This window comes from Hevea brasiliensis, chromosome 10 (genome assembly GCF_030052815.1).
Source record: "Hevea brasiliensis isolate MT/VB/25A 57/8 chromosome 10, ASM3005281v1, whole genome shotgun sequence".
In the NCBI taxonomy this organism is placed as follows: domain Eukaryota; kingdom Viridiplantae; phylum Streptophyta; class Magnoliopsida; order Malpighiales; family Euphorbiaceae; genus Hevea; species Hevea brasiliensis.
In genome coordinates, this window is record NC_079502.1 from 6,675,225 (window position 1) to 6,738,507 (window position 63,283).

The window sequence follows — 63,283 nt, forward strand, 5'->3', positions numbered from 1 at the left end:
ACAGTTATCAGAGGTTTGTGCACAGTTAATTTTTAACTGATTTTGTTTTGAATATTTCATATGATTAAATGTAATATTTTCTTATGTATTATGTTTAACAAGCATTGGATTTAATTCAATGATTATTGAAATTGTTATAGTATGTATGAATTTAGCTTTGTGAAATAGTATTTCCACAAGTATTAAGCATTGTTATGGATTGAATAAATTATATTTTGAAAAATTGTGATAGAACATGTTTTGAATTATGATGGTAATTTTCATGGAAAAATTTAAATTTATGATTTGAATTGTGATGAGCATAAAAATTATTGGATATTGGAATTGACTTTGAATCGAATTATATTGTGATTTATGCTCACTAAAAGGATTGTGATATTGTTTTATATCTCACTATAGATGCTTGACTAGGTTATTACCCGTCTCTCTTATTTGTTGAGAAAACAATGGAGTTAGTTGTGTTTTGATTACCATGGTACGTGCACAGGCTTAGATTTTCCTCTGATTTGAGGTTAGATCTAAGTTTATTTTATTATTATGGCCCTTGCGGAAGATTCATTATTCTGATGGTACTGTGCACGATGATTCGACCTCCCCGACCATAGGGAGTTAGAATCTGATTCGACCTCCGCGACCATAGGGAGTTAGAATCACATCGAATATGGCCCTTTCGGATTAGTCTTGCATAGTTAGTGAGATAAAGATTGATTTTTGAGATACATAATGATTTTTGAGATACAGAATGGCTTTTGAATGGTAAAGAATTGTGATTTCAATTATGGTTTATGTATAATTGATTTTGTTGGAATTACTTAAATGGTTAGTCATGATTTGATAAATTAAATTTTGTGATCAAAGTCATTTATACAAATGATTTACATTATTGGCAATGAATATTTTGAGTTTTGGAATTTGATGAGTTTTCAGATTTCCAAATTATTTACTGTAGATTTTGTCAATGTATATTGTACTATGTTTTAAATTATAGTTGTGCACCACTGAGTTCACCACTCAGCGATAGCTTTGTATCTTGTCATGAGTAAAAGAGCATAGAGCAGTGAATAAGTTTCTTTGAAGACATATTCAGATCAGCTCCAGGTATATAATAGGTATACCCATGTACATAAGTTTTGATGTATGCATGTAATAATATGTATGTAAATTATTTGAGCAGTTGTATAAAAACTTTTGTAAAATATTTTGGTATGTAATTATTGTAAATATAAAGTTGAGATTTCATTTACTTGAATAGTTTTGTATTATAAATTTTGAGTTTTGTAATCAATGAAATGTTTCTTTATGATGAAAGTAGTTTGAAAATGAATTGATTGTTTATTGAGAATTGAATTGTGAATTGAAATGAAGCTATTGAAATTGTATTTGAGAAAACATATTGGGAGCATTTTCTTTTGCAGGATTGAAGAACTGTTTTCTCAAAATACAGCCGGCACTTTACCGAAATTTTAAAAAAAAAAAAATTTATATAACACCAGATTTTAACCGATGATTTAAATTTCATGAAAATTATTTTAAAATCCCTTGTTGTATATCTAATGGGTTATCGGTAGGCGAAGTATGATAATTCATTAGATGTACTACGGGATCATGTTGCATCTTACAGGGGAGTAGGGTGTGACATGTTTTGTGGTATTAGAGCAATGGTTTTAAAGTAAATTTTGAACTGTGAATTTGAAATCTTTTTGTGGGTAACTACAACTGCTCAAATGTTTGATACATATAGTACATTTACATCATAAATATGAACTAATGGAGAGGAATCTCCTTGTGTTGATTGTACAGGAATAGAAAATCCTATGAAAAAATATGGAAGAGAAGAATGAGACAATAGAACAGTCCGTGATGGCAGAAGTACAAGTTGAGGCCCCAGCTCCACAAAGTGTCGAAGGCCCGACTGTACCAGTTTTATCAGTACAAATTACTGCACAAATGGCCCAGCAAATGGCCACTTTCTTTCAACAAATGGCTGATAATCTTTCAGCCCAAGCCCAAGTACAGACCCAACCCCCACAAGGGCAACATGAAATAGAGAAGAGGGAGAAACCTATGGGTTAGAGCTCAAGCAGTAATTTGAGAAAGAGAAAAGAAATTGAGGAGCCCCGAGCTCAGGGATATAACAGAGGTGGATCATCAAGGCAGAGACCACCAAGGTCCAGTCGTCGAACAACTAGAAGTTCCTACCCTTCTCATCAATGTGAAGCTTGTGGAAGATATCATGGTGGGATATGCTATAAGGCTATTGGAGCCTGTTATAACTGTGGAGGCACAGGACACTTTGCCAAGGACTGCACCAGTAGTCGCAGAGTTGGACCACCTCCTACTACTGCAGAAGGGTCAGTTCAGAGCCCTGTCACTAGAAGTTCACAACCACCTAGCAGAGGTAGAGGCAGGGGTAGAGGTAGCCCAGCAGGCAGCTAAGGCACAGTGAAACAATCAGAGCAAGACAATGCTCCGGTTAGAGTCTACGCAACGAGATAGAGGGAAGAAGTCGAGACATCTGATGTTGTGGCTGGTACCTTCTCAACTTTTAACTAAGATGTGTTTGTGTTATTTGATCTAGGTTCTACCCATTCTTATGTGAGTGCTAGCATCATTGTTTGCATTGCTGTTCCATGTACAAAAATGGACTTTGAGGTGCTAGTAACAAGTCCGCTAGGATGGGAGGTCAGGGTTAATAGAATGTATAGAGATTGTCCTTTGGTGATCCAAGGACACACTTTTCTATCTGATTTCATTGAAATGCCCTTTAGAGATTATGATATCATCTTGGGCATGGATTGGTTAGCTAGGCATCATGCCATGATTGACTATAGGCTGAAGACAGTCACTTTCGGTCTCCCTCAGTATAGTGATGTGGTAATACATGGGAAGAGGCAGCTATTGTCATCAAACATTATTTCGGCTGCACTAGCCAAAAAATGATCAGCAAGGGGTGTGAAGCATACTTGGCACATGTGGTAGACACCCAAGTGGGGAGTCCAGCATTGAGGGACATCCCTACAGTATATGACTTTCCAGACGTGTTTCCTGATGAATTGCCAAGATTATCTCCGAAAAGAGAGGTGTAGTTTGAAATTAATGTTATGCCTGGTATGGATCCAATCTCTATAAAACCATACAGAATGGCACCAGCAGAGTTGAAGGTACAATTGCAAGAACTACTTGAAAAGGGCTTCATCCGCCCTAGTGTGTCACCATGGGGAGCGCCAGTATTGTTTGTTAAGAAGAAGGACGGCACTCTTCGTTTATGTATTGTTTGACCTAGGGTCTGCATACTTTTATGTTAGAGTTAGAACTATATGTTCTGTTGTTATTCCTTTATAGGGGAATGAATTTTGATGCATTAGTGATTAGTCCTTAAGATAAGGATTGTGATAATAAGTGAAATTAGTTTTGGAAGAGTTTATCGGCGAAAAGTATTTTCTAACACACCATAAATTATAAAGCTAAATGGCAAGCCTACTTAATGTAAGGCAAGAGGACGTAAAAGTAAGATGCGGTAATAGAATTGTTCTAGATGAAGGCAGAGATGTTCCAGTTGTTAATTGTTAATGGATATTGTAATCAGAATAAGTTTCAGGTATTGGTGAATTCGAAAAGGATAAAAGATAGGAAAGTTTGATCTATTGGGATGTATTGTAGTAACTATGCAATGTTCTTGATGTTTATAATCGTAGCTGCAGACACTGATCGACTTGAGATTATTGTGTAGAGCTACGATCGCCCGATAGTATACCTAGATAAGAATAGTTACCAACGGCATCTGTTTTGGTATAGTTATGCCAGGACAGAATTTAATTGTTAGAAATAAGTTTGAAAATCCTACTTAGGGATCTAAAACTCAAAGGTTAGAATATCGAAAGGTTATAGTTTAGTACAAAAGGAAGTAAGTTATAGAATATTGACAGATAAACAGAGTTATAAAAGTAAAAAAAATTCGAACAATTGGTTCAAATATAACAAAGAAATGTTACGAATGTGAGGAAGACTATGGACTAGAATGGTCAGAGGACCAATGACTAGATAAATGATTCTAACATGACCTCAAGGGTCATTCAAGAAGGAACATGAATTGAAATATTAGACAGGACAATAGTAAGAGAAGATTGGTGATATACAAACAAATTAAACGTTGTATTAGATTGTTAAAAGTCTTATACAAATTTGAGGAAAAGAAGATTATACGATCGTATAAAAAGGAAAAAAATAAACTTATGACTATTGTAAGATGACTATTGGGTAAAATTTCGTGGACGAAATTTATTTTAAGGAGGGGAGAATTGTAACACCCTTATATTAGGTAATGCGTTCTACTGTTCCGGTGACCAGTGTTGTCCGGACAGCTAGGATGCCTAGAACTACACTTCGATATGAGTGAGGAGACATTAAATAATAAAATAAAAGAAAAGAAAATACAAGAAAAATAAAGGAAAAATAATAGCAAAGAAATATAATCAAGTTAAGCGAGCCGAGAACCCTAGCGATGGGTGACCGCACCGGGAAGTCACGGCGTGGACCGTTGACTAATACTGGACATGGGGAACCCTGAAAAATATTTTTAGGACTCAAATAAATATTTATTGAAGTATAAATATTATTAGAAATATCAAAGAAAAATTAATTAATTAGTATAAAGAAAAGTGAGAAATCGGAAAACGGACAAAACCCAGTGCTACCGAAAAAATCGGGAATGCAACTCGAACAAGGGCATTGTGGTCATTTGACACCCCGAGTTGTCTTTTGACCTAAATGTCCATAAAAAATAAATAATATTACACTTGAAAAATATAATGAAAAATTAATTTAGGGGTACCTAATGTAAATAGCAAACATGGGGAGTTAAATGTGGGAAATTAAAACTTTTGAATAAATTAACATTAAACTTGCAATAGTGCTCCACTAACTCATTAAAGTGGACCATTCAATCTTCATCATGGACCAGCAGATTGTCATCTTCCTCATTTCTTAAAATTCAGCCAAAAATAGAGAAGGGAAGAACTCCATTGCCGCATGGTTTTGGAGCTCCATGCAAGGGTGATCCAAGCTTCTTTCTCTCCACTTCCCTTCATTAAAGTTAATCCTCACACCATGGGCAGTAGATAGGCAGCAAGAAGATCAAGTTTTGGTGAAGTTTTGAAGAGTTTCCAAAGTGGTAAGTACGTATTTTTGATTAGTGCTTCATTAAAGTTTGTGAGGAGGTTATGGGTACTTGAATTATGGAGAGATTTTTAAGGTTTGATGTTTAAATGGGGATGTGTCCTTTTGGCAGCCATGGAAACACCTTGAAGGCAGTTTACTCTTGCTTGTAAATGGTGGATTAGAAGGTTGATTAATTATTTATGTGTATGAATAATCATTTGGGTGATGTATATTTAGAATATGTAAATGTGAAATGAAATTTAAAGCTTGGAAATTAATGAAATGTAAATGTACCATTGTGGCAGTTTGTTAGCTCTTGAAGAATGCTGGAATTCATGCTTGGTTTATAGAATAATGATGTTAAAATGTGTTGGATGTTAGGGCAGTTTGAGTGTGTATATGATGGTGTGAAGTTGGACATGAAAAAAGTGTTATGGTTAGGTGATTAAATTATTGTAAATTTGGTTTGAAAATTCTGTACAAAATGGTGTATGTTGAATGTAATTGTAAGCTGCCAAAATGACCTATAATGTGTTGTGAATTATGTTTAGGTTGTGGTACAACCAGAATTGGTTTGAATGTTAAGTTTGGTGAGTGTTAAAAGTAATGCTTGATGTGTATGCAAAAAATGCAATAAGGCAGTTTGAGTTTTAGGCCTTTAACTTTAAGTGTATGGCTCCAATTGGTATGGGACCAATTGGAGGTGAAACTAGGCACAAAATGTGCCAACTTTCATGAAGGAAGCTTGCCAAAATTCTGCTTGCAAGGTAGCTTGAAAAATGACCAAATCCGGATTAAGTGCAATTGAGACCTGAAAACTGACCATTTGGGCAGCAGTTAATGTTTAGGCCATAACTCACTCAAAACAGGTCCAATTGACCTGATATTTTAACCATGAATAGTTAAGACCCATATCTACAAGTCTTATGAAGACACCAAAGCCCAGAAATGACCATAACAAAGTCAAACATCTTGCACAATTTCGGGTCCAAAAACTAGCCGAACCTAAAATGACCCAAAATGACCTAAAGTGATCAATTTTGGTGCAATTTGACCAGCAATAGTAAAATGACCATAACTTGGTCTACATAACTCAGAATGACCTGAAATTTTGCCCCGCGTTCCATAAGACATAGATCTACGAGTTTGTAGTTTAGACCGAAACCCGAAAACTAAGGGAACTAGGTCGTCCGGCTAAATCAAACTAGTATCCCCGAATCTAGCAAATTGCAAGAAAATGCAGTATACACGGAAATGAACTTGGTAACATGTACTAACCCTAAAAGACTATCGAATGTGACATATTAGTAACGTTAAAACCTAAATTACCTAAAACGCATCGAGGGTCGATATATTAAGTTGATTAAGCAAATAATAGCATTCAGTGAATTATTTATCAAACATTATCGTTAGAGACAATTTAATTATGTACTGAAACACTTCAAATTGTGTTTCTCAGTTAGCAAAGACTCAGGGAGAGGGAAGGAAACACTGAGTCAAGACCAAGAGACAGTTATCAGAGGTTTGTGCACAGCTAGTTTTTAACTGATTTTGTTTTGAATATTTCATATGATTAAATGTAATATTTTCTTATGTATTATGTTTAACAAGCATTGGATTTAATTCAATGATTATTGAAATTGTTATAGTATGTATGAATTTAGCTTTGTGAAATGGTATTTCCACAAGTATTAAGCATTGTTATGGATTGAATAAATAATGTTTTGAAAAATTGTGATAGAACATGTTTTGAATTATGATGGTAATTTTCATGGAAAAATTCAAATTTATGATTTGAATTGTGATGAGCATAAACATTATTGGATATTGGAATTGACTTTGAATCGAATTATATTGTGATTTATGCTCACTAAAAGGATTGTGATATTGTTTTATATCTCACTATAGATGCTTGACTAGGTTATTACCCGTCTCTCTTATTTGTTGAGAAGACAATGGAGTTAGTTGTGTTTTGATTACCATGGTACGTGCACATGTTTAGATTTTCCTCTGATTTGAGGTTAGATCTAAGTTTATTTTATTATTATGGCCCTTGCGGAAGATTCATTATTCTGATGGTACTGTGCACGATGATTCGACCTCCCCGACCATAGGGAGTTAGAATCTGATTCGACCTCCCCGACCATAGGGAGTTAGAATCACATCGAATATGGCTCTTTCGGATTAGTCTTGCATAGTTAGTGAGATAAAGATTGATTTTTGAGATACATAATGATTTTTGAGATACAGAATGGCTTTTGAATGGTAAAGAATTGTGATTTCAATTATGGTTTATGTATAATTGATTTTGTTGGAATTACTTAAATGGTTAGTCATGATTTGATAAATTGAATTTTGTGATCAAAGTCATTTATACAAATGATTTACATTATTGGCAATTGAATATTTTGAGTTTTGGAATTTAATGCGTATTCAGATTTCCAAATTATTTACTGTAAATTTTGTCAATGTATTTTGTACTATGTTTTAAATTATAGTTGTGCACCACTGAGTTCACCACTCAGCGATAGCTTTGTATGCTGTCGCAGGTAAAAAGAGCATAGAGCAGTGAATAAGTTTCTTTGAAGACATATTCAGATCAGCTCCAGGTATATCATAGGTATACCCATATACATAGGTTTTGATGTATGCATGTAATAATATGTATGTAAATTATTTGAGCAGTTGTATAAAAACTCTTGTAAAATATTTTGGTATGTAATTAAATGTAAATTATTGTAAATATAAAGTTGAGATTTCATTTACTTGAATAGTTTTGTATTATAAATTTTGAGTCTTGTAATCAATGAAATGTTTCTTTATGATAAAAGTAGTTTGAAAATGAATTGATTGTTTATTGAGAATTGAATTGTGAATTGAAATGAAGCTATTGAAGTTGTATTTGAGAAAATATATTGGGAGCATTTTCTTTTGCAAGATTGAAGAACTGTTTTCTCAAAATACAGCCGACACTTTGCCGAAATTTAAAAATATATATATATATATATATATATATATATATATATATATATATATATATTTATATAACACTAGATTTTAACCGATGATTTAAATTTCATGAAAATTGTTTTAAAATCCCTTGTAGTATATCTAATGGGTTATCGGTAGACGAAGTACGGTAATTCATTAGGTGTACTACGGGATCATGTTGCATCTTACAGGGGAGTAGGGTGTGACATTAAGCCTTAGAAAGTCAACTATTTGACTTGAATAGTGTAGTGAATAGTAACCCGAAACATAAAAATTTCGAGAACGTCGAATTTAACACGTTAGAACCAGGTAAATGTGAAGCTAAATTTATTTTGGGATTTATGTTAAGTTCTAGTACTGAAACATTATAAAATTGTGTGTTTCAGTTGAAAAGAATGCCGGGAAAAAACCCGAGGAACCGAGTCAAGGTCAAGAGGCGACTCGCTTGAGGTTTGTGCACAACGTATATTTTTTATAATTATCTTCTGCATATTGTTTTGAATAATGTGAAATATTGAATTATGATATTCTTATGATGTTTGATTTAAATTGTGAAAGTTATTGTGTATATTTGAAATGAAAATGTTTAGCAAATTGTTAAGATAAGTTTTGAAACCACAGTGTCATGACCATATATTTGGACACCTCACTAGCACGACTAGTGGGGGTAATTAGTTTCGAATTTTGATTCTTTCTCTGGAGAAGTGTTGAGGTGTGCCAGTAGAAGAGGATGTGAATGGATATCCATATATTTGAGCTAGCTAGCCTTGTGATGTGATTTCTCTTTAGCCTCTTGCTATTGAGATTCTATTTGTTTCGAATGGCATGATCTAACTGTGGATTTTATGAAATGTGTTTTGATTCTTCGAAATGAACTTGGTTTGCATTAAAATTTCATAATTCATGTTTTGTGTTTAATGCTCATGTTTAGTCAAATTTTTGAATAAATGTGATTTATATTTTGCATAAAGATTATTTTAGTATGTTGTGCACCACTGAGTCCTAGTATTCAGCGATAGCTTTATTCTTTGTCATGAGAGACTAGAAGAGCAGCAGACTGAGCTGCTAAGGATTAAAGATCATTCTGCTTGAAGGTATCGGGTATAATTTATACCCTAATTGTAAATATTTCTTTTGATGTATATATTGCACATAAATGTATAGACATGTAAAAATGGGTCTTGAGCAGTTTGTATAAAATTTGTATAAAGTTGTAATATATATTGTAGTTTGAAATTCTCTTAATGTAAATTTTGTAAGGATGTATATAAATTATTTTGTCTCTAATGAAATATGAGTACAACTATTTTATTTAATTTAAATGAAATGTGTTGCTAGTATGCTGAGGATTATTGAATTTTGAACTTGAGAAATTTATTGAAATGATTGTGAAATTGATTGAGTTTGATTGTGAAATTGAAGTAGTAGTTGAGAAATTTTTTTTTGAAGTGCTTTTTACAGGTATTTGAAGAACTGGTTTCTCAAAATACAGACAGAACTCTGTTAAAATTTTTATAAAATTTGCGAAAAAATAAAATGGGCCAAAATTTCCAACTAGCCTTCCACTTAAATACATGTTTTAAATACTTATTAGAAATGCTCACCACTTATCAAAAATAAGAAAATTGTTTTAAAATCCCTTGTAGGGTACTTAATGAGTTATCAATAGGTGAAGTTCGGTAGTTCATTAGGTATTCTACGGGATCATGTTATGCCTTACAGAGGGGTAAGGTGTGACACCGACTACACTAAAAAAACCAAGAAAGGAAAGGTAAGCAGAAGGATCTTGCCAATAAAAAAAAAAAGAGAATATATGGTGGGTGACGAATCTACCAGAAATTAAATTAACTGAAATTACCAATTATAAAATATTTTCTGTAGTAAGTGGTAAATCCAGGTTGAACCCTAAAGACTGAATTATTAAATCTAGTGCACTTGTGTAATGGAAAACGAAAGAAACAAAGATTTGGAGGGAGGGGGGGGGGGGGGACGGGGGGGTTTGTAACACAAAATCAGAAGAAATCAGAAATTCAAGAACTAAATATGAAAATCTCAATTTAAACAAACTTCTTTCCAAGGTAATTCTCATTCCAATGCATTGATTCGATCATAGACAAAAGAAATACAATTATCTCTTATTGAATACTTAACGTGGATTTACCAAACAGCGAGGTAAACCCCTGACTTTTCTATACTCATCAATTCGAGCCCAGTACTCTTGTTAACTCTAATTATTAACTGAATTAGTATTAAGCAATCTTCATCAAATTAATAAGCTGAACAACAATTTATGAAGTATAAATTATTTAATTCACCCTATTGTTTCCTTAGGTTATTATCGAAAACTGATATTATAATCAATAAAACCTAATTGCTACTCATGTTCAATCTTATACAACAATTACGGATTATGAATATGAACTAGCAATTGATCACATCAAACAATTAACTAACAGGCATTTTTAGCAAATCATTCAATAGATCAAAGACAATGAAATCAGAAAATAATAGATATTCAAACAGATATAAATTAAATTAAGAACTTGGTCTCACAAATCAAGCAAAAGAACTTGAATCCCTTGAACTGAATTAAAAACTTAGCCACTTGAGTTCATGGCTTACAGAAAACTAAAATAAAGAAATCTAAAAGAAAGAGAATGGAGAGGTTGCTGAATTGACTTGGAGGCGTCTCAATTGTATGTTTGTGTCAACTACTGCCTATTCTATTTATAATAAATGGACTAGGGTTAAGTTTTTAGAGTCTCTATCAAAAAATACAACTGGAGCAAAATTAGGAAACTGATTGTCGATGGATACACGACCCATGTATCACTACACGGCCCAGGGCCGTGTAACTTACTGGAGCTGAATGGGGATGTCTTGCATTGGCACAGCAAGTTACACGGGTCTCTAGGATTTACACGGGTCAAGTTACACGGCCCGTGTACTTTGTTTCTTCCTCAGTTCTCTGGATTTCTTCTGGCAGAATGTTACACGGGTCTGTGGTTGTGCTTACACGACCCATGCACTTTGTATCAATAATGCTTCTCAATTCTTCGACCTTTCTAAGTTTCCTTCCACACTTCTACATTCTGGGACTTCACCAAAATCCTAAAAAATACAGGAAGAGTCAAATTAATGCAAATGCTGAAAATTTCTCTATTTAACACAATTATTTCAACAACTCTCTAAACATATGCCTAATAGATAATTATATTTTAATCAACTGAATTAGGCATAAAGATACACTAAAAACACTAAATGTGATGGGAGTAAAATTAATAAATTATACACTTATCAATATATAAATTAAAAAAAAAAAGCAATAGAATCCTTTAAAAGTAGAAAATTAAAATCTCCCTAAAGAAGTCTATTTTTTATTTTGATGTATTTATTAAAAAGTCACATGATATTTGTTATCATATATTAATAATTGTCACAACCCAATCCCACCAACCGGACCGACACTAGGACTTTTGTCAATATAAAGCTCTCGAAACCCCGTAGTAAGCCCAACTAATTTCTAACCCATCCATGAAGCCCATATTTAAGCCCAATTTTAAGAAATCAACTGAACAGAGTCGGACCATAATATGGACCATTCAACAAGGAGTTTTCAACTTATCCAACCTGTAATCTCAAAATAAAACCATTTAGGGAGCTTAACTCACGCTTACAATCATTCACAAATCAATATAAAATCAAATGGGAGTCCAACTCCCTCATCTAACAAGCCATCCATTCACACCTTTACACATACATAGATTAATAAGTTACAACCCAAATTAATTAATCTTACAGTCTCAAGCTAAATAAAATGGTTCTACGTTAATGGACCTGCAAGAAAGAAAGCAGGTTAAACACGAGAATAAGCACTTCTGTAATCTAGAAAAATAGGGTGAACATGAGTGAGCATTTGACTCATAGAGTAAGATATTAATTTTAAAAATAATTTATATAACTATCTAGTTTTTAATGCATCCCTAAGGATGAAATGCAACACTAATAAGCAATTTCAAGCAATATCTGCACAAAAAATAATTTGGAGCATTCACACACACCAATACATGACAACAGACATAAAAATATAGAAGTTGATCTCTTATGCAGCTCTCTCAATTCAAGGCCTGCCAGTGAGATCAATTCAAGTCAGACTTTCGCCTAATAATCCAAATGTGGGGGTCAACGAGATCAACTCAAAGCCGTATTCACCCTGACTTTCTCAAAAAAGAATGGGTGACTAGCTCAAGCCGATTTGCCCATCCTACTTATATCCATCACACCACACGCACACCAACACATACACAGCTCCAAATTACCATAACGCAACATCCATATCCATTTTTCAAATAACAAGATACAACATAGAGCGTGCCTAGCATTTAACAACATACATATATTTATGTGTGATGCACAAGCGTGCCTTAAAAATATAATAATGTTGAAATTGTAAATAAAATCAATATATACTCACAGATTAACCGGAGATCATTAATGCGGCAAGGCGGAGGATAAAAGTTAACACGGATTATCTAAACAATTACATTACAAATTGATCAATATTTATTTAAAATAAAAATTTGAAAAAGTCAAAGATAGCATAGATTTTGCTGAAAATTCGATAAAATTTTCCTTATACCTAGGACCTACCCTACCTATAAAGTAACTCAAATCACACTTCTAAAATTATAAGTTTCAAATTCACATATCAACAACATCATCTCGCTCCTCTTGGGCCCTCTAACTAGTTAAAACTCACATACTACACATAAAATAATTATTTAAAAATTTAGAGTGTTACAATAATTTTCTGTTTTAAATAAGTCAAGCCATAATTCTTTTAGAAAATCACTTCTATTTAATTTGTTTTTTTATTATTTTTTTAACTTTTTTTTATTTTATCTGTGTTTTTATAATATTGTAATATATATATATATATATATATATATATATATATATATATATATATATATATATATATATAATTCTTTTAAAATATATTTACAAAGTATGAAAAATCACAAGAAAAAATTATCTCTAATTTTTTTTAATTTAATGTATTTATTAAAAAGTTATGTAATTTTTTTTCTTTTATAGAAAATATTAATATTTTTTTATTGAGTTAAGGTAGAATTCTATTAAAAAAGGAGTTCTTATTTCTTTTTTTTTAATAACGTTTTTTCTTGAATTTTGTAGTTGATTTGTATTTTACAATATGGTAAATGATTTAATTTTTTACAACATTTTTAATATATAATATTAAAAAAAAAAAGAATTTAATATCCACTTCAAAAAAAGTATAAATTTATTATTCAATAATCTTTTAATATCTATTAATCAAATTTGAACTTATTATTTTAATATCCACTTTAAAAATGCGAATTTGTTATTTTAATTATCTGTTTCCATAAATCTAAAATTTCTTCTTTTTTAATCTTATATATATATATATATATATATATATATATATATATATATATATATATATATATGAGAAGAAGGGGAATATTAATTTTGTTAAAAATATCATTTTTTTAAATTAATTGTAATTATATTTTTATTATTTAAATTAATTTTAATGTTTGTATAAATTTAAAATTCATAAGAATTATAAATTTAATATATATATATATATATATATATATATATATATATATATATATATATATATATATATATATATATATATAGTATAGAAAAATGTAAAACATAAAAAAGTCCTTTATAGTTTTTTAAATATAGGAAATTTAATTTTTATAATATTAAAAAATAAATATAAGTATCTTCAACCTTTATCAAATAATAGACAATATTCATAAACCCCTATTTCCCTTTATTTTTCTCATCTTTTTTCTTTTCTTTTCTCTTTTTCTTTTTTTATTATTTTTTTAGATAATCAGTGAGTGTTTTTACCGATAGCAACTCTTCCTATTTTTTTTCCACTGGTTTTTTAATTTCTTTTTATCTAATAACTCCTATACATTTAGAATACATTTTGAACATAATTTATCATTGTAGATAGATTTTGAGTAAATAAATTTTTAAATTTATCTTTGTCAATAAATTTTAAATTTATTTTTTTTTATTATATATATATATTTAAAGAAAAGTACTCTAGGATTTGTACATCTTTTTGGAAGTTATATAATGAGGTTTAAAAGTTAAGCGTCCAGTTTGCCTGTCAGCTAATCTATATACTCTGACAATATTATGAAATTTTTTGAGTTTTATATATATATATATATATATATATATATATTTTTTTTACATGAGTGATAAATTTCATAAATGCAAAAACATAATTGTTAATTTATACTTTCATTTTGAACTCTATTTTTAATTAATAATGTTTTTTTTATATATTTTTATGCAAAAATTGATAAATAAATATTTTGAAAATTTTCATTTTAAGAATAAAATCTTATTATTTTAAAAGTTGATGACATGCAATGATTTTTCTTAATTAAAATTTTTTTCAACTTGTCATGTCTCTTAATTACTTTTTTCGTTTATAAATAATAGTCATAGTTAACTTTTTATTTTGTTTAAAATTATTTAGCACATTTAAAAAATCAATGAGAATTAACTTTTTTTTTTCAATTTTGCCCTTTATCTCTATAAAATATAATAAATATTTATATAATTTTCTAGAACTAATATTGTCACCCCTTTTTAATTAAACTAGCTGCTTGTCATGTTGATATTCGTTTCTTTAGATTTTCAAGAAAAGAATAATTAAATAAATTGCTAGTATTATTTTTTATGAAAATAAGATTATCCAACCATTTTTTCAATCAACGCGATAACTTTACATTTTACCTAAATTCTCTTGAGAATTTTTGAGTGGGATTTTCTTTGAGACATATTTTGAATTCTAATAGGTTGTAAATGCCTTATGAAAGTAAAATTATTTATTAGACTATATAAGTTAATATTGTAATATTATATGAATAACTCCTTGTGATTCAGATTGAATACAATGGGACAGATTCAATTTGTCCTTGGGAAAGAGTTATTGATAGTGTGGATTGGGGTAAAATCTCTCTTGATTATAGGTGTTGCTTCATTTTAATCACTCAATTTTAATTTATTTACATACTCAACTCAACTCAACTAAGTCTTTATCCAAAAAATTTAGGATCGGCTATATGGATTCGCTTTCTCCACTCTAAACGATTTTCGGTTAAATCCTCAGAAATGTGTAATGCTTATAGGTCATGTTGTACTATTCTTCTCCAAGTCAATTTAGGTCTACTCCTTTTTTTTCTTTCTATCCTCTAACCTAATGTGCTCTACTTGTCTAAAATGCATGTTTTTTAGAGTAGCATAAACATAAAAATAGATGAGATGTATGACTAATAGGGATATAAAACTATCATAGGAGTTTTCACTCACAAATTTAAATTTTTAGAGTGAGTGGTTCTTTGACATGGTTTAGAATTCAAATCCTAATCACCTAATTTCTTAGTTGAATATTTCAATATAAGATAAAGTTGACTTATACTCGGTTTAAGTCTTTAATTTTTTTGGGACTCACTCTGTATAATATTTATTTATCATTTTATATAAGCTATTTTATATGAAATAATTAATGTATGATATAATTTATCGTGTGGAAGTATAATAGAAATATAAAACTATTATTAGATAAAAACTTTTGCATATAATTAATATTTATTTATTACTAACACCAGTAAATAATATTTTAAATTAATTAATTAATTACATGTTTTTTTTTTCTTCTCTCCTTCGTAGCGCCGACTACACTAAAATAGCCAAGAAAGGAAAGGGAAAGGAAAGGAAAGCAGAAGGATCTTGCCAATAAAAGAAGAGAGAATATATAAATTTTAAAAAAAAAAAAAGCAATAGAATCCTCTAAAAGTAGAAAATTAATAACTTATTTGATCATTCCTCATCAATTGCTACCAGGCTGGCTGTGGAGCAATGCAAGGCTGATGGTGATGGAGGAGGACGAGGCTGCATGCTACAAAATTACACAAATCATGCATGGGATCATATGACTAACTCCACAGATATTTCTTTGTTTCAACATATCTTTTTGTTATTTTTCATTTGGTGCCTTTCTCTTTTTACATTTTTTTAAGGTGAAATGAAACAATTTCTTGAGCAAAAGGGGAAGAATATGATATTTAGTGCTATTCATTCCAAAGAAAAAAAAAAAATATATATATTAAGCAAAATAGAGAGAAAAGCCAAACTCACGGCTCTATATCTTTTCATTGAAAAGGAGAGATTCTTATGGGATTCAAGGTTTATGCACTAAGAAATTATTTAAATTATTGAGTGCATTCAGTTTATATGTATATTTTATAATTAGATGTAGGCACTATTCAGTTTGAATTGAATAAATCAAATTAAATTATCTTAATTCAATAATTTAATTCGATTTTTAAGATAATTCAGTTTGATTCAATTTTACATTTTAAGAATTTTATTTATTTCGTTTCGATTCGATTTTAAAGAAAAAAATTAGTTAAACCAAACCAAATCGAATTACTTTATTGATTTTTAAATTGATTTATTTTTATAGAGAATTTATAAATTATATTTAATTATACATATATAAATTATTTAATTTCATTGATTAATGGCTATTAAATTCAAATTAAGATTAAAATTAGATTAAATAATTTAAAAATTAAATTTAAATTAAAAAATTTATTCAAACTCAAAAACTAATCGATTTAAACAAAACTAAATCAAAATAAAACGATTCAATTTTTTATTTATTTCAATTCAATTTAGTTTTTAAAATATAATAATTTAATTTTAATAATTCAATTCAATTCGAATCAATTTAAACTAAATATTCAGTCCTATTTACAATACAAGAGTTTCACCTTCATTAAAAAAAAAAAAAACTTTTTATTTGTAAGATACTATTTTTTATTGCACCCATTACAACAATTCTCCCTCATGCACATGCTTCCCTCCAAATTGCCCCTAGCCAGTCACAAAGCGTGCAGCAAGTGGGGTTGGTGCTTGGCGGAGCGCTCATCCTCATATCCCTCCCTCTCATTTTTCCGACTCAAAACTATATAGTATATCAATGCACTATCACAATAAAGTTTTCTAATTATACGTCCTAAAAGTACAATTATAATATTATATATATTAGTTAATCAATTTAATTATTAGTAATAATAAACCCACTTTACATGTTAATCATCAGGACGCGTGTCGCAAATAGGTAAAACTTCTCGTGTGGAATACCGAAAATAAATCCTTCATTAGCGAGCAGGAATTTAATTTTGCTAATTACTTTATTTTAATTATTATATTTTAATTTATTTAATGCAATCATTTTTTATATATTTTTTCATTGACAATAATTCATATTAAAATTTAATAAAATTTCTGATAAAATTCTTATAAAACATGTTTTTATGTAATTTTAAATTATAAAAAAAATTATATTTTTGTCAATCAAACTAAAATTTATTTCTTTCTTTTATTTTTTTAAGTTTGTTTTTTCCTCAATATTTTAATTTTTGATATTTTAATTTAATCTAATAAAGATATAAATATTTTATTATTTAAAATTATGTAAAACATATCATATAAGAATTTGAATTATGATTTTCAATTATGATTTGAGTAATAATTAATAAAAAAAATAAAAATTATAATTTTATTAAAATATATTAAAAAATAATAAAATAATTAATAAAATTGAGTGATTAGCGACTATAATACCAAATAAATTTATTAGGTGCATACGAACCCATGTGTCGCATTTGTACCTGACCTAGCATGCCGGTTCATCTAATAATTTCCCATAATAAAATAATAAAAAACAACTATAGGGCTTATGATGTCAGAGGGTCATCACAAGACCACTCTCCAGCGTATCTCCCCTTTTTAAGGACGCCCCACCACCCGCCTGTCCCTCCATACCAAAGCTCAATTCACTTTCAAACCAACAATCATTTCTATCTGCAACTTTCCTTTGATCTTTGAAACCTACTCGTAGAAACTATACTGTTTTCTCTACCAAATTAACCCTTGTGCCAGCTAATCGTCAACACTAGTCTTGAATCATGGAGAACTAGTTTCGCGTAGCTGATCATGAAGATTTCTTCTCCCGTCGATGCATTTGGGTTAATGGTCCGGTGATAGTAGGTGCCGGACCATCAGGGCTCGCAACGGCGGCTTGCCTTAGAGAGCAGGGTGTACCCTTCGCTGTCCTCGACAGAGAAGAATGTATAGCCTCTCTCTGGAAAAAACGCACATACGACAGGCTTAAACTTAACTTACCTAAACAATTCTGCCAGCTCCCTAAACTCCCATTCCCTGATGACTTCCCTGAGTACCCTACCAAGAAACAGTTTATTGAGTACCTCGAGTCATATGCCAAGCACTTCGAGATCAACCCAAGATTCAATGAGTGTGTACAATCAGCTAGGTACGATGAGACCAGTTGCTTGTGGAGGGTCAAGACCGTTTCCACAAGTGGTTCCACTCGTTCTGAGGTTGAGTACCTTTGCCGGTGGCTAGTGGTGGCTACCGGCGAGAATGCAGAGTGCGTAATGCCTGATATTGAAGGACTGAACGAGTTCGGAGGTGATGTTATTCATGCTTGTTCTTATAAATCCGGTGAGAAATTTCGCGGCAAGAAAGTGTTAGTTGTGGGATATGGATATTCCGGCATGGAAATTTCTCTTGATCTTTGCAACCACAATGCCTCTCCATCAATGGTGGTTCGAAGCACGGTAAGTTATCAAATTAGTACTTTTTGTCAATAATTAAAATAAATGTTAAGGGGGAAAAATACGGCTTCGAGTGAAGGGTTCTAACATTATTTCTAAAAATGTTTTTCGTTTCCAGGTACATTTTTTGCCTAGAGAAATTTTTGGCAAATCAACCTTTGAATTGGCTGTTATGTTAATGAGATGGCTACCAATTTGGCTGGTTGATAAGCTTTTGTTGCTTTTGGCATGGATATTACTTGGAAACATTCAGAAATATGGACTGAAGAGGCCATCCATGGGTCCATTGCAGATTAAGAACACCGTGGAAAAGACCCGTGTATTGGACATTGGTACATTGAAGAAAATCAGATCTGGAGATATTAAGGTGGTTCCAGGAATCAAGAGGTTTTCACGTGGACAAGTTGAACTTGTTAATGGTGAAACCCTTGATATTGATGCAGTTGTTTTGGCGACCGGATACCGCAGCAATGTCCGTTCTTGGCTTCAGGTGAGAAAACGTTCTAATTCTTTTGTACATTGTTTATTTTCAGAAGGCCTTTATTTTAGAAAAAAAAAAAAAAGAGAAAACATATTTCCCTTTCTTTGAAAATGTTGCATGCCCATGATCAGAAAAATGTCAAGACTCTTGTCCTATTTCCTTGACATTTTTTAAGAAGAAAAACTGTTTTAGAAACCTCTTCTCCATGATTGTGATTTTTCTATTATATTGTTTGAATAAATGGATTAATCTTGCTTTGGTTCTATGACGTACAGGAAGGTGAATTCTTCTCCAAGAATGGGTTCCCAAAGGCACCATTCCCTAATGGATGGAAAGGAAATGCTGGGCTTTATGCAGTTGGGTTCTCAAGGAGAGGACTCTTTGGTGCATCCTGTGATGCCATGAGAATAGCACAGGACATTGGCAAGGTCTGGAAGGATGAAACTAAGGAGCAAAAGAAGAGAACAACAGCTTGCCATAGACGTTGCATTTCACAGTTCTAAAGCATCTACCCAAGGAAAAAGAAAAATAAGGTTTCTAACCAGACAGGAGTTCACTTAGCTGCAGTACATAAGACGACACAGAGACAGAGTCCTCCCCGAAGGCCCAGAGTTTTGATATTTTTGGCATTTTGAAAACCGAGGATCAAGAGGCTTCGTCATTTTTTTTCCAGTTCCATTCAGTTAGTGTATTATAGTTTAGTTAGCAAATTAATTGACAGTTTTTTGTTTTCTTTTAAATCATTTGCTCTCATCTTTTCCCTGAAGTACTAATTAAATAAGATGAACTTTTAGGTTGCCCTAGCAACTTCTGCTCCGAAACGCAAGGCATTACTGAGCCAATTCCATAAATATGTTATATGGGTGATGACTCTTTCCATACTCGAATAGCTACCAGGTCATCTACCTTTAAAAAAAAATGAAAGAAAGAAGAAGCTAGTAGGTTCAGCCATTCGAGTCCCACATACACATGGCCCCAATTCCAAAACCCTATATAGCGGGACAAGGAAAGCGACAAAAGACACAGATCAACATCAAGAGGAGTAAGATGGGGGTGAATTATTGGTTTTTCTAAACTGAAACTCAAGAACTAAGCATATGAGACTAGGTACTCATTTAGTGACCTACCAGTTTTCTATCTTACCAGTGAACAAAGTAGCTAGTTTCCAGTTTTCAGTCACATTTTGAACATTATATATTATTTAACACAGATATGATCAAGAATGTGATACACAAACAGAGCCTCCAAGAAGTTTTGACTAGCACCTACCAAGACGAAACCATAATTTCAAGGGAAGTTCACCAGAAACCAATCATTATCATTGTGGTCATAATAGAAAAACAGGAATGCAAAAGAAAAAGCCCAGACAACCCACTGAGTTCAAGCTGTCAGAGCCAATAAAAACAGCACACATGAGCCCCATGCCAATGATTCGGAAATTACAAAAAGGTTTTTCCACTCAATGGCCCATTCATTCTTTCCACTACCGCCTCAAATCACGAACTCAGTTTTTTCCCAAAACCTGGCTAATTTGTGTCCATTTCCCCTTGGGATCATGTGCACAATTTCAACTGCTACTTATTTGGGCATTACTGCTAATAAGGGTAAATGAAACACATGGGATGGTCACCATTCTCCCTTACCACAATATCTTCACATGGGCCCATCTCCTTCAGCTTGTATAATAATCGAATGTCTGATTTTACTTAACCTAGGGATAGTTCCTCCAGGCTCCAGGCACACTCGCCGGAGTCCCTACTAGGCACAAACATGTGATCCAACAATCACATTTGCAGACCTTCATGGGTTGATCCGATTCTTAATAATATGAAAGTTTTAAAGGTGGAGACTAACACAAACGGGAATTACATCGACTCAGAAAAACCCTAACCTCCAGTAATGCACCCACTTATCCCCATCTAGCTAACAACCAAGAGATCTACAATATCTTTTGTTAAATACGTATCATGTTTGTAACAACCCGAAATTTTTAAAATTATAAATAAAATAAAAAAAGGAAATATTATGTTATTAATATTATAATATTTATTTGAATTGATTTTAAAAATAAAGGAAGATAATAATAATAATAAATTGATAATAAATTAATTAATTAAATTTAATTTATTAAATGAGAATAAAATAATTAAATTTTCCTAGATTATATTTATTTTTATCATTACTAAAATTTTATTAAACTTTAACATAATAAAATAATTTTGGACCTGATTGTAAACCTCTAAGAAGTTGAGAGACTAATAGTGTAATTAGAAGTTAAAAAAAAAAAAAAACCCAAAAACGCTGCGCAGGACCCCCCTAGCTCTCCTTCTCTCTCCCCGACTCCCTCTTTCTCCCTCCCTTTTTCCTTCATTTCCGGCCACCACTCACGTCAACCATCACCGACCAAGGTTCCAACTGCCTCCCTCAGCCGCTCCAGCATCAACTGACCCTTCCCCATCTGTTATGAAAGCCGGCATAGCCTTCCATCGCCGCGAGAAAGGAGGAAGAGAGAGGTGGGCGCTTGTGCGAGGTCGCGACTTCCAAGCTTCGCCTAGATGTCGTCCGGTGGTTGTTTCCGACAAGGCAGGGCCCATTCAACTCCTGGCACAGCAAGCTTCAAAACCCGACCAGCCTTACCTCCAATGGTGGCCGGAGAGAGGAGATCCGGTGAGGAAAAGTTGAGAGAAAATGAAATGGGTTTCACCGGTTTTCGGCCACTTTTCCAGCGATCCGACCATTGGATCAGAAATCCGAGACCACCGATGGATTCAGAGCGATGAAATTTTCTAGATAGGACTGGTCTCGCTCCGATCGGACACCGTTTGAAAAAGGCGATAATCGGACGGTCCATATCGCTTGGTGAGATTTTTGAACTTTTTTGATTTCCAAAATTTAAAAATAATTTTATGATAATTATTAACAAAATTTAGACTTAATTTAGGTACAATCGGATCGAGGATAGCTCACCAGCGCCGGGACCGCATTTTCAGCCAGATCTGCTTAACTAACGGCCTGTCTCAAAACGTGATTGATATTATAGTCAATCCTAGCATTTTCAGATGTTCTGGACATGTTCCAGGTGTCAGAATTATCATAGGTAAACCCGAACTCTAAGTTGCTCATTTCCGGCTAATACCGATTTAGAATAAAAAAATACATAAAATATTCATGGGTGATTAGAAAATTACAATTCCTTTTGCGATAGCTTTATAACTTTATTAAGGACCGCAGGACAAAATTTTAGAATTTATAAAGCTTGTTTGAATGGATTTTTACAAAATGTCAATCATAGGGACTAAAACGTAATTTTTTAAATTTATGACTATTGTCTGATTGGAGAGCCCAGGAGGGGCCATATGATGTTGATGAGATGTGATTGTGGAAATTGAGAATTTAGAAGTGTTATTTGAGCCTTTTTGCAGGTTGGGTAGGTCCTAGGTATAGGGGGAACTCTGTCAGATTTTCGGCACGACTTAGGGCATCTTTGGTCTTTTCTAAACTTGTATTGAGTCAAAAATATTAAACAATTGTAATGGAATTGTCAGGTGAGCCGGGACAGCCTTCCTCCTCCGCCCAGCCACCGTAGTGACCTCGGTTAAAGTCTGTGAGTAAAATATTAATTTTAATTATAATTTCGATATTATCATATGTTCAAGCATGTCCATGCATCACTTATAAATATGTATTTATGTAGTTAAACACTAGGAACTTTTTATATTACATTCATAATTGATGAAGTGCCATGAATATTATTTATGGTAATTTGGAGCAATGTACGTGCGTTGGCGTGCGTGTGATATGGTATTGGATATGGACAGGACGGGTAGACACGGCTTGAGAGACACTCGCTAGGACCCCGCATTTGGTTTATTAAGTGAAAGTTCGACTTGAGAGACACTCGCTGGCAGAGGTTGGATTAAGAGAGCTGTATAGGGGATCAACTCCCATATATGTACTGTTTGAACAGTGTTAGGTGGGTGAGTGCTCCAAATTACCTTTTTGCTGTTATGATGTGATTCGTATGAAAACTATGAAGGTGCTGCATTCCACTCTTTGGGATGCATTAGTTTTTTATAGCTATAGAAATTGCGGTTAAAATTGATATTTTACTCTCTGAGTCGAACGCTCACTCTGTTCACCTATTTTTTCCAGACCAGAGCAACCTGCTTTCTTCCTTACAGGTTTAACGTCGGTTATTTAATTGTTTTATTATTTTTTTCTAAATTTGAAATCTAGAACTCCGCATGTTTTAGTAGTAGTATGGACCTTGTTAGAAATCGTGTTAATTTAAATTATTGAGATTAATAAATGAAAATTTGTATGGTATTTAAACAATTTGTAAGTGATGGTATTAGAGTTGAGCGGGGCTCCCCTGACTTCAATTTTTTATGGTTATCGAATTGAATTGACCCAAATAAAAAATATATTTTATTTTATTTAATTTTATTTACATGTTGGGCCTAAGTTTTTGGGCCTTGACTATGGATTAAGAACAATAAGGCTTATTACAGATTTTGAGAGCTTTATAGCAGTTCAAATTCTAATGTCAATCTGATCCATAGGTTAGATCGTGAGAATGTTTCCTGAAGCGCCATTATACTTCGTAAATATTCTTATAGTACTTTTAAGCGTTATTGGATTATCTATTTTAATGGTTATGACATTTGGACCAATCAATTCTGTATGGACAACAATAACCCATCTTCATTCTTAAATTCTAGATATTTTTACGCATTTCTGCCTCAAGAAAAAGGACAGAAAAAGTCCTCTTATCCTTATATATTGCATGATCTTTCGATTTTCAAGAATTTGGCTACTAACTCTAAACTAATTGTGGTCAGCAACAGATATCAACTATCAACTAACTATAAACTCTAAGCTAATTTCCTAAAATTAGTCTCATTAGCTGGATGCCTACTCAAAAGTGCACTTTTTAGGTGTTCTTTGAGGTTAGGTACAGCTCCCCAGAGCAAGAGTTCACTTGATGATATGATTGCATGAAATATATATATATATATATATATTCTTGACAAAGTGTTCTCATTTTAAGATTTTTTTTAGACTGATTTGATTTTGATTTGTAACAACACTTATGCCCACACCAAAAAAAAAATGAAAATCTCATTTTAAAAAAAAAATAAAATTGTGGCATCACGCCCTATGGTTCTAGTATTTGTGCAATCTACTTTGTTTCTTCATGCACATTATTTTTCACCCCTAAACGCCATTTTTTTAGCTATCGTGAACAACTTCAGAAGATATTCTAGGTGACTGAAGTGACTCCCACTCCTAGCATTAAAAAATTATTGAGGAACAAAATATTGATAGAGGGATTTAATAAATTAAAAGTAGAAAAATTAAATAATATATTTTTAAAAATAAAAAGGCTAGGTAATTGATTTTATTAAATCAATAATTAAATATTAATTTCTTTTTAAAAATAAAAAATTTAATTTTATAATAGTAATAAATAAATATTTTCAAAATTTTTATTTAAGCATAAAGTCTTATTATTTTAAAAGTTGATAACGTGCAACGATTTTTTTTTTTTTAAATTAAGAACTTTTTTATTTCTATAGATGAATAAATAAATGTGTATCTCCTCATGTTTCTCAATTAATTATTTTTTACATTAGATATTTTTTATATTAAAAAAATATTTAAAAAGAGTGATTGTTAGAATTTGACTTAAGACAAATATTTAATCATTGAATTAATAATTTAATGATGGGATATTATCTTTTATTATTTATTTTTTATATAATCCATTTTTTTTTCCTTTATATAATCCATTCACCTATTCATAAATTGATAAAATATATGATATAACTCAATAAGTCTCGTTGACCCCATGATGCTAAATTTACAAATGTATAACTTTACATTTTAGCTAAATTTTCTTGAGAAAAAATGAGTGGGATTTTCTATGAATCATATTTTTAATTCTAAGGAGTTGCCTGTGTCTTATAAAATTGATATTTTTTTATTAGACCATATAAATTAATGTTGTAATATCATATGAATAAGTTTTTTGTTATCGTTAGAGAGGGAGGCGGATAAATCTCATAGTTTCTCATTCTCTTATAGCTTTGGAGGAGGCAGGGTGAGAGCAGAAACAACAACCATTTGTCCTTAGGAAAGAGTTATTGATAGTGTGAATTGGGATAAAATCTCTCTCAATTATGGGTGTTGCTTTACTTCAGCTACTTAATTTTAATTTATTTTTATTAAAAAAAAAAATTAGGTGTAAGAAGACCTCTTTTAAAATTAAGGTATATTATCAATTTTTTTATAATAAAATTTACATATCACTCATTAAAAGAGTAATTAATAAGATTCGAACTATCAACTTAAACTATCAATTTAAAGAAAATATTAAATGAGTTGTCAATTTTAATTTATTAAAATAATGTCATTCAATTTCGTTTAAATGATATATAAAAAAATTCACTTATTTTTTATAACAGATTTTTCCATTACATTTCTATATTCTATCTCTTTTATGTTTCTTTCTCCATCCCTAATTGTTAGGGATAACAACGGGTAGGATTTTTGCGGGTACTCGATTTGACTGAACCCTAATAGGAGAGGTTTGAATATTATATAATTTGGTTCGGGACAAGTTCAAATTTGAAAAAAAATACCCCTGACGGGTTCTGGTCGAGTTCAGGTTCAGGTTTTATATATTGGGTATCGTTATTCGAACCCTTTTACATAAATACTTAATTAAATATAAAATATATATTTTGATAATAATATTTATAAATTTTTATATATATTTATTTTATATAAAATAGAATTTAAATATTTTATGAAATTATTAAATTTTTAAAATATAAATTATTAATTAAAATAATTTTTATATAAAATATTAATTAAAATATATAAAATCAAACGGTTTCGGATTTTTTTCGGATAATAATAATCGGGTTTATGATGGGTTCGGATAATTGAAAATAAATTTTAATCAGATTTGAGACAAGTTTGAGTTTTAATAATACTAATCAGGTTTGAATTCGGATAGGGTGATTTTCGTGGGTAGCCTACCCGTTACTATCTTTACTAATTACTTTTTATAAAAAAATAATTAATGTCAATTTCCAATCAAGTTTACTTTTGAAGTCAAATTTGTCATCAAATTGATCATTCTTTCTCAAAATTAAGACTTCCCATTCAATTACTAAAAACTAAATGCTAGTCCACGAGGCTATTCCAAGTGTTTTTTTTTTTTTTTAATAATAAACTAGAAAATTGAAAAGAAATATTATAGATTGATTCATCACAACATACATCGATTCATTAATAAATTTTCTTGAATGTTTTCAAAAGCATATCATTTGTAAACCACTTACAGCTAATTACTTTCCAACTCGAAAGTAATTATGAGCTATTATTGATTCTAGTAGTAAAGGAAGCTCTGTAATTTATGGGTTACGAGTTAGTTTTGATTTTGTTCCTCTCCTTCTTGTAATTCCTCCTGTTGTTTTTCAACTGAGGATTGCATTTGTTTCTGATATTTGCAATTGACAGTTGAATATTTGGAGCCAATTATTTGATTTGTTTCGTGAAAAATAATTATTTTATGTATAAATATTTTTATATTTTAATAATATTATTAAAATTTAAATAATAAAAAATAATTTTATCTTATAAAAAGAAAAGTTATTTTTTTAGGTCTATTAACTAAATAAATTCATATCTTTATAGTGATTATTGATTACATCTAAATTTTTTAATTTTAATTTTAAATAATTTAATTATAATTTTTAAAATTAAAAAACTTTTATCTAAAATTCAAAAATCAATATAGAGATTTTGATTTTTTACACAGATTGCCTTGTGACATACCATGTCATATTTTATATTTTTTTATTTAATTCATCTCTCTCGTAAAAGTTTAGATTTATTTGGCTAATAACTTTTTTTCTTAAAAATAATTTAATTTTCTCTTTGATCAAATAAATATTTTTTATTAACCTAATTTTTTGAGTATTTAAAGCATTAAAAAATTATAAAAATATATTTTTTATAAAATAAATAAAGCATTATATTTTAAAAATTTTTACTCTGTTATTCTAGAGATTGACCTTTGTTCTAAGAAGTTTTGCAACTGGGGTTAGAACTGATAGACAAAATTAAAAATTTAAATCAACTTTTTCTAAAGAGTAATTTAATTTAATTTAATATTGAGAATCAAATTGCATATTACTAGCTTACAGGTGCTTAAAAAGGTCATTTACTATTTAATTATTATTAATAATTTAATTTTTATATTTTATAAAATAAATTATTTAATCTCTTAATTTTATTCATCATATTTAAGTCAACGATTTTGATCGTTGATATTTAAAATAAATTATTATTTAATTTTTAAATATTATAATTAATTAAAATTTTATTTATCAATTTTATAATTATTGACAATTTTGTCCCATTTTCGTCTTTTCCTCCTCCATTTTTATCTTTTTTTTTTTTTCTCTTATATCTCTTTCTCTTTATTTATCTCCTCATCTCTTTCTTATTTTTCTCTTTACCTCTTTATCCCATGAGAGAGAACTAGAAAGAAAAAGGGAAAGAGAGAAAAAAAAAAAAAAGGAGAGAGGACGAAAAGAGAGATAAGAACAGAGAGAACGATATAACTGAAAATATAACTGAAAAAGGAACGGGAGAAAAATATTCAATTCAACTCAATTCAACTAAGTCTTTATTTTAAAAATTTAGGGTCGGCTATATGGATTTACTTTTTTCATTCTAAATGATTTTAAGTTAAATTCTCAGAAATGTAATACTTAAGACGAGAGTGAAATAATTTATTTTTTAAAATATAAAATTAAAATATTAATAATGAAATAAATAATAAATTATATTGTTTATAAAGGCAAATGGCAAACGGTCAAATAACAAAAAGGCACATGAAAAAACACAGGCCTAAAAGAAAATAAAAAGGCTGCAAGAAATCTGTAGACGGAGACCAAAGCAGCAATGGCACTCGCATCTCATCTCACTTATCTAACACCTATTCCTCTAAAATCTTCTAGCGCTTTCTCTCCTCTCTGCAATCTCTCCACTTTATCTTTGCCACTCAAAACCGGCTCAAGCACGATCCTTGGCGTCAATGTCTCAACAAGACGCGGACCCGTCTCGGTTCGAGTCATGGCTTCTTCCTTTGGGTCCAGGCTCGAAGAGACTGTCAAGAAGACCGTGGCTGAGAACCCAGTCGTTGTTTACTCCAAAACTTGGTGCTCGTAGGTTCAAATCTCTTATATTTTTCATATACTTCCTGTTCGGTGTTTTTTTTTTTTTTAAATTTTATTAATTCGATGGAAATTGTTATGATTTGGTGTGATTCAAAGATATTTTAACCTAATGGTTTTGGGGTTTGTGTTCAAGGTATTCCTCTGAGGTGAAAACTTTGTTCAAGAAGCTCGGTGCGGAGCCATTGGTTATTGAATTAGACGAAATGGGTGTGTGAGCTTCTAGTTATTTTATGCATCTGTTTACAATTAAGCTTAATTTTATGTTTTTATCATGCTTTAATTTAAGCTAAGCATTGCTCACCTTATCATTGATATGGGCTGGAATCTTTGGCTTTAACGTGAATTTTATGATCCAGTTTACATTGGTGATTCCTGTGATAAAACGCAGACGTCTATATAGTCTTTTTTCCTTTTTCAGTTGCTAGAAAGGTTAAGATAGAGATGTAGTTTTTTCCCTGTTTAACTAGAGCCAAGCATGGCATTTGACATCATGATCTTTTTTATTAATTCTGTGACATGTTATTAATCTCTAAATTGAACAGACATTGGGTACTGAGATTTTTATTTTTATTTTTTTATTTTTTTCTGATTTCTGTTTCAGGTCCCCAAGGACCCCAGTTACAGAAGGTACTAGAAAGGCTTACTGGCCAGCACACCGTTCCAAATGTGTTTATTGGTAAGTATTGCTTTCACACTTTGCATCTTAAAATGTGTTTATTGGGAAGTATTCTGTCCATGAAAGGAAGGGGAAAAAGGATATCGGGAAGGTGATCCTGCAAGAAATTGCTGAAAAAATAGATTTCAGGCCTCTTTTGTTTACTTGTGTCAGTGTGTTTGTGCATGCGTGAGCAATCTAGCATGATTGATTCTCTCTATATTTTTATTTACTCTTGAATGGGTGAAGTGATTCTAAATTGACGCAATTTGATGTGTGTGAAAATAGGATTATTCCCTTCGGTAGGACTCAACTTTGCAAGCTCTGTAGAAGCATACTGTAATTCATTTTTATTGCAATACAGGGGCTTCATGTCTCTTACTTCTATCCTATGGGCAATGGCATGTCTTTTAACCCATCATCCTTTCTAAAGGTTAATTTCCTATAACATGTCAAACTTATCTCCACATATAACTTAAGTCAAATTGAGATGTATTAGATGTAGAGCTAATGTCACAGTCACACATGTTCACTCAAGTTTTCACCAAACCCATAATGCTTATGGGAAAAAAAATCGTGCCATGAAAATAACTGAAATGGCAGAATATCACAATTGAGCCTTCCTTACAGGCAGCAATCGATCTCCAAGTTACTTGGGCTGACATGGCAATTAAAAATCATTTGTAAAAGGTACAAGTTGATGTTGGGTCCCACAACATTCCCACAAACACAAATGTGGATCTTTATCTTCCTCTCATCCCTTTACGCGACACCATTTCTTCATCTTCCATTGCTCTCCCATTGCCTCATTGCTTCATGCTCTTTTCACTCACTCCTTTATCTTGCTGCATCTCTTTCTACTTCATGTTCTAACATTCTTTTAATCAAAAGCATCAAAAAGTGATTTAGCATCTCTAATGCTGTTATTTTGGATATAAGCAGTGATCATGGAGTTCCATGAGACGATTTCTCTTTGAGAAATTGAATCGAACAGGTAACAAGCCTCTTCAACCCTGTCAAGTTGTTGAATTGTTTAGTTGCATTGAAACAGATACGTTTGTGGGTTTGGTGATCTCTGGAAGATCGAAAAAGGGGGAGTGGAGAGCGAGCAAAAACAAAGCAAGTGAAGTGGCGATGTATCATTGAATGTTGACATGGCGGGCCTTTTGCATAGTGAGCAAAGACTAGCACATGGTCCAAAAATTTTCTATTTGTTGCTACTACCAAAAATTTTCTACTTGTTACTGCTACTACTCAATTCTTAGAGGAATGAGGGGCGAGCTGCCAAGCACTGACTAGAGAACCAGAATGCTAGAGTACTTGGCCAAGAAAGGAAAAATGAATCAATTGTATGGAAGGAATCTGTAAAGGAGATTGAGATGCAAACCACAGAATTTTCTCAAAGGCAGCGCCAAGTGAGGCCAAAAAGTGCCGGATGTTATGCCAAGAGAAAAAGATCAACAAAAGTTGTGTACAGGAAAGGGATTGCTTGTGTGTCAAGGGAGCCTGGAATTGGCAAGATGGAGCTTCTTTTGGAATTTGCTTATACATATCACCAGAGGTACAATATGGTTTTGTGGATTTGAGGAGAAAGCAAATATATTAGGCAGAATTATCTGAAGTTGATACAGGGGTTGAGAATTACTCAGAGAAAGACAGGATAAAACGCATTGAGAAGCAAGAAGAGAAGCCATTTATAGAGTTTGCAAAGAGCTCATGGGAAACATACCATTTTTGGTGGTGATTGATAACTTGGAGAGAGGATTGGTGGGATCACAAACTTGTAATGGATCTTCTTCCCTGCATTGGAGAGACCCACATCATAATATCCACAAAGCTGTATTTCCTGCATCTCTCTTCAATCTAATTCTATTTCCTATTTTGTTTCTTCCCTCAAAACCTACATACGCTGCCATAGGCCAAAAAGCCAATCCATTTCTTAACAGTTCTTTGAGAAGAAAAATCCATAACCAAAACCAAACAAGGAATTTGAGAGAGATGCAACAAGATAAAGGAGGGAGTATCTTTTCATGAAGTAGACGGGCAGTTGGATATGAAGAAAGCGCCGTTGCATAAAGGGGTGAGAGGAAGATAAAGACCTGGATTTGTGTTTGTGGGAATGTTGTGGGACCCAATGTCAGCTTTACGTTTTAAAAATTATTTTTTTAATGTCACATCAGCTCAAGCAACCAGGACACCAGTTGCTACCCTTAATGGTTTGCCCATTTGTGATTTTCTGTCATTTCGGTTAGCATGATGAGGTTTAGTGAAAACTTAAATAAGCATGCACAAAATTTGCCCATTAGACGTAAAAAAATACTATTCTTAGGCCCTTACCTACAAGTTTGAGTCTTTAGTTTTTATGTTTCTTTGACATAGTATTGGAGCCTCTCCATCCAGAAGATCTACATGTCAAACTTGGGCCATCTCCCTCTTAATAATTAAATTTCTGCACAGGTTAAGATGCAGGATATGCTTGTCCACGCCCTTTTCAACCTTGGGCATGTTAGATATATTTAAACTATTCTTGGAATTCACCCACAAGTTTGAGTTTTTATGTTGAGTGATTTTTGAAAAGATATACTAAAGTTTTTGACTGAGAAGAACTATGGCTAACTATTGAAACTTCTTGGTGGTTGAGTTGTTCACAAAAATTAATAGCTGGACAGCAGATTTCAGATGTCAGGTTTATATTTGACCAAGGTTGTCGGGTGACTAAATGTGCACATCTGTATGAATTTCTGAATCACCCATGAACATGACTAGAATGATTTTGGCTAGGTTAATGCGTTTTTTTGACATTAATGTTCTGAGTTTCCTCTGTTTTTGGGGTCGCATTAGAGGTTGATGTGGAATGAATAGATTGCCAGTGAGTTAAATGTGCTTGTCATCTTATCTTATTGATGTAAATGATTGTTTCAACTTTCAAGCTTGAAGTAATTGCATTTCCGTAGTTTAAGCTTTGCGTAAAAATTGGCGTTGTTGACTCAGAAAAGAAGTTCATAATGTGCTCTTTAAATATTACACATCATATGCAAATTGGTACAACTCTATTTTGCAATATATGCTGTAATCTGATTTTAAATGTTGGTCTCCAAATGTTTCTTCCCATCTAACACAAAGGCTTTAGACATGCTGCTTGACAGAGATGGTGACAAAGGGCAACCTGATGACTTCTTGTATATATGTTGCTGTTCTTCCAAATGGGAATGAAGATTCTATTTATACATACATAGCAAGATGATCTGTCTTTCATCTATATTTTATCCAAAAGAAAATGTTCCCTTCCCCTTTTTTTTTTCAAAAATTTTTTTTTTGAGATTAATTGTGAATTTTTAATCATTCATGTTCTGTCTGTTTGCTTGGTTTTTTGGAGCTAACAAGTACCCTAATTTTTTGACTTTCAATTTCAGGTGGCCAACATATCGGAGGTTGTACAGGTATTTTCTTTATAAGTTGCCTTTGATCTTATCTTTTATCTCACTGTATGATATGGATATCTGTAGTTCATGGGATATTTCCAAAAGCAACATGCACTGATTTAATTCTCCCTTTATGACTGTGTGCTTATGATTTTAATATTGCTTCTTTTTATACTGGCATTTTATCTTTCACCAGCTTCCCCCCCTTTTTTTCCCTGTTCTATTTCTTTTCCTTTTTCCTTGATGTAGGAGAGGTTGAGGGGCCAACATACAAATGCTTCTATGATGGGCAAATTGAAAGCAATTTGTGATTTTTAGGGTTTTGATTTAAAGAACAAGGGGAGCTAGGGCTAAAGAGTTTGAGTTAGAGTTGATTGAAAGGCAAAGAGGAGAAATTGTTGGTTGTTTTGAATATGGGAATAGCACCTGAAGCATTGTAGATGCAGCATGGGGAAAGAAGAGGAAAGAAAGGGGAGATACAGATAGATGAATTAGGCATGAAGCTTTTCAAATCAAATACTTTTACTTTTATATTTCTATTATCCAAAATCATAAGAAAATTGCCAAGTTACATAGGTATTATAGAGATTTAATAATAAATCCTGTCCCCACTAGGTTTAGGAATACCAAACTCGGAAAATCTAACTAATGCTATACAATAAAAAGCAAACAACTTTCTAACTATTCTAACTATTCCTAATAATAATAATAATAATAATAATAATAGTTGAGAATTATATATATAAAAAAAATTAATTCTAATTTTCCTTAATTGCATCACGCATGTCACTGAAGCACCAATTGACCCTTATCTTGATATTAGTTGCATTAATAATTTTTTTTTTCGTAGTTTTCTTGATGTTGGGCTTATGTTCATATGCAGATACCTTGAAGCTTTATCGGAAAGGAGAACTTGAACCGTTGTTGTCGGAAGCTAAGTCTAAGAGCTCACAGGGCTAGAATCCTTGTCATATGTTGCTGTTGTTGAGAAAGCTGTTTCCCTTGCGAATTTTGAGCTTCTTAAGAAGATAGGCAACATGTCTGCTTCTTCAGAATCTGAACTGCATTTTTACTTCATTGACGTGGTTTTACGTTCAACTCCTCTATATTGATCTCTTCTGTTGAATTATATATTGAACTCTTAACGTTGGTTGCTATAATATTTAAAAACACGTAAAAATGTACTCTCTATTGTACTAAACTAATGATTTGTATTCCATTTTCTGGTCTTAACACTTCATTCCTTTTTTTACCTGTTAATGTTTAACTCACTCATTCCTTTGAGTTTCTTGTTGCATGTGAAGTTGTGGAACTTTTGTTGGGCAAGTGTAGAAGGGAGATAATGAAAAGCTACTTTCAAGTTCCATGATTGTCTTTGCCGTTGGAAATATCACTTGGGAATGGCCTTGCCCTGAGAAAAGAAAGAGCTCAGAAATGGCATCTCAGAAGATAGATTCAATCAGTTACTTGAAAAATATTATTGATGTCAAGAATTGGGGACTGAATCAAGTTCTAATACTTTTACAATTTTAGACCTAATGTACTGTACATAATTAATGAAATTAACTCTTTTATCTTTTAATATGGAATAATGGAAAATCCTTGACACATTTGAAGTCATTATTCAAGCACAAATTAGTGATTCAATCATCTCCCGCATGCAGCTGCACTCATCAAATGTACTGCATGAAATTTTTCAAAGAAAAATATGATAAAACATGGATGTTTCAGTGCAGAAACTTTGTGAGGATCACAAATTTGTTAACATGTTAAAGAATCACAATGTATGTGACGTTGCTGAGATAAACATCTCTCTTAGACGTTTGAAATAAGCTAGCATTCCATCATAATCAGGAAGGTTTTCTTGGATGACAGGAACTCCCTGAAATTCTTGATCCAAGCTTGTAAACGAGGAAATCTGTCAGCTTCCAATACTTTTAACACCAATTGCTTCTTGCATGGCTTCAAGCCAGCCAGCTATCCATCCAAAGGCTATATCTGCCAATCCGATCCTGTCACCACCAAAAAACTTCTTGTCCCCAAGACCATGCTCCTCCACAATTCCCAGCAGTTCTTTTGCCTCTTTTGTTGCCTTTTCTTGTTGTTCTCCCACAGTTTGAAAGAAAGCAAAGAAAGTTGGGCTCTGCAACACTCCAATTATGTATAAATTAGCTAAATTTAAATAGCAAATACTTGAAACTTCAGCTTTTCCAGGTTCAAGGATTTTGAGTTTTGGACCATCAGAAGAACTAATAAAAATTGGACATGAATTGTAGATTACCTTGTCCTCTTCAAACTTGGTCCAGAATCTAGCCATAGCTCTCTCATAAGGGTCTGCAGGAAGCAAGGGATTCTGAGGCCAGGTATCTTCTATGTATTCAAGAATAATAATGGATTCAGCTATAGGCTTCTCACCATGAACTAACACAGGGATCTTTTTGTGAACTGGGTTATACTGTAGAAGCAACTCACTTTTGTTAAAGAGATTCTCTTCAATGTATTCATATCTCACCCCTTTGAGTTTCAGAGCCCAGATGACTCTGTAACAAAAGGGACTAGGCCAAGCTCCTAGTAGTTTGACTTGCTCCATGCTGTAGATGCAGATGTTTGATCTTCTCCTCTCTCCCTTTGCCAAGCTCAATTTTATATTTGATCAATTGGGATATGATTTTGCTTGGGCTCTAAGTTGCTTGCTTGGAAGAATTATATTTATGTATATATATATACATTTTTTTTTTCCTTTCAGGCTACTTTGACTACCCACTGCATTGCTAACTGCTTTGACTTGTGTGCAAAATGGAGGCGTGGTTCATGAGAAAAGGACCATTTTTTTAATGAAGTTTAAAATATTTTCAGCTTCCTCCTCAAGAAATTGTTGGTTAAGAAAATGGAAGTAGTTTGGCTAAGTAGTTATTTATTTATTTTTTAAGTATGCGATTCCTCAGTGATGTTCAAGTAAAGTGCTCCTAACAATGACGATCATAAAATTTAAACCCCTAATTTTACAAATAAAATTTGCTAACGAATTGTTCTAAGTGAGAAGATGACATAGATATTTAATTTCATTTTGAATAAATTACTATTAATGTAACACCCCAAAATTTTAAATTTTATTATTTTATGAGTATTATTGATATTTTAATTTTATTTAAATTTTAAGAAATTATTTGAGATTTTTCAGATTTTAAAAATCGAGTTCGATTTGTTAAAATATAAACTTTGATAATTTTTAAAATTTATGAAAATTTAATAAAATAATTAAATAATATAATTTTATAAAACAGTAAAAAATTAATTTAAATTGTAAGTTCGATATTATTATATGTTCAAGCATGCCCATACATCACTTATATGTATATATCTATATAGTTAAACTTTAGGCACGATTTATGTTGCATTCATAACTGTTAAATTGCCATGGATGTTGTTGTGGTAATTTGGAGCAGTGTGCGTGCGTTAGCGTACGTGTGATGTGGTGTGGACTATGGATAGGACGGGTAGACACGGCTTGAGATCTTCGCTAGGACCGGTCGCCGGCTGACACGGCTTGAGCTCTTCTGTTATAGAGATTATGATTAAAATTGATATTTTACTCTTTGAATCGAACGCTCACTCCTGTTCAATATTTTCCAGGCCACAGGAGGATATTTTGAGGTTAACCTGCTTTTCTCCCTTGCAGGTTATTTATTCATGTTTGTGTAATTCTATAAATTTCTAGAATTTTCGCATGTGTTAGAAACCTTCATTTAAATTGGATCTGTAATATAAATTCTTATTTTGGATCTGTAAACTTACTATTTTATGCATGTTGATGGACTGGATGAGGGAGCAGAGCTCCCATTTATTTGATGTTGTTATGAGTATGTGGAGGATGAGCTGAGCTCCCCAAATTGATATATATATATATATATATTGTGTTTACAAGTCGGGTGAGTCAAAAACTCCCCGTTGAAAGGTTCATTTTATGGCCAGACTCTGTCCGGTTGATATGTTGAAATTGGGCCCAAATGGGCCTTAGGATTGGGTTAGTGAATAGTTAGGTTTACTACGAGTCTCGGGGGCTTTAGGCTGGCCCAGGTCCTAGTGCCGGTCCGGCCCATAGGTTGGGTCGTGACAATTAAATTCTTATAATTTATTGAAATTAATTACTTAAATTTTATTTTTAAAAAATTAAATTAAAACGTTGATGTATAGTTGATGTACTATTCATGTTATTTGTTAAAACAAACTTACTAATTTTTTTATGAAAATTTAATAAAATAATTAAATAATATAATTTTATAAAACATAAAAATATTTTAATTGAATTAAAAAAAAATTGAGTAGGTACATCAACACTTTTCATTAGTAGATTGATTCTGTAACATGTAATATGTGCAATATTTGTTCAAGAATTTTTTTTTGGATACATGGAAAATATTTTTTCAAACTTTTAATTTCTGACCAAAGTCTACTCGACCACAGGGAGGGTTGGCTGTTCCTGCCATAAATGGGCTACCGGCTTGATGCCCACCAATCACAAATGTAATGGGTTTAGTTCACAGTTCAGCTTGTTGGTTGTTCTTTTTCAGTCCATGGCCCATGAGCTCTTCAAGATTTGGCCCATGATGGTGTCCACAAAATCCAAGCGTGGCGCTATAACGATCATCCAACAAGGCACCGCGCCACCACCAACATCCTATATTACATATACATTTTCACAGATTCTGCCAACGACTGCTTCTGCTTCCAATTTCAAAAATTGCAGCCATGGCTTCTTTCATGGCTCATGTTTCCTACAATTTTAGTATTGGACCTGCTGACTTCTATCACAACAGCAACTGCAAGTACTTCAGCTTTAGCAGTCAAATTATCAGTCACAGGCAAACTTGGTTCACTTGCATAGGTAATAATAGAAATCACATTATGGTCCATACCAAGAAGCAAAACTGTTCCTCCATTACCTGTTCTGCCGCTAATAAGCCTTCCCCTCCTGAAATCAGGTTGGTGGGTTCCCTTTCTCTCTCTCGTATTCATCTTTATTTTCTTTGATGTTATTCAATCTTGAATGGCAAAATCAGTCTATGAATTGAAAATGGTAACAGAATTTCAAAATTCAGCTATTGATTAATCCTTGCCGGGATTATAGATTTTGAGGTGAATGGATGGGAAATTTTGTTTCTTTTTCAGTGTGGTTCTAAACTAAGTTAGTGGTGATTATTTGAGATAGTAATCAGGATTAAGCTCGGTGAATGCTAAAATCATAAAGAAAAGATTCAAATGATGAAATTAGAGTAATTGGGGCAAACCAACTTAAGAGGTATATTCCTGGAGTTAATCCCAGGAAGGACTCACGGTTGCAAAACCTGGGCCCTTTTCTCGGTAACAAAAAGAGATGTTTTGCTAAGTTGAGGAAAGTTGACTGACGTGGTTTGGCTCCGTTAACTAAAGCTAATTGATGACTGAATGCACAATACTTCATTTGAGAGTAATTTGGTGCAGTTCAGGTTTTAGAAACACAAGGGGTTGGAAATGAAAGCTGAAAATAAACTCTTGATATAGTGGATCTCAGCCTGTGAATCGTCAGGTGTCCAGAGATTTTACCTTTTTACACCATATATTGGATAGAACGCTGTGAAGCTTTTCTTAACTATATGACCTGAAATGGTAGCAAACCATTCAAGTTTCAACCACTTTATTATTAAAATGTTTGCTGTTAGCATTGTTTACCACCATATTTCTTCTGACTGGAGAGTTCATGGTTGTTGGCCCTGGACACTCAAATTGATGTGAAGAGTTTGTAATAGTAATATATATAACAATTAATGCTATATTCTAGAAAATATTGTTATGCAAGAATTATATGGCAGACTTTCTTCCATTCCTTTTTTGGCTCCAATACCTATGCCATTTAAGGATAGGTCTATATGGTTTGACATTATAAACTGCTGCTCTTATATGTAAACTTATGCAATTTTTCATTTTCTCACCTCTTGCTGGAATTTAGAAGTAATAAAAGATGCAATATGTGTCATTTTCAATTTCCTCTCTGACTTGGTTTTTCCATTCAATGCTTCTGGTATCAGGTTCTTTTAAAAGTGAAGCTTCCTTGTAATCATTCTTTTATTTGTTCTTCAGTTCTACAGCCAAGATAAGAAGTGAAGTTCTCTCTCCATTTCGATCTGTACGGATGTTTTTTTATCTAGCTTTTATTGCAAGTGGTGCTTTGGGAGGACTAATAGCAACCACACAACTGATAGCTGCACTAACAAATCCAGCAAGAGTAGCTCAAGCCCCAGACATATTGAAAGGTCTCGGCATAGATATTGGAGCAGTATCTCTCTTTGTATTCTTATATTACAGGGAGAATAATGCCAAGAAAGCACAACTGGCTAGGCTTTCAAGAGAGGAAAGCCTTTCAAATCTTAAGCTCCGTGTGGATGGAAAAAGGATTATTTCTGTCAACTCTTTGAGAGGTATTGCACGCCTTGTAATCTGTGCTGGCCCTGGATCCTATATTTTGGAGTCTTTTAGACTTAGCGAAGCTTTCACCCAGAGTCTCTTAGATAGAGGGGTGCTTGTGGTGCCATTTGCTACAGATGGGAATTTACCTAGTTTTGAGTTTGATGAGAGTGAGGAAATGAAGGAGGTTACGGCAAAAAGGAAGCGGCTCTGGCAGCTGAATCCAACCTATATTACCGAGTGGTCTAAGTAAGAAATTACATGTTTGTTTCAAGTTTCAGTCTCTTTCTCTCTCTCTCTCTCTCTCTCTCTCTCTCTCACTGAAATTGCAATGACAGGTGGTTAGATGAGCAAAAGAAACTGGCTGGTGTCTCCCTTGAATCTCCTGTGTATGTGCTCTTTAATATTTTTTTTTTCCCTTTAATTATTTTCTTGTAATAATCAAGAATAATTCTTAGAAATCATACAAACCGATTTCCTGCTGTCACTGTGATTCATTGGATGCAATCATCAGAATTGAGTTGCAAGAATGGAGCTTTATCCAAAACTATATATATATGGGAAGTACAGGCAATGATTTCTCCTAAGCAATTTGCTTATCTGTGTCTATTCAATAGGTATTTATCATTGCGCTTGGATGGACGCGTCCGTGGCAGTGGTGTTGGTTACCCTCCATGGAATGCTTTTGTTGCACAGTTGCCACCTGCAAAGGGAATTTGGTCAGGTCTTCTAGATGGCATGGATGGAAGAGTTCTTTAGAGAGTTTTATTTTGTTTCCAGTTTTTTGAGGTTAGCTTCTTCTTTTTGGTTATGGAGCTAGTTTCTTCTTAAAATATCATAGTTATCTCCAGTTATTGTATTGATTAAAGTTTTTTTCACTAGCATCATGTGGATTTGAGGTGTCACCTACTTATCCATCATTAGTTATCTGTATAAATCCACTTTCTTTTTTTCAAAAATTTCCCCTAACTTATGAAATGTTGCCATAAGTTCATTCCTATGGCAACATTCAATCCGTATTCTTTAATTGTTGCTTGGACAGAAGATATTGGATTGTTTTCTCCTCTCAGATGAGAGACTGGTTATTCATGACAAGGATGATGCTAATGATGCATATACATGTTTTGTACTCAACCTGATGCAATAAAACCTCTTCCAGTCTAATTGGGTTTGGATGTATTTATCCGACTTAAATGATTTAGCCTTGTCTAGAGCAGTATTTTGATTTTCCTTTGGTCCTTTTTGTGTAGCATATATGGCTGCAACCAACTAAAACTATGTCATATGAAGAAGTTTTCTGCTCAGAGTTTTCCCTTAAAAAGTTAACAGAAATATTTTATACAAATAAATGATTTCTGAACCATTGGTGGAAACAAAACAAAGTTTAACATCTGTTGAGAATAATAATAGTTCTAGCATCGGAAACACAATGATTTGGTGAAAATTTTAATATATGGCTCTTTTTCCCTCTTTCCTCTATACCAACTTCCCGGTCCTGGCTGTTGATTAGATGCCATAAATTGATTTTTCTGAAAGTAGCAGATGCGTACCTGTCAATGATTTTTTATTTCGCATGAGGAATTCCATGCATTTTCCAATTTGGCTTGCACCCAGAAAAGGTAGTATCCTGTAATGGGTTTGGCAGCAGTAATTTGGAACCAAGGCATATATCTTCTAGTATAAGAACAAAGGCATTATGTATCTGATAGTCTATGAAAAAAACTATGGTATAGCTAAAAAGGGATCAAGGCCTTAAGCATTAAGGATTTGGCTTCTCCTTCCGTTTTCCCAATGAACTTTAAGTTCATCCAGCTGCATTTTGTTGGCTCAGGATAGACCTTTCTGTTTCTGAAAAGGTTATGTGAAATCATCTTAAACAGAATGCTAACACAAACGCTTTGGATTGCTCAATCACAGAGATTGTTTCATTTAGTTAAATTCTTATCATTTCCTCAGATCCTTAACAGTAAACTGCTTAACCACATGGCTTTAGAGAATTAAAGAAGGATTTTATAGTTTAGTTGTTGCATTGTTCTTCGTTTACAGTCAACCTCAACCAAGTTGATGGAATAGTTTCGATGTATTGTATCCTCTGTTAGAAGGGTAGGTTTTATAGAAAAATTTTATTCCAAGCGTGCAGAGCTGCATAAGATAATTATGGCAGCAGAGTTTGGCTGTAAGACTTCCTGATAGCAAGGCCTCTTCACAAAATGTGAAGCAGAGTTAAGCACAGCATAAGATATCAACAAGGGTTTGGCTGAAGCAAATTTCTGCAGAAAATTACCTTATACAATACAAAGCTTAATTTTCGCTGTCATAGGTTTTGTGGTACTCCTATATTCATTCTTTCATCCAAGTTTAAAAGCTTTGAGCACATAGTGTTTGAAAATTTTAAAATTATCCCTCTGGGCAGGTTGCATGCACAAAATAGTGAAGTCCTTGTTCAAGTTATAGCCAATTAGGTTCCTACGTGAGCATTTCTCTATTTTATTTGGCAGCAGTAGGATATGAAACACAGCAAGGAATAAGACAGAGAATCACCAGGGAGTATGATACAGATTCATGACTTAGACAAAGCTTAAGCTAGACAGTGGAGTAACGTGAAAATCAAAATTACAATAGGAACATATCACACTCATTTAACTTCTTCGATTTCATCCAATGCATAGTTGTTTGTAGATACATTCGCATAATTAACTTTGTCGAATCGAACCACAACTGGGTAACGTGTTTTTGGGTCCTGCCAAATATAATATCAACAGTAAATAACTAAACCAAACTGAATGAAAAACAATTAAGGGAGGGGAAGAGAGATTAACCTGATCAACAGCTACAACAGATCCTATGCCATTGAACCAGTAGGATTCCCTCCTGAGAATCTTCACCTGTATATTGAAAGGCATTTAAACATCTTTTTTATCTTAATTGCTAGACTATTTGCTTGTAAGATGTATTCCTTTTGTCCACTTTCTTATACAGTGTACTCATTCACCAAAGAAAGTTCGAATGGAAATGAAAACTTGATTGGAAACAAGGTAAGCAAAAGCTCAATAAATCCTCCTCCTCCTCCTCCTCCTCTTCTTTCTTCTTCTTCTTCTTCTTAACAATTAAACTTTATTCTACATGGATATTTGAAATTAAGATCTCTATTTATTTTAAATCTTTGTTCCCTACTCTGCTAAGCAAACTCAAATGATTTAGAATCGGTTGGTATATAGACCTATTTCTTTTCATTTATGTCGGGGATGAGGATTCCAAATTCTAACCTCTTCTACTTGAGGTTACTTGGTCAACTCCCTGGTGCTGAATATATAGAATCTATATGATTCAAGCACTGCCCAGTACTTGATCTATTGCTTCAAGCTTTTTTTTTCTTCCTTTTTCAGTGATCCAGGAAAGTGAAGGCCTTTTTTTCCCCTGTTATGAGAATTATGTTTGATTTTGTCAATTGGGAAATCATCGTTGATTATTGCATGGTGCAAGTTACCTAATACCTGTACGTTAAATATATAGGTATATCATAATTGGTGGCAGCACTTTATGATTTGTAGTATAACTATTTGTTAGGAACCCATGATTACTTAGTTGAAGAAAATGGTACTAGTACTGAACATACCTTGGTTCCTCTCTTGGGTCCAATCGGTGGTGGCTTAGGTTTTGGTGCTTCAGCTTCTACTGGTGCTGTGGTGGTGGCAGGTGTTGCTGCTGCACCCTCCTCAGTTGCCCTCACAATAAGCTTTGAATTGTTATTATTGTTGTTCTTCGAAGGGAAAAACACCATGTTACTGCTCCTAGAACCTGAATTGGCATTGGCTGCTGCAACATTAGGAGTTAACAAGAACCCTGAAGCAGCAGATGCCATGCTACAACTAGCCATGTTTCTGCCTCTTTCTCTCACTTCTCTCTGATGGAAAATAAAAGTGATGAGTTTACAAAAGACAGGGATTGAGAGGTTGAGATTTGAGAGGCTTTGAATTAATGAACACAGAATTTCCTGTCTTTTGTTTCTGGGAAAATTATCTGATCTTGGAAAATAATGTCAATTGTTTCCTCCACTAGTATTCTGCCACCTATGCACCATATCCCATTTCTTTGGATAATGTGATTACAAGTCATCCTCTTCCATCTCTCATATAATGGGCTCACTGAACTTGGACCCTTAATCCAGATTAATCTTTTAATCACCTGTAACTAATTGCCTAGCATCTATAATGCTGGTTGTTAAAATAATTTTGTACAAAAAGGTTATTAAAATAAAATTAATTATTATTTAATTAATTGTTAATCATCAATGGTTCAAAATAATAATTATAAAGCTAAAAATGTTTATTTTTTTAAAATAATCATAGATTTTTTTTTAATTTTGTTTAATCAATATGTTAAAAAATCATATAAAATTTTTTATCAGTTAGAAATTAAAAATTTTCTAATTTAGAAGATCAATGAAAAAAGGAAAAAGAATCTGCTAACGGGCTCTATAGTCCAGTGGGCTTGAATTCCAAAGGCCCATTTGATGACTTTTACGACGTCGGTTTAGTAGCTACGCACCTAAGCTGGCTGTAGCCTGAAAGTGGTGATGGGAGTACCAACAAAAAGATTGAATCGATTTTTGGCGCCTGAAAAATTTTTATATTCTCTTTTCTCTCCTTGTATCCGATCATCGAAAATCCATCTACAGTTACCTGTACCGGGTGCTGGAGGCTAGGGTTTTGGCTTATTCGGTCGAGCTTCCTATTCCAAATGCCTAAACTTCGATGAAGAGGAAAAGTTCTCAAATTAACACCGAACATCCATCTCCAATCCGTTCTTCTTTTCCAAGAGGTTTCTACGGTGTTCAGGCTTCTAAAACTCGATTCAAGTATGCAGAATGTCGAACTACCAAAGGCAATTCATTTCCTTCTAATTTCTGCACTTAACCAAGGGATTTTCTCTATTTCATGCCATTTTATGCTTATAATTCCATTGCGTTTGTTCTGATTTTACCGCGAATTATCATTTAGGTTTTACGTTCGTTTGTTTCTATGGAAATTTCTCGCATGAAAAAGGAATCTTTGGAATTATAAGTGAAAATCTCAAATGCTCAAGATTATCTGTGCCTATTGTATTTAGAGCTAAAAAATGACCAGTTGCCTATTTAATTCCGGCTAAGTCTCTTTATTTTTCAATTTTTCTTGTAGGGATTGGCTGCAAAGAAAGAGTAAGATTTACAGATCTTGTTAATGATGATGAATTACAGGAATCTGCTTCAGTTCCTCTACAAAGAAATTATGCTCCAAGATGTGAGTTAGCTATTTCCAAGTACTCATTTTCAGCCATGTGTAATTATGTGTTATTGTCCCTGTTGAAGTACTATGGGCGTGATTGTATCCGTACTATTGCTACTAAGAATTCAATATTGAAATTCTAATAATTTGATATCAAATGCAGCTGATGACCCCAAAACATCAGAATATGCTTTCTTTAAGAAATTAAAGAGCGATGCAAATCATAGGTTTCACTCCCATGCTCTGCATCAAGATGAAAACCAATCCCTGAATCTCAAACCAAGTGACTATTCTAGAGGTAGGTTTGAGACAGTCAGTATGTTAATTTATCACGTGTGTAATCTTTGAAAGATATTCATTAGTTAGTAGGTTCTTCATTTTGACTTTTGGTGGACAATTGAGTGGGCGGGCAGTATGTTAAAATTGAACCTTTGGTTGTTGTCTTTGTTTCTTTCATTCAGATCACCATCCCTGTGCTGCAATGGAATCTTCTTCTCCTCTTTTTTTTCTTTTTCCTTGTACTTTCTTTCATTTTAGTGCATTCTACAATAGATTTGTGCTTATATAAATATTGAGGCTAAATAGCCTTATAACATATGTTTTTCCATTCTATGCAGAGAGAACTAACATTATTGAGAACAGCTATAACGATTTCAAGTCCCCAGTGCTCCCTAAAAATGTAACACCTGAGAATTTTGTGTCATTCCTCTCACCACTTAGTAACGCATCAAAGAAGTCAGGTAAGAACCATGAGAAGGACTTCCAAACTAGTTTTGGTTATTTGTTCCTTGTTTCTTTTTGCTGTAAAATGAATATTGAGAAAGACAAAAAGAAAGGAAATAAATAAACATAATGAACAGCTATATTTCTAATTTCCATATGATAAAGTTATCTTCTATATGAAGCTCATTTCCCATGGTTTGCATTAGTTTAGTGTGTTAATAATCAAATCAAATGTGAGTTGATTATTGAAATTCACAACCGTTTTCAGTTTATTCTACCATGTCCAAATTCAGTGGATGGACAATAGAGTGTCAACTGTCAACACTTGATAATGAAAAATAAGTTATTTTGAATATGATAATGATTTAAGCACACCAAATTATTGCCTTGGAAAACCATGGGCATAGAGATATTTCATATGATTCCAGACAGCATAACTGAACTTAAAAATAGAATGAAAAATTTACTAGCTGCCTGCCTAAAGTAAAAAAAGGACCATAGTTTGTGACTAATCACTAATGTGATTCTCTTTGCAATAAATTCAATACTTATGGAGATAGTCATTGCCAAACATATTGTATTTCCATGTTGATATTGTGAAGTAAGAATCATCATCTTTTCTTCTTCCAATGATAGCTATGTTAATTGTTCAATTTTGTTGGTCTGCCTGTGATATTAATTTAAAATTACCTGATGAATTTTTTCATTCTCAATTTCTGCAGGAATGAAAATCAAACTTTTAAATCATTCCATTCTCCCAGCAAATAACCAGTGCTGTTCTTATTGTTGACAGGGCTAGACATGAAGAGAGTTGGGACAACAATGGTGGATATACACCGCACACTGGAAAATAAGGAATATGGTAATATGTTAAGACCATGGTTTGTATCCTAATTTAAAATATAATTAATTTTTTTAATATGTAATTCTTTTAGTTGCTAAACATATGACCAAATAAAATATGGAATCTTTCGATGTTTGTGGTTCCTTGGAATGTTTGCTGACATATCTATGTTCTTCATACCAATCTTCTAGGCAACATAATGGAGTTGTTATTATCCACTTACTTTGGATATGATGATCTTATTATTATATTTCATTTTAAATGTTGAAAACTGTAAAAGCTGCCAGAATTCATTTTCCAACCTGCAATTTTCCCATTTTTCATTTCAAGATTCTCCCTATGTTGGGCATGCAATCATCTTACTAAACTGAAAAGGTTAAATCATTTGCTTGCCTGAACACAATTACTGTATCAAATCTTCAGGTGCTCAGTGCAAGAATGCTGACGTCTTTTTCAGAAAAAGGCAGAAACTACGCCAGTTGGTAGCAAATACCTCATTCTCTGAAGTTGATGAACTCTGTTCTAAGGGGTTAGACACATCACTGTTAGTAAACCCTTTCATTTTCTTTTTTCTGTAATGATGGACTGGATAAGGAATGTTTCACAGGTGTGATTTTGTTTCTGTGCTGCTCAGTAAGCTGTTCCCTGAGAGCAACAAAGGGAAGGTATGATCCTTTTATGTTCTGAGATGAAAATTTTTTTTTATTATATAATTTAGCAATGGTACTTCCTCTTGCAGAGTTTTGAGGATGTAAAGACGGGGAAATTAGAAATTGATACAAATTGTAAGCCACTTGCTTCTCCAGAGACAGATGTGGACTTCAAGATATCTAACTGGATGACAAGAAGGAATTTTATGGAACTTGAATTTGAACCTTCATTGGATGTTGGATTTTCTTCTTGTTGGTTGGGAATGCCAAGAGAGAGAGACGTCCCAAATTTCCGGTCTCAAAGCTGTCATTCCCACAGAACCTATCTTGACAACGTAATAATGGAGGTTGACTATGAATTAGGAGAAAGAGCTGCCCCAATTTTATGCATTGAAGGTGATTCAGCTTTTGACTTTCATGTCAGAAAACATAGATCATTTACATCGAGGCATCTTAAGGGATTGGATGAATTCCATTGTCCAATTGAACCTTTGCTTGGAAGACAGCGCCACACCTTTCTACTTGGTTATGATTATGATAACATGATAGACAAAAGCAAATTATCTATGCCTTGTCAAGATACAGAGCTGGCCTTGCATCCCGATCTATCTAGTTCATATGGTGATCAACAACAGGGACTGGATAACAGTTTTACTGTGGGTGGATTAAATTCCCTGTTTTCATATTGTCCTCCGAACCTGCCATCCCTTCAGTTCTCTCCTTCGGCTGGCATCAGGAGCCACAACTTTGGAAAATGCTTTCCTGAAGTTAAGGATGACATAGTTGCAGTTATTAACAAATTTTCTTTATCCTTATCACACCCAGCAAACCATCTGAATTTGGACGAGTGTTCTCCTTGTGACACCACATGCAAAGGTGGCATCTTGCTTTCTCCTGAAAATCACCTATGGTTTGTGAGAAAGGTTCTGAATGAGGAGCATCATTGTTCGGGTACAGAAGCTCTCTTTTCAACTGGACCTGATTTTTACTTAGAGCCAATGCACATACCAGTAAGCTGTTCCTTGAGAGATCATTATAAGTACACTTGGCATGCTCATAAATTTCACCAAAATGAAGGCATGCCTTCACACTTTTTAATTGGAGATAAGAATGTGAATTACTTAGATGGTTTAAGTCACAGGGGACTCATGAATCATGAAGATATGATTGATATCCCTGACTGGTCATCCTTTTATTTCCAGATGTCTGTTAACAAAGAGAAGATATGTCCCTTACTGCTTAGTGGATCTGAATGAATTATATTCTGATGCCAAATAAAATGAAATTTTGATAAACTTGCCTTGTGTTTTTAATGGTCCTTTCTTTGATAAAGATTTCCTTTGGTCTGACAGTAGGAAGTTATTTCAATGGAATTTCAATATTCTTTATAGTTCTAGAAGGCTTAAATGTATGCATTCATTGCCGTACCTCCCAGCCAGTGCCTTGTAGGACTGGGCATTTAATGTTCAGCTACCAATCTAAATCACATTGATTCTTTGGGTGGCAAATGGAAAGGATTAAAAGCAAGTCTGGAGGCGAGGTCACAAGAATAGAAGCTAGCTTGAAAATGGTGCATTCACAGTAAACCCAACTCTGTACTAGTGAGTACCAAAGCCATAAGGATCAGATCTTTCATATGATTAAGCGTGAGCTGGTGAAAACCTGAAAGAGAATCCTGCAGCAGAATTAAGGTAAATTTCAAAAGCACTTCTATTTCTTGTGCCTACATTTACACAACTTCACTTAGGAGTCCGAGTTTATGGTCACCTAACCATTGACCTCAAAATGCAAATAGCAAAATGAAGCCATGATTGTTGAGCACGTTTAATGCCTTTATGCAAATTCGATGTACTGTCTCCGTACATCTGAATTAAAAGGGCAGATCTACCAGAAAAGCGGCACAATCATGTCCCAACCAATTTCTATTAAACTGTAACTAAAATCATCATCAAAAGGACACCAGACCTCGCCCTGGGATCCATATTCTTCTCTTTCCGGCTTTTCCTCTCTCTCTTCCCTCGTTTTTCTCCTCCCTCAAAACTCGCCAGTTGTTCCGTTTGACTAGTTCAACAATTGTGGTCCCGTTTACCCACGTCATAGTTCCCACTTTGTCTGCTGATGTCATTTTGTCTGTTACTGTAACCACTCTTCACTTGTTCCCATTATCCCAAGAATCTTCCCTCACTTCCCACTTCCCTCCACCTTGGGTTCCTCGCCAGCTGTGCGGCGAAATTGTAAAATATATCAGTAATATAAAAAGTAAATATATAACTATAATTATATCTGCATCTACTTTTACTAACTTGTTATTTCACATATATAAAATGTTTATGCATGAAGAAGCAAAGTCTGTAACACGACAAGGTCAAAGTGTATATTTATGCCTTTTGTAATTTTTAGGATAAATTTTTTTTCTTTATTCCTTTACATTAAAATTTTTTATTTATATTTTTTATTTAGTTAAACACTATTTTAGTTATGTTTAAAAATACAATTTCAATTAATATATATTTGAGTTTTTTTTTAATTTATTCAATTGAAATAATAGATATTTATGCTTACCACCTTTAAAAAATGATCATTGTGTTGATACTCATTTATTGAGAATGCCCATTTTTCGTGTTTGTTGTGTCACTATCTTTTAGTAATTTTTTTTTCTTCTTTATTTTGAGAGTCAAAATATATGAGAAAAATCACTAAAAATTAAAAAAATATTATACATTTAAAGAAAATGATGACATGTTAAAATTTTTCATAACACAAAGATTAGAATAGTATATTTAAACAATAAAATCAATAAGAAGAGTGCCAAAAATTTTTTAGGAGTGTAAATATTATCACCCTTAAATTATATAAAAATTTAAGTACTTAGACTCGGCTTGAGTTATTCTTGATTAAAAAATAACTAAAAAAATAATATTTAGATTAAAATCAATGAATATACTATTAGTGTAAAATTGTAAAAATAAGGAGGAAAAAAAATTAAAGAAAAGCATGTGTATAAAATATCACTTTCATTTTTATTAAGATTTCATATTAGTTTGGAATAAAATATTTGTATTATATATATGGCTTTAAGCACTCTTTCTTTCTTGAGCTAACTTTTAAAGATAAGTTAGACTAGATTTATTTTTTTAAGATGGTATCAAAACCTCTTCGATTAATGTTTGGATCTCAGAACGTGAGGAAATGTGTTAAAATCTCATATTAGTTTTGGGAGGATAGGGATAATGTACTCCTTATATAATATTGGACATTCCTTTCAACTTGAACTAGTTTTTGAATGTGAGTTAGATTATGGTCATTTTCTTAAGAATTTCTAAATTTATGTCTTTGAAAATTAATAAAACTATTATTAATGTCAAAATAATGTTGATAAAAACTCAAAATTTCATAATTTTAAAAATAATTCTTAAACAAAAGTACTAATTGAGAATAAAATCAATTCCAGATAACAATTTATATCCACTTATATTTTGTAATTTTGCATCCTATGGAAAGACAATAAAAGGCCTTTGAAAATAACCTGTAATGACAATTCTAGTGGTAATTAGTAGAGCACGTTCCTCCCTTATTGCCAAGCTTTGGCTGCATTTACAATTTGCACAATTTTTCATGCGATTAAACAGAGGGAAGTAATCATAAGATATTGACTTGCTTCTAATTTCATTCTTAATGACCTTATTTTGTCTAATTTCATTGATTAGAAAATTGCATATATTCTATCTTACCAAAAATGTTATTGGTGTAAATCAAAATATTTTATAATAGATTACTGTATACAATTCCACATTCTTTACTGTGAATTCACAAGTGGAGGAATTGAAAGAAACTTTTTGTCCTTTTCATCAGCATGTGCGTCCTCTCCACCAAGATAGTGGAGGTGTTGAGTGGCCCATCCAAGATTTTTTGCCCGTTTAAATTTAGTTTGAACCGAGTCGAAATCAACTGTTTGAGCTGCTGGTTTTGGTCCGATTCCAGTTCAGGACCAAAAGAGATAGTGCCTAACTAGTCCCTCTCTAATCCAATTTAGGATCAATTTAATTTTCTGAATTGTTATCCAAATTAATCCCTATCTGATTCAGAGCCAAATCGATTGTTTGACCAAACCTAATTGAATAACTCTTATTTAAATTTAGAGAAAAATTAATTATTTGATATAAATTAGGAGTTAAATATTTTCTTTGATATTTGATAATTTTTAGAGTTAACTATTATTAAAATTATTTTTTTTTTATATCACAAGAAAGACGTGTAACTGAGTTAATTTTACTTATAAATGCTTTTTTTTTTAATCTTTTTCATCAAAGGTTTAATTTCATCATGAACAATTTACCTTAATCAAACTAAAAATAGATTTAATGCATGAAAAATAATTAGCCGTCACCCAAATATATAAAATGCTAATTGCTAGCATCAACTGTAGCTTGTAGGTGATGCAATTAACGCGTTTATACCATTAATTAATGTGTATTAAATAATATGATAAAATTCGTATAATCCTATTATCATTATGTCAACCAAAACTAATGTCAACACTTATATATGTTTTAGCGAATATGCCCTCTATTTATATTGTTTTATTATAAATAATAAAAAAATGATGTATATATTAAATGGAGAACTCCCCATATTTTAATAATCAATTATCGTTTTATGTCATTAATTTATGATAATTATTTTTTGCCAAATTTTATGATAATTATTTACAAAATATATGACGAACTCCCCATGTTTTTTCTATGCCAACACATGTCATATCTCTGTTTTTATCTTCTCTCTTTCCCTCACGGCGTAATCCTAACACAAATAAATCATAATTAAACAAATGCCATTTCAAGTCCGACACTGAGCTGTCGGTGCAGAAAATACCAAACTCCGAAAAGCTCTCTCCGCCCACTAACTAGTAACTGCACAAGCCCGCAGATCTTCAAACGACGCCGGTCCACGGCGAATCTCCGGTCAGATTCCACCGGAATGTCTGATTCTGCAATCAGGTCCCTGTTTCCCCCTCTACTTTTCTCTTGCACCTTCTCTCTTCAAAATGCCTCAGCTGTAACTTCCTTTTCTTTGTTTCCATTCTCGCATCAGTTGTTTTTGGATGGTTCTGCTGTTCAATCATTTAGAATATACTGTCAGTTTTTTGGGTCTCAACTTTTTACGTCCTTTCTCCGATCTCGCTCTTTTCAATGCTCGCTCCTCCTTTTTTTAATTAATAAAAATTTTTTCCTTTTTAGCTTCATTGAAATGCAACTGTTAGAAGAATCTAATTCTCTGTCTCCTTTTTCTTTTGCTAGATTTTGCTCAATGTGAAAAGTGCAGCTTTTTGGGAGTTGTTTAGGTTTGCTGTAAGTACATTTTTCTTTTTGTTGTAAATGCATTTTGATTCTCAACTCTCAAAGCTTAGCTTTTTAGATTTTTCGATTTAAACAGGAATTAAGAAATTTAAACTTTAATTTGCTTGGAATTGGAATTCAATTAATATTTAATTAAAATAAACTAATAAATATATTATAAATATTAAATATATGGGAAACTATGCTTCTAATTACTATTCTGATTTTGCGTATTTTATCCTCTTTTTAAGGTTTCCGTTAGGATCTTCGTGATCAGTTATTTTTGGGATTTTTGGGTTGAATGCGTGCTAGGGGATTATAGAGACCGTTTTTTTTGTTTTTTTCATTCTTTTAATCAATCAAATAAAAGCAAAAATGGAAGCTTTTTTTTTTTAAGTGTTCAGTTGAGCTAATTAATATTGGGAGTTGTTGCTCAGAGCTGGGCTGCCACTAATAGTGACACTTTTGATGTGATTTATCATGAGAGAATATGTTGGAGTCTCACTCTGCATTGCAATAAGAATGGTCTCACATTTATTCTCTTTCTTTTTCTCTTTAATCAAGACCTTTGTTGCGATTTGATTGGCTTCTTCTACTTTCTTTAACAAACGATTTATTTTTCCCTTATGCTTTCTCTCTCTAGATTCCTGTGCCAATTTTACCCATTTTTTCACTCAAATCAATACCCTTTACCCTCTCAAATTTCTGCATCTTGGTTAGGGTGAGAAAGAAAAGAAGAAAAGGAGAAAAAGGGTACCGGGTCTCATTTGTTTTTTGTTAATCGGTTTGAATTTGAATGTGTTTGAGCTTGAAGCTCTTTTGCAGGTTACTGTGGGTCTGGTTTGGATGTGTGCAGTGTTTTGGGTGATCTAGAGTTAGGTAATTTTTAGTTTTATTTCTTCTTCCTCCCTCCCTTTTTCCGTGGGGTACTTTTGATGTATTACCATATAAGTGTTGGCAAGGTTCGTCCTTTTATTAATTGCACTCTTGTTTTACTATTTTCTAGCTTACTTTGGTCTTCTTGTAAAGCTCTGTTTTCTGCTTTTGTTTCTTGTTGTATTTAGTTTTGCTTTTTTGGAGTTTTTCTTCAGTTCTGTTCTGTTTATGAATATTTCTTTCTTTCTGCACTGTTTGTATGCCTTAAAAGAAAATTTTGCTTTAGAGGTCACCCCCTCCTTCCCTCTGTATCTGATGTGATAAATTGACTTCATAATTGTGAATTGTTGGAGAACAGGTGTTGAGATGAATGGGATTCAGGGCAATAAGGCTCAAAATATAGAAAAACCCTTTCCAGGATGCTTGGGCAGAATGGTGAACTTTTTGGATTTAGGCAATGATGCAACTGGAAACTGGCTGCTTACAGATAAACCACATGGTGATGATGATCTCTTTGTATTTATTGCCTATTTCTTTTTCAGGAAAAGAAAACCACTGTTTGAGCTTTTGGTAGGCATGCGAATTGCTTGTTGCTTAGCTTTTGTAGTTCCATTTCAAAATGTTTGTTACTGTCTGCTGTGAAAGAGCTTTAGTTAACTGTTACTTTATGATTGTAGAGACTCTGGCTAATGAAATTCATCGTTTGGCATCTGTTTAAGTTCACTTTTGTGGTTGGTCATTCTTTTCCAATCACCAGGACTATACTATGTCCATTAGGGTTTGTTTAACTCATGGTGAATCTTCAGATTGGCTCACATATGCATTTCATATTTGCTAACAATTATTTAAGCATCTTGAGTTATATAAATCTCTTCTTGTTTATGTTTAAAGCTTGAAATTTTTTCTGGTTGATGTTCACTGCCCTCTTGGGCAGGTTCTCTTGGCCTGTAAAATTAGATCTTGTCCACAAATAATTACTCTTTCTGGGTAAAATTATGTTCCAAATGATCTGATTTCTCTTGTATGGATTCCCTTATAAATTTATCAGAGAAAATAAAAGGAAGATTCAGCTTTCTTCCTGGGTAGGAATAATGATGATGATTTGCATCACAATATTCGTAGTTGTGTGTTTATTTTTAAACATTATGTTGGCAGTTGTTGTTTATGTTGATCTGGTCATTTGCAGGTTCTTCACTCTCAAGGAGTCACTCAGATGTGGCAAGGATGCTGAGATCACCCTTTGCGAATCAGATTGAAGATAAAATGGTAAAATAATGGAGATTATTTATTGGTAATACTAATTTCAGATCAGTGGAAAAACAAATTTTATGCAGAATGTGTATGCATTGGAGTATGCCAAAATATAGTGTCCTAATCTGTGTTGGGGTATGTTGGCTTGCAGATTGTGTCCGAGTTAAGGAGAAGCTCCTCAAACAAGAAAGCAAGTGGAACACCCATGAAGACACTCATAGCCCAAGAAATGTCCAAAGAAGTGGATTCTAGACATAATCCACCAAATGTTGTTGCCAAGTTGATGGGACTTGATACCTTCCCACATCAACAGTCTCATTCAGCTGCAGAAAGAAGCCACTTGAAAGGTTATTCAAGACATTCTTTAAGACACTCAGGGATACTAGTAGAGTGTTGGAAGCAAGATCATGGTTTTTTGGACAAGCAAATGCAGTGTGAAGAGCAAAATGAGTACAGAGATGCATATGGGATCTGGCAGCAATCCCAAAAGATAAATGTAAGAGATATTTCTCCACACAAGGGAAGGCAAAATGAAAGTATAAATGAGAAAAGGATGACCCTCATTCGCCAGAAGTTCATGGAAGCAAAACGTTTGGCGACAGATGAGAAAGGTCGCCAGTCCAAGGAGTTCCAAGATGCATTAGAAATTTTAAGCTCCAATAGAGATTTATTCATCAAGTTTCTGCAAGAACCTAATTCCATGTTCTCTCGACATCTTCATGATATGCAGTCTATTCCTCCACCTCCCGAGACAAAACGCATCACTGTACTTAGACCTTCTAAGGCAATTGGTAATGAAAAGTTTGCAGGACCAGAAAAGAAGTGTGATATGCAGGCAGATAATCCAACCCAGACTGGGCAAGCTACTGTGTGGGACAAAAATAATTCTGGATGTTCTCCTACTTTTGCCAATCAGAGGTTTGAAGAATATGCTGCTCAGCCAACGCGAATTGTAGTATTGAAGCCTAGCCCTGGGAAGACTCATGACATTAAGGCTGTGGTTTCACCACCTACCTCATCACCAACAATATTACAGGGTGAAGAGTTTTGTGATGAACCTGAAGATGATGAGGCACAAGAATCACGAGAGGTTGCCAAGGAGATCACATTGCATATGCATGAAAATCTGATGGGTCATCGAAGGGATGAAACTCTCCTTTCTTCTGTTTTTCCCAATGGCTATATTGTTGATGATAGTTCATTTAACAAATCAGAAAATGAGTATGCAGTGGGAAATCTCAGTGATTCAGAAATAGTGTCACCTACTTCTAGGCACTCATGGGATTATATCAACAGGTTTGGTAGCCCCTATTCTTCTTCCTCCTTCAGCCGTGCATCATGTTCTCCAGAGTCTTCTGTTTGCAGAGAAGCAAAAAAGAGACTTTCTGAAAGATGGGCCATGATGACATCAAATGGGAGTTTTCAGGAACCAAAAAATACTCGGAGAAGCTCTAGCACATTGGGTGAGATGCTTGCTCTTTCAGATACAAAGAAATCAGTGAGATCAGAGGAAGAGGCTGCTCAAAAGAAACAAAAACCAAGGGGATCGATTTCTTGCTTAACTAGTAATTTGAACAAGGAAGAAGGCATGGCTGATTCTCCTAAAAGTCTCCTGAGGTCCAGATCTTTGCCTGTGTGTTCTACAGTATATGGTGCTGGTCCCAATTTTGAGGTTCCAGATTCACAGGCTGTCGGAACAGAAGATTCCAAGGAGCTGAGGACGGCAAAGAGCGCGAAATCATCTTTGAAGGGGAAAGTTTCTAGTTTATTTTTCTCAAGAAATAAGAAATCAAATAAAGAAATTACTGGTGTATCTCAATCTAAAGACGAACATCAATCTCCTACTCCTGAAACACCAGGGTTGCCAATACCTCTTCCTGGAAAGATTGGTGATGATGCATCTCAGTGTACTAATAATGTTAGCCTTGAAGATTGTTTATCTCCTGGTTTACATGGACCATCAGGTAGAATTACTTTTCCAGATTTGATTGACACGGCAACAAAACAAGGGTTTGTTTTCCAGGAGGTACTCATTCTTCTTATTGTTTCCCCCACTTTTACTAGCTGTTATTATTGTTGATTTGTTGGTCTAGATATAGCAATGCTGGTGGTTTTTTCACTTGTGTTTTAATTTAGACTAGGCAGTTTTCTCTGCTTCATATTAAGGCATACAAATGTATTAATAAACACTTGAGGAACATGACGCCACAAGCTGTCCGTGATCCTTGCCAAATCCCCCTTCTATTTTGAGTTCCTTTTTGGTTTGTTAAATAGTTTTAGTTGGTGAAACAGTGATTCCTATGGAGTGGGTAGAACATGTATTCAGAAAATGGCCTTGTAGGTGCCAATATCCTTGAGCTAATTCATTTATATCCTGTCCACATTTGACATGGTGTCTATCCCTGGCACTGGGAAAGACTGGCACTGGGAAAGATATGAACAGAAATGTATTAATAAACACCCGAGTAATAAACACCTTGCCCCTGGCATACAAATGTATTAATAAACGCCGGAGGAACATGATGCCACAAGCTGTCCATGATCCTTGCCAAATCCCCCTTCTATTTTGAGTTCCTTTTGGGTTTGTTGAATAGTTTTAGTTGGTGAAACAGTGATTCCTATGGAGTGGGTGGAACATGTATTCAGAAAATGGCCTTGTAGGTGCCAATATCCTTGAGCTAATTCATTTATATCCTGTCCACATTTGACATGGTGTCTGCCCCTGGCACTGGGAAATATAACAAAAAATGAAATTTGAAACTGAAATGAGCTCTCCTAAGCCGTTTATTGTATCAATTGTATTTCTTGCATTAACCTCAGTAACATTGGGACTTCTTGAATGTCCCATTTTATCATTGTAACCGACTGTTGAACCTTGAACAACTTGTGACAGAATCAACTATTTGCAGGCACCCCTATCAGTGACAAAGCCTGCAGTGCCTGGGAATATGAGTGAGAACCAGGATCAACCAAGTCCAATCTCAGTTTTAGAACCCCCATTTGAAGAGGACGACAACACAGTTCCAGAGCCTTCTGGCAACATCAGGCCAAACTGCAGGGGTACATTTCCTCTGTAGAACTCTTAAGAAATTTCTTGTACATTTACTGCATCTGTAGCCATCCTAAACTCATGAGTTTTCATTTTATTATGATTATTTTTTAAAAAAACAGGAGCAGAGGTGTCTCTTAAGTCTAATTTGATCGACAAGTCACCACCTATAGAATCAATTGCAAGGACTCTATCATGGGATGATTCTTGTGTAGAGACAGCTACACCTTATTCATTAAAGCCCTCTTCGATCTCTTCCTGTGCTGAGGAAGAACAAGACTGGCCTACCTTCATCCAAACTCTGTTATCAGCAGCTGGCCTTGATGGCAACATGCAATTAGATTCCTTTTTTGCCAAATGGCATTCACATGAAAGCCCATTAGATCCAGAATTGAGAAACAAATATGCTAACCTAAATGACAAAGAACTTCTGCATGAGGCAAAGCGAAGGCAAAGGAGATCAAATGGGAAACTTGTATTTGACTGTGTCAATGCAGCACTCCTGGAAATCACTGGCTGTGAGTCGGACAGGAGCACAGGGGTTATGCAATGTACTGGGGCTCACAACAGGTTTGTACAGGGGACATCACCCATGCTGGTGGAGCACTTGTGGGCCCAAATGAAGGAATGGTTCTGTGGTGAAGTTAGGTGTACTTTTGAGGACAGTGGAGACAGCTGCAGCGTGGTGGTGGAGCGGGTGGTGAGAAACGAGGTGGTGGGGAAAGGGTGGTCTGATAATATGAGAGTGGAATTAGATAATTTGGGGAAGGAAATAGAAGATAAATTGTTGGCAGAGATTGTGGAGGATATCGTGGCTGATTTGACTAGTTGAGTTTGATCAGGCTAACTCTTCTTTTTTTTTTTTTTGCCCTCTATTTATTTTGTCAATTTGTGCATTTGATTCTCAACAAGTATGGCCCCTACCCTATCCACCTCAAATGCTGCAAGTGATCAAATTAATGTCTATTTGTCAATTTGTTTAGTTTTGGAATTTAGACATCAACTTAAAAGCACAATAGGACAGTTGATTCATTGTTGCATTAAATATCTTCTGATAAGATAATGGTCAGAAAATAACAGCGAATCTGAAATGGATTTCAGTTGAACAGAAACAAGGTACTGCCCCATTCTAATGAAGGTCGGTCTTCTGGTGCGGGGACCAACTTCATTTATAAGCTCCAATGACACCTAACCAACCCTAGACATGATTAGGTAATGGTATCGTCTTTATTCGAAATTGTGAGTTCTTGGTAATCAAATGCATAATTCTTCTCCTTTCATAGTTTCATTTATTCCCAATTAAGGTTTTTTTTTTTTTAAAGTCTTTTGTTGTCACTCGACTCAAAAACCATTCCCTTCAAAAGGTGTAAAAAAATAAAAAATAAAAAAATAGTTCTGCAATAAATGGTCCTTAAAGAAGAGCCAGTTGGAGAGATGACACGAGGGGAAAAAAGAGTAAACCTTCGTCAGAATACAATGGGCACTTATTAAAACAAGAAAAACAGAATATTCTAATAATAATGGCAGACACAGAGACACAAGCATAACTGGATTTGGAAGGAATCTACCACTACCAGCCAAACTAGTTCCCTAGCTCTGGATTTATATATATTAATAATATCTTGAGAGCACAGTGTAAGATGATTATTTTAACACCATAAATAAATAAATAAATAGTTTCGTCCTATCCATGGGATCCCTAACCTGCTTTTGTTCGTTATTATGAAAGTGTGTTGTACTTGCACTTCCACATGTCATCATTAAAAAATGAAAATTTTCAAATAGAGACAAAATCTACTTTCGCTAAGGACGAGTTAAAATTTTAAAAAAATCTCTCTAGTTTTCGAGAAAGTAACTTTCTCTATTATTTTTTTGGAGTTTTCCGTTGAACACGATACCTTTTTGAGGCTTTTCTCTGCCCTTTTCTAATCGAAGGGTGAGTTTTCCTCCCAATCTCTAAATCGGGTGTGCATAACTTTATGGGTGTTGGTTTACAAATTTACTGAACTTCTTGTAAGGAAAACTTACAGAAGATTTGTGCCAGGTGATATTTTTAGATCAATGGGGTAAGGAGCTCTATGATATATTTGGCAACAAAAAATGAAAAGGATAATACGATATATTTAGAAATTAAAAAATAAAAGGATAATATTATGAAGTTGATATGTTTTCCTATGTCGTATAGGCAGTTACATGGGCGGGAAAGATAGGATAGTTGTTGGGATTCTATTAGATGTTGGCTATGAAAGCTGTACTTGCTCTATCATAGATCATTCTTGGTACTTAATGAAAGTTGATCGAGTTTGTCTTTCCTTTCTTCTGTATTTTTCTTTTTTCCATTTTATATCACATCACTCTATTGGGTTAACCAAGGGAGGATGGCATCTCTAGGGGTTACAAGTGCAAGGTTGGCATGCTTGTGGCTAACTCCTCATGGCTACAAAAGAGTAAGAAGCTGACAAGTTTTGTCATGTTTCACCCTCCCAGAATTACTGATGATTGATCTATGTTTGGACCGCTCGGAACCCTAGCGTTTTAGTTAGAAGAGGAGCTTCAATCTTTGCTTTGTAAAGCTCTCTCACTAATATCTAGTTCTCAGATGGAGAAGCCTCTATCTTTGCTCTTCCAAGAGTTTACCTTCCCTTATTGGGAGCTGGTGCAGAGCGGCGAAAAGTTGAGAGCAGAAATGGGTCTTTGAGCTTCGAGTTAACGAACCCGCCTATGTTGGTCAAGGGAGCCTCTGACTCTTTTGTAGTTTTGGGTTGGAGTGGATGGGCCTCTGGATGTTGTTCTTATATTTCAGGCACTGAATCCACAATTAATGGCTCTTTATTTTTTATTAAGAAAAATATTTTTTTAAAGTGGCTTTGGAATCCTCCATAGCTCCTCATTGGATCCATAACTTAAATTCCATTTCCCGATTATTTTTTTAACCAAAAGTAATACCATATTATACAAATACATATCTAATATAAGAATATATCATTTGTATACTGCCCATTTTGGTAATAATATCTAATAATTAATATCCCAAATATTATTTATATTCATAATATGCAATAAATATAAATATAATATAGCATTACTTGCCTAGTTTGATTTAATCCAAAAATATATTACACATATAGCGGACATAGATTTGAGTTTCACTCCCTCAATCCCCTACTCAATAAAATAAATAAAGAATTTAGCATTGCTTGCCATATATAGAACATGTAAAATCCACCAATTTGGCTTGGGTTGACTTACTAAAAAGGTCTTCACCATATTACAATGCAAGTATGCAACATTTGGATCCAAGAGAGGAACTGGTAACTATTTCCATCTAAAGAGGTCTTAATATAAGTGCCTTTAATGAATCAAAGAAACACAAAGTTCATTTCAGCAAATGGTATTTATCAACATCAAAGCATTACCTTTTTTTTTTAAATCAAATCAAAGCATTGCTAATTACTACAAGAACATGATACTAGAAGCAGAGAGTTTCTGCTTTTGCAGAGAATGTAATCTGATCAGTAGTACAAAGCAACCTCACTAACTTGCAAAGACCTATACACAATTACACATCACAATTTCCCCCTCCAGGAAACACCAAGATTAATGTGACTAAAAGTAACAATATATACGTTGGTAAGTGGTAACAGCATGAGACTCCTTTTCTTTGCCTCGTGGGACAAAGCTTCTCTGATCTGAATCACTTGGATTTCATGCTCATTGATGCATTCTGATTTAGTGCATTAGTTTTATCACCATTGTTCAATCCATACTGAAATGCAAATGAATGCCATAAGATGTGCAATCCCCAACAATAAAATACAGATAATTGAGCAGAAAAAGACTACAGTTTTTCATAGTAGTTCATTTCACACAAATGGAATACATAATAGTAATAATTATGAAACCAATGAACAGTGATCTTTGCATGAGAACAAGGAGCAGGTACTTGATGAAATTCTTATTAAATGTTCAAAGCAAAGAATCAGACATAAACTATTACCATGCTAGCTATCTCTTTCATAGATGAGAATATAGAAGTCAATCTGACAAAAATACCTTGTAAAAATAACAATCTCAAAATAGGAGGGGAAAGGGTGGGGAAGGAAAGGAAGAGAAGCAGAAAGATTGACCACTATCACAATCAAACTTGAGAAAGAAGTTGCTATAAAAAATTGAAAATGTTTAGCCAATTCATTAAGCAATAAAATGAATTGCATTTATCAGATCTTTCACATATTAAATAGGATACTGCAATAGAAGACCACTATCGCATGATTGTAAGCAATAATCCTAGGTGCCAGTACTGCTGCATCAAGGATCCATCTTCCAAGGCAGAAAGTATTTCATGGCATATAATTTGATCTAGGGAATCTTCACTAAAACGCTTCCAAGATTAGGCAAAATTCACAGGTTTGTTTGCAGTTTGAAAACCTAACGATTTAATCCCTAATGTTTGATTTGTTAATTAATTGAAAATCAACACCAATTGAGGTTAATCAATTTTAAATTCCAAAATTGTCATCTCACTAACTTTTCAACATGAGGCTCTAAAAAAATTACAAAAGTGTTTCCAAAGAAATTAAACCCAGCCTCTGAGAGAAAATTTCATCCAAAATCAAAACAAACTCAAAATGGAATTAAACAAACTCCATTTCATCAATTTAATCGCTGATACATGCATTTAATATCATCATTTATGAGTAATTTTTGCACATAATTTACCCTTGTTCATAGCTATTATTATAGATATTAGTATATATTTAGTCAATTTTACAAATTTCACACTTCTTAGTTTAACTTTTGGAATTTATTTGTTTTGTAGGTTAAATTTGGAGAAATTTGATGTATTTTGATCAGAGTACTTATTTGGAGGAGATTAAAGTCGAATTGCAAAAATTTTGAAGTTGAGTAAAAAATGGCCGAGAGCGACACAACTTGCAGCACAACCGAATTAGCTTATGTCGCAGGTTGTGTCAATCGTCAGATATTCAGGCCGAGAGCTACACAACCCGCGACACAACCCACGACACAACTGACTCGGCTTATGTCATTTTTACTGGAAATGGTTGACGTGGCATTTCCGTTACTCCAGCTTTTTACCTCACTTTCTCTGGAACCTTCCCCTTTTACCCATTCTAGGGCAGTCCCCTCACCTATATAAAGTCCCCTTTATCATTTTCTTTCCATAGAGAGCAAGGGAGGCATTTTTGGAAGGATAGAAAGAGAGAAAGAGAGGAGCTCGCTCGCATTTTTCCAAAGCAGCAAGGATCACGTTTACGCACTTTCTCAGCAGATCCTTCGCATTTTTCTTAGTTTTTCTACCCCTTAGCTTACATTTCCATTATTTCTTCATTTATACATTTGGGTTTGTCTTGAAACTATGATTAGTGAGTAGTTGTTTGAGATTCTAGAGATGGGTTTGTAAATATTGTTTTGTATTGTGGTTTTGAACTGATTTAGCTATTTAAATGGGATTTGTTACATTTTGATTTATTGCTTGTGAGCTTGTTACCTTGCTTGATGAATGGGCCCTCATTAAGTTAAGCTTTAATCCTTAATAGATGGATTGAAAAGTGAATATTAGGGATAGATAATCTTGCAATAAACTTTATTTTCTTGGTGTTAGAGATAAGCTAAGAGGATTAAGGGGAACTTTCCAAAAATCAATTAGAGCTTTAAATGGGTTTTTGTTAGGTTTGAAATACCGTGAAAACGGGGTTTGATTTAATGAAAACCAACTTTGAGATGCTTGAAAAAGGTTTCAAAAATTTAAGAATTGATTTCCCTCAAAATTGCAATTCTCATGTGTTTGGCTAAATTAGGGATAAACCACATGCAAACAATATTGAAAAATCCAACTCTAGAATCACTTTATTTTTTATTGAATTTAGATTTAATTCCTCTCAAATTTCATAAATAGAAATTTCAAATTAATTTTTGGTAATCTAGTTTAATTAATTTTAGTTAATTGTTTGATTTAGTTTTAATTCCTCAAATACCAATTTTAATTCCAAATTTCATTTTACATCTTTAATTTTTGTCATTCTAATTAGCTTATACTTTTATTTCCAATTTAAGCACAATTCCCTGTGGGATCGATATCATTTTTTAAAACTATACTACTGTGACCCGTGCACTTGCGGACACACCGTATCAAGT

The 63,283-nt window shown here is 33.2% G+C and overlaps 6 protein-coding genes and 1 pseudogene across 11 annotated transcripts; 5 read left to right on the forward strand and 2 right to left on the reverse strand.

Moving 5' to 3' along the window:
• Window positions 1-18,209: 18,209 nt before the first annotated feature.
• On the forward strand, window positions 18,210-20,166 carry LOC110641741 (probable indole-3-pyruvate monooxygenase YUCCA5). The gene is given in 3 exon segments (XM_021793570.2): window positions 18,210-18,881; window positions 18,997-19,368; window positions 19,635-20,166. Coding segments are annotated over 3 exon segments (1,272 nt in total). The 3' UTR covers window positions 19,863-20,166.
• Window positions 20,167-28,255: 8,089 nt separating this feature from the next.
• LOC110641736 (glutaredoxin-C5, chloroplastic) lies at window positions 28,256-34,275 on the forward strand. Of its 2 annotated transcripts, XR_002492337.2 has the most exons (6): window positions 28,256-28,604; window positions 28,750-28,823; window positions 29,218-29,292; window positions 32,685-32,711; window positions 33,577-33,732; window positions 33,998-34,275. XR_002492337.2 is itself a non-coding variant. In XM_021793566.2 (5 exons), exons 1-5 carry the CDS (start codon window positions 28,342-28,344, stop codon window positions 33,651-33,653), a joined length of 516 nt encoding a protein of 171 aa, XP_021649258.2. In that variant the 5' UTR covers window positions 28,256-28,341; the 3' UTR covers window positions 33,654-34,275. The 2 variants fall into 2 exon arrangements, 1 of the variants encoding a protein (XP_021649258.2); XM_021793566.2 differs by having other exon boundaries at window positions 33,577-34,275.
• A 162-nt stretch (window positions 34,276-34,437) lies between these two features.
• LOC110641735 (probable glutathione S-transferase) lies at window positions 34,438-35,377 on the reverse strand (annotated as a pseudogene).
• Window positions 35,378-37,336: 1,959 nt separating this feature from the next.
• Window positions 37,337-40,313, forward strand: LOC110641737 (protein LOW PSII ACCUMULATION 1, chloroplastic). Its single transcript, XM_021793567.2, has 4 exons — window positions 37,337-37,675; window positions 38,811-39,383; window positions 39,473-39,523; window positions 39,752-40,313. The coding sequence occupies exons 1-4, from the start codon at window positions 37,443-37,445 to the stop codon at window positions 39,891-39,893; spliced, it is 999 nt and encodes a 332-aa protein (XP_021649259.2). The 5' UTR covers window positions 37,337-37,442; the 3' UTR covers window positions 39,894-40,313.
• A 1,327-nt stretch (window positions 40,314-41,640) lies between these two features.
• LOC110641739 (photosystem I reaction center subunit IV A, chloroplastic) lies at window positions 41,641-43,120 on the reverse strand. Its single transcript, XM_021793568.2, has 3 exons — window positions 42,751-43,120; window positions 41,954-42,019; window positions 41,641-41,874 (listed from the first exon to the last, which is right to left on the reverse strand). The coding sequence occupies exons 1-3, from the start codon at window positions 43,009-43,011 to the stop codon at window positions 41,770-41,772; spliced, it is 432 nt and encodes a 143-aa protein (XP_021649260.2). The 5' UTR covers window positions 43,012-43,120; the 3' UTR covers window positions 41,641-41,769.
• Window positions 43,121-43,714: 594 nt separating this feature from the next.
• On the forward strand, window positions 43,715-47,910 carry LOC110641732 (uncharacterized). Of its 2 annotated transcripts, none has more exons than XM_021793556.2 (8): window positions 43,715-44,018; window positions 44,312-44,413; window positions 44,562-44,696; window positions 45,016-45,138; window positions 45,915-45,983; window positions 46,389-46,494; window positions 46,573-46,630; window positions 46,705-47,910. In XM_021793556.2, exons 1-8 carry the CDS (start codon window positions 43,889-43,891, stop codon window positions 47,869-47,871), a joined length of 1,890 nt encoding a protein of 629 aa, XP_021649248.2. In that variant the 5' UTR covers window positions 43,715-43,888; the 3' UTR covers window positions 47,872-47,910. The 2 variants fall into 2 exon arrangements, with proteins under 2 accessions (XP_021649248.2, XP_057985065.1); XM_058129082.1 differs by having other exon boundaries at window positions 46,600-46,630.
• Window positions 47,911-51,363: 3,453 nt separating this feature from the next.
• On the forward strand, window positions 51,364-58,172 carry LOC110641734 (uncharacterized). 4 transcript variants are annotated; one of them, XM_021793561.2, is made up of 8 exons: window positions 51,412-51,612; window positions 51,913-51,963; window positions 52,777-52,830; window positions 53,186-53,326; window positions 54,014-54,093; window positions 54,230-56,104; window positions 56,988-57,138; window positions 57,250-58,172. In XM_021793561.2, exons 4-8 carry the CDS (start codon window positions 53,194-53,196, stop codon window positions 57,957-57,959), a joined length of 2,949 nt encoding a protein of 982 aa, XP_021649253.2. In that variant the 5' UTR covers window positions 51,412-51,612; window positions 51,913-51,963; window positions 52,777-52,830; window positions 53,186-53,193; the 3' UTR covers window positions 57,960-58,172. The 4 variants fall into 4 exon arrangements, with proteins under 4 accessions (XP_021649252.2, XP_021649253.2, XP_021649255.2 ...); XM_021793560.2 differs by lacking the exon at window positions 52,777-52,830 and having other exon boundaries at window positions 51,364-51,612; XM_021793562.2 differs by lacking the exons at window positions 51,412-51,612; window positions 51,913-51,963 and adding an exon at window positions 52,568-52,704.
• Window positions 58,173-63,283: the final 5,111 nt, after the last annotated feature.

Excerpts from the sequence above, each read along its gene's own strand:
- LOC110641736 (XM_021793566.2), top strand. The coding sequence starts at position 28,342 with ATGGCACTCGCATCTCATCTCACTTATCTAACACCTATTCCTCTAAAA. Across the intron at positions 29,293-32,684 it reads CGTTCCAAATGTGTTTATTG|GTGGCCAACATATCGGAGGT; the intron begins GTAAGTATTGCT and ends TTTCAATTTCAG. Across the intron at positions 32,712-33,576 it reads ACATATCGGAGGTTGTACAG|ATACCTTGAAGCTTTATCGG; the intron begins GTATTTTCTTTA and ends GTTCATATGCAG.
- LOC110641737 (XM_021793567.2), top strand. The coding sequence starts at position 37,443 with ATGGCTTCTTTCATGGCTCATGTTTCCTACAATTTTAGTATTGGACCT. Across the intron at positions 37,676-38,810 it reads CCTTCCCCTCCTGAAATCAG|TTCTACAGCCAAGATAAGAA; the intron begins GTTGGTGGGTTC and ends TTTGTTCTTCAG. Across the intron at positions 39,524-39,751 it reads GTCTCCCTTGAATCTCCTGT|GTATTTATCATTGCGCTTGG; the intron begins GTATGTGCTCTT and ends TCTATTCAATAG.
- LOC110641732 (XM_021793556.2), top strand. The coding sequence starts at position 43,889 with ATGAAGAGGAAAAGTTCTCAAATTAACACCGAACATCCATCTCCAATC. Across the intron at positions 44,414-44,561 it reads AAGAAATTATGCTCCAAGAT|CTGATGACCCCAAAACATCA; the intron begins GTGAGTTAGCTA and ends TATCAAATGCAG. Across the intron at positions 45,984-46,388 it reads ACTGGAAAATAAGGAATATG|GTGCTCAGTGCAAGAATGCT; the intron begins GTAATATGTTAA and ends TCAAATCTTCAG.
- LOC110641734 (XM_021793560.2), top strand. The coding sequence starts at position 53,194 with ATGAATGGGATTCAGGGCAATAAGGCTCAAAATATAGAAAAACCCTTT. Across the intron at positions 56,105-56,987 it reads AAGGGTTTGTTTTCCAGGAG|GCACCCCTATCAGTGACAAA; the intron begins GTACTCATTCTT and ends AACTATTTGCAG. Across the intron at positions 57,139-57,249 it reads CATCAGGCCAAACTGCAGGG|GAGCAGAGGTGTCTCTTAAG; the intron begins GTACATTTCCTC and ends TTAAAAAAACAG.
- LOC110641739 (XM_021793568.2), bottom strand. The coding sequence starts at position 43,011 with ATGGCTAGTTGTAGCATGGCATCTGCTGCTTCAGGGTTCTTGTTAACT. Across the intron at positions 42,020-42,750 it reads GACCCAAGAGAGGAACCAAG|GTGAAGATTCTCAGGAGGGA; the intron begins GTATGTTCAGTA and ends TTCAATATACAG. Across the intron at positions 41,875-41,953 it reads CTGTTGTAGCTGTTGATCAG|GACCCAAAAACACGTTACCC; the intron begins GTTAATCTCTCT and ends TATATTTGGCAG.